At 30.5% G+C, this 70291-nt stretch overlaps 8 protein-coding genes across 10 annotated transcripts; 4 read left to right on the forward strand and 4 right to left on the reverse strand.

Moving 5' to 3' along the window:
- The first annotated feature begins 2446 nt into the window (after nucleotides 1-2446).
- On the forward strand, nucleotides 2447-8048 carry LOC108476190 (phosphatidylinositol/phosphatidylcholine transfer protein SFH6). The gene is made up of 15 exons (XM_017778315.2): nucleotides 2447-2671; nucleotides 2814-2941; nucleotides 3331-3634; nucleotides 4068-4167; nucleotides 4248-4514; nucleotides 4614-4691; nucleotides 4806-4907; nucleotides 5005-5054; nucleotides 5241-5340; nucleotides 5457-5555; nucleotides 5654-5767; nucleotides 6046-6178; nucleotides 6289-6692; nucleotides 7509-7592; nucleotides 7706-8048. Exons 2-15 carry the CDS (start codon nucleotides 2908-2910, stop codon nucleotides 7724-7726), a joined length of 1890 nt encoding a protein of 629 aa, XP_017633804.1. The 5' UTR covers nucleotides 2447-2671; nucleotides 2814-2907; the 3' UTR covers nucleotides 7727-8048.
- A 334-nt stretch (nucleotides 8049-8382) lies between these two features.
- LOC108475591 (phosphatidylinositol/phosphatidylcholine transfer protein SFH3) lies at nucleotides 8383-12358 on the reverse strand. Its single transcript, XM_017777574.2, has 14 exons — nucleotides 12235-12358; nucleotides 11960-12075; nucleotides 11101-11465; nucleotides 10754-11020; nucleotides 10597-10674; nucleotides 10411-10512; nucleotides 10283-10332; nucleotides 10088-10187; nucleotides 9933-10004; nucleotides 9760-9843; nucleotides 9555-9678; nucleotides 9081-9469; nucleotides 8920-8997; nucleotides 8383-8834 (listed from the first exon to the last, which is right to left on the reverse strand). Exons 2-14 carry the CDS (start codon nucleotides 11985-11987, stop codon nucleotides 8817-8819), a joined length of 1755 nt encoding a protein of 584 aa, XP_017633063.1. The 5' UTR covers nucleotides 11988-12075; nucleotides 12235-12358; the 3' UTR covers nucleotides 8383-8816.
- Nucleotides 12359-19613: 7255 nt separating this feature from the next.
- On the forward strand, nucleotides 19614-24694 carry LOC108474386 (bifunctional dihydrofolate reductase-thymidylate synthase-like). Of its 3 annotated transcripts, none has more exons than XM_017776291.2 (12): nucleotides 19614-19835; nucleotides 20518-20964; nucleotides 21056-21455; nucleotides 21573-21617; nucleotides 21753-21818; nucleotides 22034-22095; nucleotides 22171-22245; nucleotides 22337-22502; nucleotides 22586-22709; nucleotides 22793-22899; nucleotides 22976-23156; nucleotides 23411-24694. In XM_017776291.2, exons 2-11 carry the CDS (start codon nucleotides 20525-20527, stop codon nucleotides 23084-23086), a joined length of 1596 nt encoding a protein of 531 aa, XP_017631780.1. In that variant the 5' UTR covers nucleotides 19614-19835; nucleotides 20518-20524; the 3' UTR covers nucleotides 23087-23156; nucleotides 23411-24694. The 3 variants fall into 3 exon arrangements, with proteins under 3 accessions (XP_017631780.1, XP_017631782.1, XP_052881340.1); XM_017776293.2 differs by having other exon boundaries at nucleotides 19615-19839; XM_053025380.1 differs by having other exon boundaries at nucleotides 19617-19839; nucleotides 20444-20964.
- On the reverse strand, nucleotides 24125-25758 carry LOC108474937 (protein HYPER-SENSITIVITY-RELATED 4-like). Its single transcript, XM_053026135.1, has 4 exons — nucleotides 25744-25758; nucleotides 25443-25653; nucleotides 25004-25410; nucleotides 24125-24514 (listed from the first exon to the last, which is right to left on the reverse strand). Exons 1-4 carry the CDS (start codon nucleotides 25756-25758, stop codon nucleotides 24125-24127), a joined length of 1023 nt encoding a protein of 340 aa, XP_052882095.1.
- A 4020-nt stretch (nucleotides 25759-29778) lies between these two features.
- LOC108474936 (probable jasmonic acid carboxyl methyltransferase 2) lies at nucleotides 29779-33029 on the reverse strand. Its single transcript, XM_017776966.1, has 3 exons — nucleotides 32625-33029; nucleotides 31867-32127; nucleotides 29779-30147 (listed from the first exon to the last, which is right to left on the reverse strand). The coding sequence occupies exons 1-3, from the start codon at nucleotides 33027-33029 to the stop codon at nucleotides 29779-29781; spliced, it is 1035 nt and encodes a 344-aa protein (XP_017632455.1).
- A 14593-nt stretch (nucleotides 33030-47622) lies between these two features.
- Nucleotides 47623-48285, reverse strand: LOC108475679 (uncharacterized). The gene has a single exon (XM_017777665.2). The coding sequence runs from the start codon at nucleotides 48283-48285 to the stop codon at nucleotides 47623-47625; it is 663 nt and encodes a 220-aa protein (XP_017633154.1).
- Nucleotides 48286-55295: 7010 nt separating this feature from the next.
- Nucleotides 55296-56878, forward strand: LOC108474637 (40S ribosomal protein S25-4-like). Its single transcript, XM_017776630.2, has 4 exons — nucleotides 55296-55412; nucleotides 55495-55569; nucleotides 55660-55794; nucleotides 56607-56878. The coding sequence occupies exons 1-4, from the start codon at nucleotides 55410-55412 to the stop codon at nucleotides 56718-56720; spliced, it is 327 nt and encodes a 108-aa protein (XP_017632119.1). The 5' UTR covers nucleotides 55296-55409; the 3' UTR covers nucleotides 56721-56878.
- Nucleotides 56879-65350: 8472 nt separating this feature from the next.
- LOC108476426 (glucose-1-phosphate adenylyltransferase large subunit 1-like) lies at nucleotides 65351-69631 on the forward strand. The gene is made up of 15 exons (XM_017778646.2): nucleotides 65351-65521; nucleotides 65833-66076; nucleotides 66181-66303; nucleotides 66586-66756; nucleotides 66832-66924; nucleotides 67007-67090; nucleotides 67165-67220; nucleotides 67313-67406; nucleotides 67495-67680; nucleotides 67783-67863; nucleotides 67943-68029; nucleotides 68109-68213; nucleotides 68308-68414; nucleotides 68506-68566; nucleotides 69215-69631. Exons 2-15 carry the CDS (start codon nucleotides 65846-65848, stop codon nucleotides 69314-69316), a joined length of 1581 nt encoding a protein of 526 aa, XP_017634135.1. The 5' UTR covers nucleotides 65351-65521; nucleotides 65833-65845; the 3' UTR covers nucleotides 69317-69631.
- The last annotated feature ends 660 nt before the right edge of the window (nucleotides 69632-70291 follow it).

Genomic DNA, 70291 nt, shown 5'->3' on the forward strand with positions numbered 1-70291 from the left:
CATTAGAAGCATGGTGACTCGTTTTGGTATGTTTACATCAAAATGTAAGAAAAATAATAGACTGATCACTGAGTCACTGATCCGACTCATTGACCCTTTTGGGTGCTGAGTACAGCTATTAAATTATGCTTTCTGCTCCATTTGGCCTTTTCTGCAGCGATTCTGTTTGTCGTCAGTAAAACTTTTTCTTCTTTGTCGTTTCCCAATCCTCTCTATGTAACTTTTTTTTTCACTTTAGCGACGATTTGTCAATGGTCAACCACTGCCACCATTGTAAAATAATACAAAGAGAAAAAGTTAAAATTCTGAACATTTTTTTGAAATATATTTTTTAATTTATGAAATTTTTTTATAATGTATTAATTATATAAAACAATACATTATAAAAATATAAAATATATCACAAAGTTAAAATATATATTTTCAAAAAATATTTTACACATCTAAAATAAAATTTTAAAATTATATAAAAATCAATTTTTATTTTTAATTTTGTAATATATAATTTATATAAAATATAAATAATTCAAGATATATAAATTTAAAAAATATTGATTGATTAATGTAGTTTAACACTCGATTAATCGAAATTACTTGCATTACGTGGTGTCATGTGATTGAGCCATGTCATTGTTGATTGATGATGATATAAGGATGAAGCAAGAAATTTATCTTTAGGGCACAATTAAATTTTAAAATTTTATATTAGAGTTGTATGAGTCAAAATTTTGTATTCATTCGAATTCGATATAGTGAAATTTCTTTTTTTCTACCGTAATTTTTTCCTTGAAAGGGTTTCTACGTAAAATTCTATATGTTCTATTTTTTCTCTTTTTTGCGATTCATTGCAATCATTAACGTTCAATTTTCATGTTTTTAAAGGGTCAATATAAAATTTTATCTATTTATATACTTGTTTTTATTTTAGAATTTTAAAGCTATTAAACTGATTTTTTTCATTTTTTGAATTTCCAAATATATTTTTACTGTTAAACTAACTTATAATTTTAAAAACTTAAGGGAACTAAAATGATAATTTGACATTTTAAGGGGAGTAGGGCCAAAGCCCTTTTGATAAAATGTCTAGAAACTATCTATAACTCTTCCACAACTCATAAATAAGAAGATAATACGTTTCAATATACTCAAACCAACATCTTCTTGTATTAATAATAATACCTATAACAATCGAGTTAAAACTCAACATCATTTAAAACACCACATGTTCAATTATTTTAATATTTAATATTTTATTTTTATTATTCAGAAATTGAGAGATGCGTCACTCTTTAATTCATGTAATTTCTAGGGTCAAATAAAATTTTTTCTTCTTATAATGTGATTATATATATATATTTGTCAAAGCATAGTTAAGTTGAATAATTAATAGCGTTGAATTTGTTGACAACTTGCACATATTCGTGACGAAATAGTATGAGTGGTGATGGAAAAAGTTTTATTTTATTTTAGAATATAAAAAAGCTTTTACCAACCACTAAAATGAAATATTAATTAATTGCTTTTTAATAATTAATTGATTGTTTTTTATATTGATTAATGGATTGATTTTGATAGTATTTTATTTCGTACGTAAATGGATAAATTATGTACTTAATTTGTGATTGAGATTTCCAATTTTATAATTTTATTAGAAGTTTTAAATATTTTATTATTGGTAACCACATGTTACATGGTGTTTTAAATACAATTATGTAAATTAATCAAACTTAAAAAAATGTTTTAAAATAATATACACCTATAATTATTAAATTCGAAAAATTTAATTAGTAAAATAAATTATTCAAACTCGAAAACCCAGAACAACCCAAAGTTAAAATGACTTTGTTGATACAAAAATGTGGTTGATTTGGAAGGTCGAGCATTCTTTATAGATGTTCAATAATGAAGGTGTATGAAGGGATTGTAAAGTGAAAGAGAAAGTGAAAAAGAGACATTTTATGGTCTCGATTGATTAGTAATAGTGATTAATTTTTTTCTCCTAAGTGTTGTCTGATACGTGTTTTACGTATTTTTAAGGAATTGAAAATAATAATAGAGTAAAAAGTGTAGAACGGTAAAAAAATGGCTTGATTAAAAAAGAAAAAGTCAAAAGAGAGAAAGTTACCATTTGGAACCATATTATTAAAAACAGACCACGTGCCAAAATAAATAAAAACCCGCATTTACTGCAAATTCACCGCCAATAAAATAATTACCCAATTATAATTACAATTTACATTTTTCACAAAATTACGTTACACTGCCACTGCCAGCTCAGCAATTGACAATTCCCTTTTATCGTTGTAATATTCACCTACCGCCGATAGATTCCTCGTTTCCTTACACTCCTCCCTAACTTATCGCCACGCGTCCATCATAACTTCTCTGGGACCCACACTACCCAATCAACCGCTATATAAGCTTGCTTCATTTCATCTGTATAATTTCTCTTTCTAGAAAAAAAAAAATAAACCCTTCTCTCTGTCTCTGGAATTTCTAATTTATATTTTATTTTACAACAAAAATTCTTTTTTTAAAACAAAATTAATATATTTTCCGTTACAGTCTCGAAATTCGGTCAAAATTCTCGTCAGAAGCATTTATGACCGTCGGATCAAGCTCGTGATCTGTGACGACGACATATTATTTTTTCTGCTGGTTTTTTTTTGAGGTATTATTGCTCCAGTTTTTTTATTATTATTATTTTTTTATTTCGTTCGTTCAGTAATAGAGGCGAAATTCAAAGCACCTGAAATTTTGGAATTGATTTTACGTTTTTCTCGCTTGCTGATTGTAATGCGGGTTTTGATTAGGTGCGCGCGGCTAAAATTTTCCCTGTTGTTGAACGGTGGATCTGAAAATCAGATCATTGGCGGCGGATCCTTGATTATTCGTGTGGAAGCGTAGATGTCGGGGCCACTCGATCGATTCGCTAGACCTTGTGAGTATCTTCTGTTTATTGAGCTGATTTTTATTAATTCTAGGGTTTCACTTTGGCTTCTGCTTGGTTAGTCGGAAAATTTCTGTATTGTAGATGAATTATACTCGATTTAGCAAAAGAGGAAAGGATTCGTTCTTGTTCGGTGTAGTTTTCTTTAATTATTGGTACATATTGTGTATGTTTATTTATGTGAGTTCTTATTTTGGTAATTGTTTTTGGCATGCTTTGTTTGATTTTATTTTTTTAGGGATTCTGTAATTTTCAGAAATAAAAAATATATATGAAATCGAGAAGAAAACAAATTAGGATTTGATTTTCTGTTTTTTTTCCTCTTTATTCTTTTCTTTCTCTGAAAGAGCTAATAACAATACTCGTCTATAATGATGCAGGCTTTGAGGGGTTTTCAGGTAGTGATGAGAGAAGAGAGAGGAAATCTGATTTTGAGAACTCCGAGGATGAAAGACGCACTAAAATTGGATCATTGAAGAAGAAAGCAATAAATGCATCTACTAGATTTAAGCATTCTCTCAAAAAGAAGAGTAGTAGAAGGAAAAGTGATGGCCGTGTCAGCTCTGTATCCATTGAAGATGTTCGTGATGTTGAGGAGCTACAGGCTGTTGATCAATTTCGACAAGCACTGATTATGGAAGAACTGCTTCCTGAAAAACATGATGACTATCACATGATGTTGAGGTGCTTTCCTCTCCCCAAATATAGGAGTATTAACTGTTGGATGTTTCTTTTTGAAAACTACAAAGCAAGTTTTATTACTTCTGTTCTCTTGTCTTGGCAGCAGTCTACAGCTTAGTTTTGAACATTCTATGTACAGTATATAGTAGTTTCCACAATGAATTGTGAATGGTATGTTTCATGGCTCACTTGTTCAAATCTTTTATGTGAATTTGGTTTGGGTCAATAGGGAAACCAGGAAGAAAAATTGTGATTCTATTCGTCATGCTCTATGTTTTGTTTACCCAGCTCATAGATTTGTTTTCTGCTTGCTGACGTGATATCTCCTTTTCTTATTGCTTGAAGCCTTCTGCATCATTCTGCCCCCTTCCTCTTGTTTACTAGCCTTGCCAACTTTAAGTACCAGGACAAGTAATATAGCCTTATTTTGATGTAGGTTCCTGAAAGCAAGGAAGTTTGATATAGAGAAGGCTAAGCATATGTGGGCAGATATGCTCCAATGGAGGAAAGAGTTTGGTGCTGACACTATCACGGAGGTAATTATGGTTAACAAAGTGCCCCGAATATTATATTTAGTAATCCATGTTCTTTACTGAATTTATCATTTATCTTTCAGGATTTTGAGTTCAATGAGTTGGATGAGGTTCTAAGGTATTACCCTCATGGTCATCATGGTGTTGATAAGGAGGGAAGACCTGTGTATATTGAAAGATTGGGAAAAGTTGATCCCAACAAACTCATGCAAGTTACTACTATGGACCGATATGTAAAATACCATGTCCGTGAGTTTGAGAAGGCCTTCACTGTGAAGTTTCCTGCATGTACAATTGCTGCAAAAAGACACATAGATTCAAGCACAACAATTTTAGATGTGCTTGGTGTGGTATGTTTCATTCAAACACTTGATCCCATGTTAATGCCCGAACATTTTGCTGCTTAATAGTAGCTAGCTGCTGATCGTTTTCTTTTATCTATGTATTAGGGCTTTAAGAATTTTACCAAGTCTGCAAGGGACCTGATTATGCGACTACAAAAGATTGATGGTGACAATTACCCTGAGGTTTGTAGTCGCATTGTACTTGCATATGAATTATGAACTCATGCTTGCTTGTAGCAAAAACTTTATATCTTATATTGAGCTGGAAGTTGCTTCGTGGTCTTATCATTTTTGCAGACTCTTCATCAAATGTTTATCATCAATGCTGGACCTGGGTTTAGGCTGCTGTGGAACACTGTGAAGACATTTCTAGACCCCAAGACAACTTCCAAGATACATGTATGTTAATACTTTTCTGCATTTTTTTTGACTTCTTATTCCATTTATTTGATGGTGATTTATAATTATATGCCTGTATGTTTTTGAATGACCTTAGGTTATTGGAAACAAGTACCAGAACAAATTGCTTGAGATTATTGATGCCAGGTAAATAGGTTTAGAATTTTCATGACATGATATTTTGTTATCTTGATCTTTATTTTCTTGTTTTTGCAATCTACTTTTCATAATCATTTGTCTCCTTCTGAAAAGTGTATATATTCTTCTAAAATGTTCCACTTCATGGTTGCCTCTATGTTTAAAAGCTTATGGCAATATTTAAAATCCTTTCAGCGAGTTGCCAGAATTTCTGGGTGGTAGCTGTACATGTGCAGATCAGGGAGGTTGCCTTCGCTCCGATAAGGGGCCTTGGAAAAATCCAGAAATCTTGAAGGTTATAAACTGTCCTTGGCATTTAATTAATATTGCTATTGCTTTTAGTTTCAAGTGCTTCAACAGTGTACTTGTTTCTAATGAACTAACACTTTGCCATGCGTATTTTTATCTCAGATGGTTCTTAACGGCGAGGCACGATGTGCTAGACAAGTTGTAAAAGTTTTAAGTAGTGAAGGGAAAGTTATTGCTTATGCTAAGCCACAGTTTCCAATGGTATATGATCTCCCTAACTTTCAGTGGTAGTTGTCTAGTCCTCTTTTGTGGTAATATTTTTTGCATTATCTGATTGCTTTATGTGTGGTATGACGCAGTTAAGAGGTAGTGATACTTCTACTGCAGAATCTGGATCTGAAGCTGAAGATATTGCATCACCAAAAGCAATGAAGAGTTATTCTTCACTCCGGCTGACTCCTGTTCGTGAAGAAGTGGGTTTTTTTCCCAACCTTTTAATCTCTAACCGTGACTAATTGTATTTACTCTAAATATTCTTTAAATCATCTTTTTACTCTTTTTAGAGTTCCTTTTTTCCTTTTGTTTGATTGTTAATTAACAATATGACCTATGAGTATATTACTTCTTATAGGGTTGTACGACCTATGAGTTTCATGATTCCAGATGAGTCCTTATAAGGTCATACACCCAACACTAATATCAAAAACATTCTTGGCAATGTTGCTAATCCTTGTGTTTGCAAATTATGCAGGCTAAGGTCATTGGTAAAACAAGCTATGCCGGTAGCTTCAAAGGCTATGATGAATATGTTCCCATGGTTGACAAAGCTGTTGACTCGAGTTGGATGAAACAAACTTCCCTTCAGAGGTTGTCTGCTTCCAAAGGTTAACAAATATAATCTAGTATACTTCGTCATCTTTTAGATGCTTCATTTCTTCTTAAAAGCTTCCTTAAACCTTTTATTAAGAAAATAAAATGCTGTTTTGCACTACAGATACGTTAAAATTGCCTGAAACTCCCAAGACCCCAGAAGGAATTGTATCTCGGATTTTGTTGACTATTTGGTCTTTCTTCATGACGCTTTACACTATCCTCCACACGGCAGCATGCCGTATAACTAAAAAGCTTCCTGACAGAGTTTCTGATCATTGTCAAAATGTTACCAAACTTACCCCTGATGCGACTCAACAAGCTGAGTCTCGTCCACCGTCTCCGACCCCTCCTTTTACCCAGGCTGATCTTTTATCCTCTGTTCTCAAAAGATTGGGTGAACTTGAGGAGAAAGTTAATATACTACAAGCAAAGCCATCTGAGATGCCTTATGAGAAAGAGGAATTGTTGAATGCTGCCGTATGTCGTGTTGATGCCCTAGAAGCGGAGCTGATTGCTACCAAGCAGGTACCATTGACGCTCGTAATTTTATCATTTATTTTGCAAAATGTTGTCCGCATTTCTGTTACCTTTCAGGTGGTTAGACTTGTAGTGGCAGAGTTAGAAATGTCTGAACCTTGATACTTTATTTATTGAATTTGTTTACATTGCTCCATAATGCATTAAAAGCTATCTTCATCAAAGTATCTCCACTGCTAACAGTCTTACATTGGTAAAAGTTCCATGGAAGCTCCTGTACTAGGAGTCAGATTGTATTTTGCTTTCTCTACTAAAAAAATAGGCAAATTAGTCCGTGTACGTTGATCAAAGAGCATATTGGTAATTTTTGTTAAAAATTTCATTCACTTGTATTGTTAAAAGTTGACGTGGCTGATGGAATAATCAAACAGTAACATGTGGTATGCCAATTATACCTCATGTTGATGTATGGAGACCAATTTTTAACAGTAAAAATAGATAAAATTTTTAACAAAATGATCATTTTGCTCTTTGATCTTCTAATGTATTGTGACTAATTTACCCATTGTACAGGAACCTCCATTGTACTTATATTGCGTTACATTCTACGTTACTGCAACCTTGGTAATAAATCTTCTCCAGAAGTTGGATTTATTATCCGTAATTGATGTAGGCATTTAACGAATAAAAAAAGACCTCAAGGCATTTAGGCTTACAGACCCTCCTGTCTGCACTCAATTTCCAGAATCCTCTACGGGATAACTTTGTTGTCAACTGACTAATCCCTTATTTTGGCATGTTTTGAAGCCTTCTAGGCTTTCTATATGTTCTTGCATTCATTTTCTTACGTGCTGCATTTAACAGGCACTTTACAATGCTTTGATGAGACATGAAGAATTGCTTGCTGAAATAGACCGTCAAGAGGAAGTCAATTTTCGGAAACTGCAGGTACACCACTGTTTCGTCTATATATTCCTATCACGTTGACATACTTTTTGATGGTTACCTTCAATGTTTTACCGTATTACGGTTGTAACTTACACTACATTCCTTTTATTCAGAAAAAGAAGTTTTGCTGGTGATGCTTTTGCTGCTGATGGAGAGCTTACAAAAACCACTAATCTATCGTCAATCTGTTTCCACTTCACCGGTTAACATACAACTCCCTATATCGATCTTTTGGAGGTTATACGTCTTTAACCAACGTATTTGCCATTCCAAGTACAAATCATTCTGCACAGAAATGCACAAAAACTGTAATCGAACTCTCTGTTAACTTATTTAAATTTCCTTATTTTTTTTCAGTGTAATGTTTGATTTGCTGCACTTCTTAACTATTAAGGTTGTTTCATATGATGCCTTGGTACTTTGTTATCGAAAAGTTTGGTTTGCTGAGTTATATAAGACTTTGATATCACAATTTTCGAACTAAGCTTCGTATTGCCTGCTGGCTCTAGGCATGGTAACTTGGTTTTAACCCGGAACTTTGTCCCATATCCTCAATTTGATTTGATCATAAAAAGTTAAAAATATTAATTCGAATAACCTGAAATAGAATTGATCAAAACCTAAGTTGATTTGAATCCAAAATGATTGGAGTTTGAAATGACTAGAATCGAAAATGATTTGAATTGTGTAATAGCAGTTTAAAAATATTTGGTTCAAATTCGAATGATCTAAACTCAATATAATTTTGATTTCAATCCAAAATGATATGAACCTAAAATGATTTGAAATCTAAATTGAAAATTTTTAAAACCCGAATTGATGAATTTGTACTTACCTAAAGTGAAGAAACTTATATTTACAGATTTCATGGTAAACATTGCTGGTGTTACGTTATAAATACTTCCTGTTCTTTTTTTCACTCTTATTACCACAAATATAGAATATACATATATGCATATACATATATGTATATAAAACTTTTGCACATTACAACTAGGACTCTGACCAAGACAACAATTTTCTCTAAATTTTGAGGCAAAATAACTGTTGAAAAAACATATACATATACATATACATGTACTCAACAATTTAATCAAAATGCCAAACTCCCAAGGTTTTGTAGTCTTGGAAACTGAATAATTTACTAATATTAAGGAATATATATTCATCTGTGGGGCTGAATATATAACCACGCCACCGACATCTTCGGATCGGTTACCCTTTTTACCAGCGGAATGGGTTCTGCAATCACATTCCAAGGAAATGAAATGTGAGAAGTAAATAAAAATATATGACTTGAAGTTTGCATGGTTTCTTATTAACTTACAAATCTCTTTTTCTTTTTGTTTTTCTTGTCAATGTAGGTCTGAAGTTCCTGTTGTTTATCACGAGCTTCCTCAAGTGCCTGCATAAGCAAAAGAAAGTGGAAATAAGTAATGAAATTTCCGATTCGTATGTATGTATGCATGCATGTCTGTATGTATGTACCTTCTTAGCTGCAGATATCTCTTCTTCAAGGGTACAAACCCTGCTTAAAGCAGCATTCAACAACTCCTCTTTCTCGGGCGGCATAGTTGCCGGCTGCCCCATAAGAACACTCACCTTGGATTCCAAGTCAGCCATACGTTCCATCATGGAATAGTAATCGGCGTAAGTGATTGGTGGTGCTAACGGAGGGGCATTACCTGAGATCATCGGGTTAGCATAGTAAACTTGACCACCACTGTACATAGTTGGTTCGTCTAATTTCCTTGGCATGTTGCGGGACAAGCGAAGCATAGTCATGATTCCCATAACAAATGCCATGATTCCTCCGAAAACATTGTTGCTCATTCCTGTAGTAACAACCTTCCCATCATCCTTCATATGGTAACTATCTGCAAGTTATAAACAAGTAAGCTGGTAATTTGACATCATAGGACCGTTTCGGATTAGCAAATATATATATATATATATATATACCTTTCAATATGGCAAAACTTTCATCTGCCATCAATTTAGGCCAGGAAGCATCAATACCCTTGTCAACCATCGGAATAACTTTGTCATAGGTAAAGGTATCCCGGGACTCGTTCTTAATCGGAGACTACAAATACATAAAGAAATGCATCATGAAACATGAATGCAATGCATTTTCAGACATGGCATGATAAGGAGTGCCACTTACTTCGGCAACAGGTGATAAAGGTGTGTTTTTGGCAATCCTTTCACCGGTGCCTGTAGCTGTTTCCACGTTGAATGAGCGACTCATCTTCGGTTTTGCAACATCGAATGTAAAGAAAAAAGGTTAGGCATTGATGATTGAAAATCGAAAATTCCTTTTCCTAGAAGTGAAAATACCTCTAGGCATGCTTTGTCGTCGACCCCAGACGTGTTCCTCCTCATGCACTTGGCCTCACCATTTTGAACCCTCTGCTTATACAGTGAAGTTATACATATGTTAGACACGTACTCATATACCATACTCATCCTATTCGAGATAATATAGCCAATACCTTTAATATTTCGGGATCGTTCCATGGACCCTTATCAGACAGCATGCAACCACCTTTATCGGAACAAGTACAGTTACCGCCCAAAAACTCTGGTAGTTCGCTGTTTAAAAACCGCAACCAAACAAATATTTATATATATATATAAAGAGAGAGAGAGAGACTGAAACACATATATACATATTAAGAGATACTCACTTAGCATCAATTACTTCAAGCAATTTGCTCTGGTATTTGTTACCCAAAACCTGATGAAAAGTATATACCATAAAGTTGTGTTAGCAACATTATTTATCGAGAACCGAATTCGGTTGATTCATACTTACATGGATTTTTGCAGTGGTCTTCGGGTCGAGGAAAGATTTAACCGTGCCCCATAAGAGCCTAAATCCCGAGCCGGCATTGATGATAAACATCCGGTTCAGTGTCTGCAAAAACATTGGTAAACCATTTAATTAAGCTTCATCATGACTTAAAAAAAATGTTTCATGACCATATGAAGTTATGACTACCTCGGGATAATTGTCACCGTCTATCTTTTGAAGTCGTTGAAGGAGATCCCGTGCAGCCTTGTTGAAGCTTTTAAGCCCCTGCAAAGTTCGTTTACGACGTATTAGAACACTGCAAACGAAGCAAGATTCAAAAACCGAGCAACAAAATCTTACGTACCACTCCTTCAACATCCAATATGGTTGTGCTTTGATCAATGTGTTTTTTGGCTACAATTGATGCAGCAGGGAATTTAATAGCAAAGGTCTTCTCGAACTCTTTTACGTGGTACTTTAAATAACGGTCGATTGTTGTTACTTGAGTCAGCTTATTAGCATCGACTTGACCAAGTCTTTCAATATAAACAGGTCGTCCGTCTTTATCGACTCCATGATATCCTTGTGGATAGCACTTAACCACCTCATCATATTCCTTGAACTCAAATTCCTTTACAAAGAAGAAACATAAGATTAGACATTTGCATCAATAGCTTGTGCAACAAGAAAGCAGCCTTACATCTGGTTTACCTCCATGATCATGTCTGCTCCGCATTCTTTCCTCCATTGAAGCATATCAGCCCACATTTGCTTTGCTTTCTCGATTTCGAATTTCCTTGCCCTTAGAAACCTTAGCATCATATGATGATCATCATGTTTGGCGGGTAATAGTTCGTCTAAGACGAGTGCTTGGCGGAATGCATCGACGGCTTGTAACTCTTCGGCATCGAGGTTATCTTCTATGCTAACGATGGACATAACTCTGCTATGTCTCCTGGATTTCTTTTTAATGGAATGTCTGAACTTGCTTGAGGCATTGATTGCCTTTTTCTTAAGTGACCCAAGCCTTGTTTTCCTCTCATCCTCAGAGTTGTCAATATCAGACTTTTCATGACCTGCAAACATGACATTCAAAATATGTATCACTCGAACTCGGGACTTAACTTAATTGATTCATCAACCACCCTTGATATAATTAGATAGTAAGTTCGGGATTCGAATTTTGACAATTACAACAACCCCTTTCTCCTATTTCAACCATAACCAATGTTTCATATATAGCTTTTCGTAAATTCAATATTCGAATCTCAACATTTACAACCCTTTCTCCTATTTCAATCATAACCAATGTGTCATATTCATATTTTAGTAAGTCCAACATTTGAATCTCGACATTTACAAGAACCCCTTTCTCTTATTTCAACCAAAACCAATGTTTGATACACAATTGTCGTAAATCTAAGATTCGAATCTCGACATTTTCAACAACCCTTTTCTCCTATTTCAACCATAAACCAATGCTTTCATATACATCTAAATCTAACATTAACGTTGATGAATCTCATAAATGATCTCAAAAAAGCTGCATTTTGGTTACACAAAAACTCACCCATTTTAGAAGTCAAGGTATCAGCCATGGTTACAAATTTTGGGAATGTCTTTCAGCTCCTACTTCAAACACAACTTGTGCAAATGTGTTCAAATATATAACCTGGCCAATTATACCTATAAATCACATCAAAAACAACTAAAAATTAAGCCATTGAAAACCAAAAGAAAAATGCCAAAAGGGTTGCCATGTTTCAACACAAACATTAATATGATCATAAAACACAAAAAGTATATAAACAAATGCCTTATGCAGGGTCAAAACAAATTGCATACCATATGAAAGGAAGCTGAAGAGCAATAGAGAAAGGGAGAGGTGTATATAATCACCGATAAGTGCCCCCTTGGAATTTGTCTATAAAACACAAACAAGGCTGGATTGATATTGACATATTTAGATTTTTTTTTCTTTTTTGGAAGATTAGATTCTTATTAACGTTTACTAATCTTGACTAAGTCTAAAAATAAACATAAAATTTGTTGTTGTGTTTAGTTGTGGCCTTTATGTATGCTACACCATTCATAAACATTTTTATACTTTAAAGTTCGAGTTGTTCTAAAAAAATCGATATATACATTATTTTATATGTATATTTAAACGAAACTAAAAATACCCAAATTAAAGAGATAGTCAGAAAATCATGAACATAACTCTCATTAAGATATCAAGTTGACTTTTGCCTGAGTGCTTCTCCACTAATAATTGCTCATTTTTGTTTTCTTTTTAGTTGCCGAAGGAGCATGATTTTTCATTAATTTTTAATTATATACTTAAAAAGCTCTAATTTAATCAATCTGACTCACTAAGGTACTACATGTCAGCCATGTCTCCAATACTTTGATCTCAAAATTTTTTCATATAAATATATTTATATATTATGTCTAACAATATTTAATAATGTCATTGTGGATTTATTATATTATTTTTACAGCTCAATAAATATTGAAAATAGTGTTTATATTTAGACAATAAATATATTATTTCTAACCATATTTAACAATATTATTTTGGGTTTATTATATTTTTTTAAAGGTGTATAAATATTGGAAATTGAAAAGCCATAGAAATGCTAAAACATAGACAATTGACTACTTGATAGCATGTAATCTCTAAAGTTAAAATTACTGTATTATTGTAAATATAAGAGGAAGTGAGTTTGAGTGCGCTGAAGTGCATTATCTTACTATTTATGGGTTGAGGAGGGACTATAGATAGTTTTAGACATTATGCTAAAAAAGAACGTGTGATCAGAACATATAATGGGATTGTTTATTAATCAAATTTGGTTTATCATTTTTATACTATTGGGACTTATAATCTTATTAAGGAAAATGAATTTTATTAAGGGATAATGATTTATTTGACCCTCTAACTTTACAAAAAAAAAAGGTCAGGATAGTTCTTTATTTAATTATTCGTCTTTTTTAGCCCTTAAACATGTATTTTTTGTCAAATTATCCTAAAATGGATGAAAAAATTAGTGTTTGTTAATTTTGTTGATATGGCATACACGTGGATCACACATCAACATCTATTTAATTTTTTTAATTTTAAAACTTCAAAAAACTATAAAAATTATTTTTAAAAAATAAAAATCGTAAAAATTATTTAAAATTATAAAATTATTTTTAAAAATAAAAATTAATTAAATGTTGACATATCATCAATGTGGCAATCCGTGTGTATGTCACATTAGCAAAATTAACAAATATTTTTTAACTTTTTCATCCATTTTGGGGTGATTTGACAAAGTACAAGTTCAATGACTAAAAGAAATAAAAAAAAATTAAATGGAGGGCTAAAATAACTTTTTTTTGAAATGTTAGAGGGCCAAAAAGTAATTATGTATTTTATTAAAACATAAGATACTTAAAATTGGAACTAGTATTACTTTTCTTTTCATGGATATGTTATGTATAACTTAAGTTTTAATTTAAGAGAAATTATTTGGTGTACTGTCAGTGAAAACTTTACATTTTATAAGTAGGGTTAATGGTTAACAAATGTTTTATAAGGGTCATAGAAACGATGGAACCCACTATTTATTTATCCATTTCTATTTACTCTTTTAGTTTAGTTAATATGTTTTTTTTGATACCTAGTATCAATACAATTTCTTATTTCAAGGCGAAATGAAATGCCTAGAAAAAAGGAAAAATCGTGGTTGGGACAGTTAGAGTAGCAATAGGTAGTGACTATTTTGTTGGTAAATTGATTATTTTATACCTGACATTTTAAAGGGTCAATATATTTGTCCAAACTCGAAAATTTATTCGACATTTTGAGAGTATTATTTAAGCTAAAAAATGGTTTTAGGGAATAAAACGAGCTTCTTTTATAATATAAGCCGAGTTTGAACACTCATATTCAAGCTTCGAATTTGAATAAACTTATTTGTCAACTTTATATTTTTTATTTTTATTTCTATACATTTTACAAATTATATCGTTTTAAAAATAAATATATACATGCACGTAATTGAATCTTTATCGATCTAATCTATGAACACCTCTCGATTGAATTTTCGTACTCTTTTTTCTTCAAGATTTATCACGTTTACTTGATGATATTTGACAATTTCGTCCTTTTGTGTGAGGGTGGCCCCAATGAGGTTCCTTCACATTAACCAAAAGAATGTGTTGATGGGCTTGGACACGCATGGCCCACGATGTGCCTTAATGTTGAAAAAAATTCCAAAAATCGAAAATCGAATTAATTTTTAAAAAATATGAATCCAATAGAAATCCATATTTTATTTATTTCAAAATTAATTTTAATTTTTATATTTAAAATAGTGTAAATAACTTAAAAATATTATATAAAATTTTTAAAAGAGTTATATAAATATTTTTTTATTATTATTTGAAAACAAAATATAATTTATGGAAGTGTGTTTGAAATTTTAATGGATTTAAAGATCGGCCTATTTTGAAATTTCATCTCTCTATTTTATAAAAATGGGAAAACTAGTTATTCTGTCTATTTTAATTTGGTAAGATTTGGTCATCGTACAGTAAGTAAATATTAAAAATTTGTCCAACTGGATAATAGTGTTAAACTTTGACGGTAAATCGTTAACCTGAAAATAAAGGCGAAGCCAAGAATTTCGTGTTAGTATATTGAGATAAAAAAAAAAAGAAATTAGAGAGAAAAACTAAAAATTCTATGTTATTGTATGTTAAGTCGAAATAATAATTTTCAAATGAGCTAAATATAAAATTGTGCCATTTAATCGGATGCCTACCCTTAACTTAAAATCAGCAATTCAACCATTTATATGTAAGTATACAATAAAATATTTTTTTTGAATATTAATTTCATTACAGATTCTTATCATATATGCTCTTTTTAATACAATGCCTAGAACTACCCATAACTCCTTTCCAACCTTTAAATATGAGGGTAATGCGCTTCAGCACATTCGAACTCACGTCTTCCTATACTGACAATAACACTGAAACCAATAAAGTTAAGACTCAATCCGCACATATTTATCAAAAAATAACTAACTTCCAAAAATCATATTCTAATGGATGCTAAGATACCAACTTTTCAATTTTTATAAAATTAAAGGATATAAATATTTTTGAGTTTTTATTTTTATTTTATTGGTAGTGTTGATTGTGTTATATGCCTAACACTGTCAAAGTAAATGAAAGCTAAGTTTATTGGTAATGATGGACCAAATCAAAAGGACATCAATGACCATATCAACCTCAAACCATGCCATCCACATTATTGTTGCATTTTATATGGCAAAATTTTGTAAACCATTTTAAGCATTTTAAATATATATTTTCTTAATATGAATTTTAGTTCACAATTTTCGTATTTTTCCGAATTTAGTTTATTTTTTTTTAAATTAAAAGTTAAATTTTCAACACCATTGAAATTTTAAAAATTATACTGTCATGTTTAGATTTATTACGGTATCTTTTTTTAACTGACTATCAAGTAAAATTTCTTTTTCATTTCGAAATGTAACCCTACTAGTTTCACAAAATGATTTAAACAATATTATAAGTGAACCTAGACAAAGTTAATTATTACAACACAAATAGACAAAAGGCCAGTTAAGATGGGATGTGGGGTGCGGTGCGGTGCATTTAGTTTACTGTTTGTCTCACGTTAAAGTATCGTTATAACATGTAATCTCATTGCCACCTAAGGGTGTGCAAATTTCGGGTATAACCGATTTAACTGACTGAATCGAATTAATTCGGTTAATCGACTGGTTAATCGAATTAATTCGGTCGAGGTTGGTAAATAATTTTTTGAAAGTTCGATTAACGGTTAATTCGGTTAATTTTTTATATGTTTTATACTTATTTTAACAAAAAAAACATATAAATTTCGGTTAACCGACCAAATTAATTGAAAAAGTTCGGTTCGGTTAATTTTTTTTGAAAGATTTTCGATTCGGTTAATGTTTAATGGTTTAAAAAGTTTGATTAATTCGGTTAATGCTAGTTTGGACCAGTTAACTGATTGAACACCCCTACTGCTACTGTTGTTTTTACATCTGAGTAAAATTCTTAAAAAAAAAATTTTTCTTTTTTTGAAAGAAAAATTCTTAGGTGAATTTTCTTATAAATGGAATTATTTAATTTATGTATGTCAAGCAAAATACAAAATCATTTAAATGATGGTGACTTGGACGGCTGAGGTTGCATTTCCCTGATTGATCGTTGATTGCTGGACTTGGGAGTAATTAAGACGTTCAAGCAATTCTCTATCCGAAACCAATGGTCTAATTCTCATTTTAGTCCCTTTTACTGTTCAAAAATTAGGGATTTAGTCCTATTCATGTAGTTGGACATAATTTAATCGCTTTGTTTTTATAACATTATTAATTAGTTTAAATAGTTAGCATTATTAATTATCCTAGTTAAAGCACTCACGTGGATTTATCAATATCACGAATTCCAACTTATTATGTCTTGTTGGAAAATATACTACTGCAAAATAAATTCGTTAGTATTGATTGAAAAATAAATAAAGATTAAATAAATAAAGTATTATTGTGCCGTGGAAGAATCACTGAATTAGAAACGAATTCGCCTTGATTGGTGTAATCGTATAGTGGACGTCGTCCCCCAAGGTTAACACGGTTATTTGATATTTGTACACTCGAATAAGGAAGGTAGAACTCAATTGAACTCAATTGATATTGCTCTTTTGAAATAATCTGAAAATAGAATTAATCGAAAAAATCACACTAGGATCAATTCCCAGTAAAATTCAGAAAGGTCATAAACGGTCCCGCTTAAAACCCAAACTCATAAACAAAATTTCTTCTAATGCAATTTAAGAAAAATTCTAAAGTTTTAGAAAGAATCAGAGAGAGTCTAGAGAGAATAGAAGAAGCTTCGCTTTTCAGTTGGGTGTAAAATGAATGAAAAATGACTACTATTTATAAAATTTTGGAAGGGGCAAAATATAATTTAACAATGGCAAAAATAGTAATATTTTCATGTAATGGCCAAAAAAATATTTAATATTTTTGTAACTGTAAACAACAACTTGTAACGGTTAGAAATAATGGTTTGTAACTGCTGAAATAAAATTGCATTACTAATATGCCTTAGGTATCCAAGTCCTAGCGTCATCATCGCTCTACCTCCAACATCATTTTTCATTAATCGATCGTACACCACAAAAAGAAAAAAAAAACTATTTCCTTACTACTCTTGTTTCCCAACTCAGGTTATTAGAGACAACTTCGAAAATCCTTAAATCTAGCCTTTTAACCCAAAATTAATCTTCAAATTTCATTATTGACTATCAGATCGATTATCAAATGAATTCGAGGCTTATTTTTCACCATGCAACTCGATATTTTTATAAACTTATTTCCAATTAATGTTAATTAAAAAAATATCATGCCATTATTTTAATCAGAGTAGTTACATATGCTAACCGTTTGAACTAACTACTGATGTAAAGGATCAAATTATGCTAAATTAAAGTAAAAAGAGTAAATGTAATACTCTAGTATAGTAGAGGGACCAAAATCAAATTTTAACCCTAAAAGATAAAAGAACTCTTTTGAACATTGACGGTATCTAAAGCAATCGCTACCAAGTGGATGATCAAGATTAATGCTACAAAGTAACCAATGTATGCACGACACGTGCCATGTAATAATTGGCGAGTTATGGATTTTCCCGCCTTTGGGTCGTAAATAACTAAATATTCCCTTTTTCTTTTCTTTTCCTTTGCTTTTACTCTTTTTGGATTAGCCATTTCGTACGTTCATGGGTCGCATCTAAAAGGGACGAAATTACCTTTTTGCCCTCACCGTGTGTGAGTTTTTTTAAAAATAAAATTTGAAATGATTAAATACATTTAAAAAACTTAAAATGTTATTTTTTTTAATTGAATTAGTATATTGTTAGTTGATAAATTGAAAAATTAAGTGTTTAAATTTAGTGATAAAATTTAAAATTATACATAAATTTTAATTTTGTGCAATTATATACATGAAATTTTGATTATGATTCAAATGTATAAATGAAATTTTAATTTTGTTTTCGACCATACACATATTAAAAATAAATGCATCAATTTATTTTCGTATTAAATAAATATAATTATTTGTGTATGTAATATATAAGTATAAAATGATATTATATCAATAATTGTGTTAATAATTTGTGCGAAAAAATTAAATCAAATTTTCATTTATAGATTTGCACAAATTCAAAATTTATGTATAAAATTATATATTATAGCAAAGTTCATGTATAATTTTAAAATTTATCCTCAAAATTTAAATACTGAATTTTTAGACTAAATACTCAAATTAGGATTGTTTGGTTGAACCTTTCAAACTATCATATAATGGTCAAATCTTTGCATATCAATATTCACCTAAGTCAAATAAGTTTGCAGTAAAAATTAAGTCAGATACGTTTAGAATAAAACACATGATAACCGAATAAGATATCACTTGAAAAGAAAAGAAAAACATAATTTAAAACTTGATATACGATATTTGAAAAGTTATTATTTTTGAGCAAATTCAAAAAAAAAATAGCCTTTATTTAACATCTTTAGGGTTCAATATTTATTAAAATATGTCGATTAAGTTTTAGCTCGATTAACATGTATATTGTTATCAATGTAAGATGACGTGAATTGAGTATGCTAAAGTGTATTATTATTCTATTTATCTATAATCAAAACCTATAATTATTTAATTATTTAATTTTAATTTTATAAATATAATATTTAATATTATTTAAATATTTTATTTTCAATAAAATTCATTTATTCCAAATGTAATTTAAAAAGCTTAAGATTTTCAACTTTGTTGAAAATTCAGTACTAATTAAACATTCAACATCATTATCAAACATATATAAAAAATTAAACATTAAATTTTAAATATATATTACAATTTTTTCAATTAAATAAAAATTCAAGACATATTCTTAAAATTTTTAAAATTATTATATAAATAAAAATATATTTTTATAAAAAAGAGCCTAACTTTTAGATTCATTAATAATAAATAATAAATTAAAAAGGAAATAACTTAAATATTTGTATTAGTCATAAATATAAAGAAAAAAAAGCCTTGGCGCTTGGCGGCACTCCGCGTCTCGTCAACAAGGCAATTTTTGTATTTTTCTTGGTATCTTTTTCATTTATTTTCATTTTAAATTAAATTTTTCAAAAAAAAAAAATACTCTCTTTCTTCTACCTACTAAATACTGATTCTCCACTCAACTACCATTTTTATTTTCAAAAACTCCCCTAAAAAAGAAACCCTATTTTCTCTGTTTCTTTTTGTTTTATTTTTATAAGTAGAAGAAGAAGTGGAACCTTTCCCGGTTGCTGATAGTAGATTTCGTGCTTCCGTCTCCGATCGGTCGGTAATTTATTCGCATTTCTCATTTTTTAAAATAATTTTTTGGATTTCTTTAGTTTATTTTTTTATTGAAATGTTTCCTGACTGGATTAGACTTGAGAGAGCTGGTTTGATTTGCCTGGTTCCATGAATGTTTTGTAAAAAAAAAAAGAGTGGAATGTTTGGTAGAGGTGAGATTATCGATGAGTTTGATTTTTTTTAAAAATTTTTTAACCTGTGAATTTGCTATGGAAAATCTCATCTATTGTTGTCATTATTTGTTAAAAATATATAGGAATTTTCTGCTTTTGTTTTTCTTGAAAAATATTTGTTCTATGCGTTTATTTTTAAATTATTATTTTAGTTTTCTGTGTCTCACATGCAGTGATAGTTCGAATCTTTTTTGCTCTGATATATATATCTTGAATATGAATTTTGTGCATTATTTTATTATACGTGTTAGATTAATTTTTTTTTAAAAGAGAAGTAAACAGAAAAATGAGCGGTTAAAGCTGATGTTCTTTGGTGATTTTAGTGACCCTTGTGACTATTGTTTAAATAGGGTTTGACTATGATCAAAGAGTTGTTTACATTTTTTTTTTTCACTTTTAGTCTTGTTTCTGATACAGGTTTTACCGCACGAAGTTGGCTGTGCGGTTTAATTTGGAAGCCTATTTTGTTGATTTTCTGTTTTTGTTTTTAGTTCGATTATGTCTGCTGATACCATGATGAGCATTCCTAATGGAAACAGCAATGGAAATGGCAATGTCCAACCTGAGCCACGGCGAACTTACCAGATCGTTGTGGCTGCGACTAAAGATTGGGGTATTGGTAAGGATGGGAAGTTGCCTTGGAAATTGCCTTCTGATCTCAAATTCTTCAAAGATGTCACTCTGACTACATCAGACTCTGGGAAAAAGAATGCAGTCATAATGGGTAGAAAAACATGGGAAAGTATTCCCCTACAATATCGGCCTCTTCCAGGTCGTCTTAATGTTGTTCTGACTCGTTCTGGAAGTTTTGATATTGCAACTGCTGAGAATGTTGTTATATGTGGAAGCATGACATCTGCTTTGGAATTATTAGCTGCTTCTCCTTATTGTCTTTCAATCGAGAAAGTGTTTGTAATAGGTGGTGGCCAGATATTTAGGTGCAGAGCATACATTTTAATTGTTTGCTAGATCTCTTAATTCATTCTTTTTCTCCCCTCTTTTCTTATATGCACTACCTTTTTGATGCAGGGAATCCCTTAACGCAGCTGGATGTGATGCTATTCACATTACAGAAATTGAGACGAGCATTGAATGTGACACTTTTATGCCTGCCATTGATTCATCTGTATTCCAGCCTTGGTACTCGTCATTTCCTGTGGTGGAAAACAACATTCGGTATTGCTTCGCAACGTATGTTCGTGTGAGAACCTTTGCAGTTGAGCATTTCAGCCAGGACTGCGATCAGGTCCTTGATAATAAACTAGATTCCTCTAAGTTTGAGATTCAGAATTTCTCTTTCCTGCCCAAGATGATTTTTGAGAAACATGAGGAGTACTTGTACCTAAATATGATTCAAGATATCATATCTGAGGGTAATCTGAAGGGTGACAGGACCGGGACTGGTACTTTATCAAAGTTTGGTTGCCAGGTAATCTGTAACTCTAAGTTAAAGTCCTGTCTGTCTTGCTTGTGGAAATTGGCTTCCAGTGATCCTTTTTTGGGTCTGTGATTGCTGATTAACATACTTTTTCTGTACTATCGACAGATGCGATTCAACCTGCGAAAGACTTTTCCGCTTCTGACAACTAAGGCATGTATATTGCTATTATTAGGTTTATGTAATGATTACATACTTGAATTGTAATGGAGCTAGGCCTTCTGTATATTATTTTCAGTATTGATCAAACAGATAAATTGATTTGCATTAGTATCGATTTGTCTCCAGAAAGTATTCTGGAGAGGTGTTGTTGAAGAGCTGCTCTGGTTCATCAGTGGCTCAACCAATGCCAAGGTAATAATTTCTTGAACAACATGCTCCATTTACTTTGCTAGACTTATTTTATGCTTCCATAAATAAAGGTAGAGCTACTATTCTCCAATTTTTCCCCCTGATATTTTATGAGTTTCTCGTAGAGGTCATTTTAGGCTTTTAGTATTTTCTATGGGCCTTAAATATTTTTATTTCCTATTCCAAAAATGCATTGATCATATTTTCATCAATAACAGGTCCTTCAAGAAAAGGGCATTCATATATGGGACGGTAACGCGTCCAGGGAGTTTCTTGACAGGTATCATTAGACTCTTTTGCTATCAATTTCTACTGTTTTTCCTATTGTTACTAACCTCTGAATCGCCAATCTCAGTATCGGGTTGACTGATAGGGAGGAGGGTGACTTGGGACCTGTGTATGGGTTCCAATGGAGACATTTTGGTGCCAGGTTGGTGGATTTCATCTTTCCTATTCTTGGCTGGCGATTCATATTTCTGCTACGGTGTTACTTCATTTGTTTTGTATTTGATCTTTTCCAGGTATACTGACATGCATGCTGACTACACCGGACAAGGATTTGATCAGTTGTTGGATGTTATTGACAAGATTAAGAATAATCCAAATGATAGAAGGATTATACTCTCAGCCTGGAATCCTTCTGATCTTAAACTGATGGCACTTCCACCTTGCCACATGTTTGCTCAGGTTAGTATTGAGTTGTGATTTTTTTTTTTGTCTCTGCTTTCTTTGTACTTAAATTAAGCCTTGTCCAATATGAATGTTTTCAGTTCTATGTAGCAAATGGGGAGTTATCATGTCAAATGTATCAGCGCTCTTGTGACATGGGCTTGGGTGTGCCATTTAATATTGCCTCTTATGCTCTTCTGACTTGCATGATTGCTCACGTTTGTGGTATGATTTTGCCACTGAAACCGATACTACATGCCACAATTGTATGATTGTAAAAACCTATCTTAATTTTTTTCTTCTATCAGATCTTGTTCCAGGTGATTTCATCCACGTGCTTGGTGATACTCATGTTTATAGCACTCATGTCAGGCCCCTGCAAGAGCAGCTTCAGAAACTGCCAAAGCCTTTTCCGGTGAGTATAGTGTGAGGCATTTCTAGTTCACCACCTCATTCCTTGTAGAGTATTTTCTTACCATATTGAAATGCAGATTTTGAAGATCAATCCCGAGAAAAACAATATAGATGCCTTTGTGGCTTCTGATTTCAAACTCATAGGCTATGATCCTCACAAGAAAATAGAGATGAAAATGGCTGTATAGAGCTCTATTTTAGGTTCTGTAAACCCAGAGTCTCCAGTCGAATTTTGGACAGCATCTTCTCAGTTTTAAGGTAAACTTATGATTTTGATTACACTATATTAAGTTGGTGTGCATCCTTTTCAGTTTCCATATAGATGCTCTGTTTTTAGCTACTTGTTTCGACCGAACACATTGTTTTGATAATGCTTACGTATGGTTTTTAGCAGTGTGGGTCATACATGCTGCTAAATAGTTTCATTCGATTCCATCGCAGCATTTGACTTGCACGAAAATGAACAATTTTTTTCTGCGAGACTGACTGTTTATGTTGTGCGATATTTTCAGGGTCAGTTACTGGAGGCTTATGGTGATGTAATGACTTATACCGATAGCAAAATAAAAAAAAAGAAGAAGATTTGCTAGTTGGATACAATTTGAAGATGATATGTAGTGAGAATCCTTTAGTTCCACATGGTTGTTGGGTGGTTCTAAGGTGATTTAGGATACTGTATTTTCTTGTCCTGAAAGTTTATGTTTTATCATTTTTTTTGAGGTTTCATGTCACATGAACCAATCACTTTCTCTGAATTTGCCTTAACACATTCTTGAAATAGACTCTGGGATTTGAAAGACCAAAATGAAAGTGTTTTATTTTCTTTTTTGGTGCATTATTTGAATCAATTTCTATAAATGGGTTTGAATTAGTCTTTTTAGCTAAAGTATAATGGAAGTCCTTGTACTATGAGTCGGATTGCATTATCCCTCATTATTCAAAGTTTTTGTAAGTTAGATTAAGCGTAAATTAGTCCTTTTGTTAGAAAATCAATTCATTTTTATTGTTAAAAGTAGGTTCGTGCATGTTAGCATGAGGAGGTATGTAATTATCTGGTTATTTCATCAACCGTGTTATTTTTTGACAATAGAATTGGATGAAAGTTTTAACCGAAAAGATAAATTTTCTCTTTGATATAATCTATGTGGATTAATTTGTTCATTTTTTAAATAGAGTAAAATGTAATTTGACTCTTAATACAAGAATTTCTATGATACTTTCATCGTCTATTTACGATTTATCACTGATTCGAACTTTAACTTCTTCTTTACCTTTTGCTGGAGGAAGTCAATTAGGCCTTTCAATGCAGCTTCAGGATCCTCATTCATAAGTAACTGCTCACCAATTTCTGCAGGTGTCACTGATGTTTTAGCCAACAGCTCTTTGGTTATGGACATAAGAGGGTGATGATCATTTACCCCAAGGTAATTAACTGCCAATGTGTCGAAACCACTAGGGCTGCAGTACGACATATGGATATGAACATCCATCCGACGTGGTCGTAACAGAGCCGGGTCTAATCGGTCTTTATGGTTCGTTGTGAACACTATGATCCTCTGTTCTCCACAGCTTGACCAAAGTCCGTCGATAAAATTCAGCAATGCAGATAGTGTCACCTATGGAAAACAGAAACATAAAAGGTTGATCTAAGAACTTAGGAAATTCTTTTTGGTCATTAGCTTGTTAATGGTAATAGTTTTAAAATTTTCGTGGTAACAACTTTTAAGTTTTAACTTTTTAACATTTATATATTCTGTCAATTTAGTCTTTATTCTAAAAATATTTAACTTTCAATATTTATGTATTGTGTAATTTGGTCTTTTTCTATTTTTTTCTATTTTTTCATTGAAGGTTAATTTTAAATGAATGAGAAATGATAAAAATTATAATTTTGGATTTTGAGTGTTTACATTTTTTGGGTATATTTTTAATCAAATTTAGTTGATAAATTTATTTTTTAGTTTTTATGTGAAAGGTTCATAAAAAAAGTAAAATTGCAAAAAAAAAATTATGTCAATGTTGAGAGTTAAATTTTTTCAAAAATAATATTAAACTCACACAATGTATAAATGTTAAGATTAAAAACTGTAATTTAAAAAGCTTACTTGGCTTGTTCTGTTCGGCTTGACAGCAACACCGAGTTGTGGTTCGGTTTGCCGATCATGCAACTCAAGGCCGCAATCGATATCCTCGACTACGAGTATCGATCGGTTTCCAGTTGCGATCAGTACTCTTCGGAGATCAGAGTTTCTATGAATATGAGTGAGTTCCAAGTCGTCAATGTCGAAGTTGAGATAATTTGCCATCGCGGCGATCAAACTCGATTTACCGGTACCAGGAGGGCCATACAACAAATACCCTCGTTTCCATGCCTTCCCTACTCTCCTGTAATAATCTTTCCTCTTCACAAACCTCTCAAGGTCTTCCATTATCGTTGCTTTGAGTTCCGTATTCATTACCAGTATTCCGAAATTCGCAGGGTGATCGAGTTTGATCGGTTGCCATGTTTCAGCTCACCAACGTATCTTCTCATATGATCATTACCCAAAGTATGTAGCTTCAATGTCTTTTTCTCTTCCATTAAACGCTTTGATTCTTTCAACACGAAAGGCAAATACGGATCCAAAACCTTCTCCTTATGTTTCTTATGAAAACTAAGCACGAAAGATCGTTTTTCGGACCGAACATTCGAAGACTGACCTTGAAACACAACGTTTTTCGACTCAACTTGTCTTGTAACTTGTCTCCATTTGAACTTCACCCCTCAAAAACATCAACAGTTTCTTGGTTTTTGCTTTTTGGCCATGGAAACAACAATCTTAGTCTCCTTTTCACCCATGCTTACCTTATAAAGCTTCATGGAAGAACAGGTTTTGGTACCTAAATAGATTTCAGCAGCTTTATATATCTGATTTCTCGTTAAACGTACCGTCGAATTCTTCGATGATTAAAGTTGTCTGAAAGGAAAAAGTTTTGAAAAACATACTTATGTTGTTAAAGATATAAGCTTTAAGTTCATATGGTAATAGGTTACGAGCTACTGTTTGAATAACCATGGCTGAAGCAGCAAATGAAGCTGCTGTTGACATAACTGTTTGGGCTGAGGGCTTGTTGTTTTTGGCAAACATGTTTGGTGGGTGTTTTCTTCTTCTTCTTGGTTTTGCCTCTGTCAATGGCTTTCTTGTAGCTGCCATGGATTTAAGATTTAAATGCAGATTGTGTGATGACAAAAACAAGAGTTTCGATTTTGGTAATAATTTTGTAGGAAGGCTGTCTTTCGATTCTCCCCAAGTTCATGCTTTTGTATGTATTTGGGGTTGAATAGATTTGAATACATTTGGCACTTGTCCTTCTCTTGCCAAATGCAAACAAATGAAATTCATGTTTGAATCCATTTTAGTTTCATGGAGTCACAGAATTTAGGTTAGATTCTGGTTTTTATTATTTATTATATTCATTTAATCCTTACAATTTAATTTCTCATAAATTTATCAATTTCATTAGTTAATCTAAATAAAAATAAAAACAAAATATTTAAATTTTTTTATTTTTGTAGCATATCAAAATGTGAGGTTTAGATGTGTTATCATGCTATTGATTATTAGTGCCATATCATCATATTTTAAGAATTTTAGTTAGTTTCCTAAGAAAAAATCAAGCTAACTTACGGTTTTCAAATTTAATTATTAGATTGGTCCCTTAGTTACCAAATAAATATAAATATTCCCTAGAGTTAATATACAAAGTTTAATCTCTCCGACTAGAGTTGTCCATGAGCTGAGCTCTAACAAAATTGTAGACTCGATTAATATTCGAAAAATGGGTCTAAATTTTTGTCCAAGCCCAACACGGATAAAAATGTTAAAACCTGGACCCGATCCATATTAAATTTTTTAAATAAAAAATTTAAAAATATAATACACCAAATGTACTAAAAATATTAAAATAAATGTTTCCCATCAAATTGAAAATAAAAAAATATTATTTATATTTAAATAAAACTAAGATAAGTACAACTTAATAAGTAAATACATCTAAAATAGTAGCAAAATAAATAATAAAATAATTATTATATAATATCCAAACATTAATAATAAAATAATAGCAAAACAGTGAAAAAAAACAAAAAAAAAAAACAGCAACATGAAAAAATAAACAACAAAACAACAGCTTATTTTAGTCACCCAGATTTTGACTTGATTTTATGTTTTCTATCCTGATACTACTCCAAACCCAATTCTAGAATTAGATGGAAACTCGACAATTTGTGTTATTTTGCCATCCCTATTCTAGTGCATTTTCAGATTGATAATTAACTTCAACCATATTTCATGCCCATGAAAGAGTGTATGTATGTATGTATGTATGTATGTACCTGCCTTGGAGATCCACATGATGGCATAAGAAGAATGAACAAAGTGCAAGCTATTAGGAGGAAAAAGTCTGCCATAGAAAGACCCAGCAACACCTGTAACGAAGCATTTGTTTTTGCCTTTCTCTATCTCCACTCTCTCGTAAAAGCAACGCAACAAGTGCTTAAAAATGGCGTTGAAATCATTACCAGGAAGATCATTCAAGAAAGCTTGTAAACATGGCGGTGGATGCTTCAACCTTCGGCATGTTTCGTCGATGAAGTCTATGATTTCAGAAACCACTAAAATGAGCATTGGGTCCAGCTGAGCAACCGAAATCTGCAAAGTTCAACCACTCTTTAGCACCAGGCAGCATTGCATTGTAAAGCTCTGTTATGTTTTACTCGTTCAACTCTAAATTTAATAGAAACCAATGTGGAAAAAAGATTGAAATGAAATACGAGATAGTGAAAGATAGTGAGAGAGAGAGCGTATGTATATATATAACTTGATGAGAAGAACTGTTGCCGTAGCTATATTTTCCCACTCCACCATTCATGTGTAGAACTTTATCTCTAGTTTCTTTTCACTTTTTGATTGTTTTAGATTTGATTTATTTTCATTGTATTTATAGACATTATTATCTACCTATATTTATTTGAACAATCTGCTGAGGGACATCAAACAATCCCGAGGATTTGAAAAAAGTCAGGAGGAAAAGAAAAATCCGCATTTAGGGTTCTTTTGGATGGCAAAAAGAGTTTGTTTTTCAAGGCAAAAAATCCCCCGTTGAAGGTAGAGGTTGTCTTTGGATCGTACTAGTGAGGTGAGATTCAATCAATTGACCATAGTTTTTTAACTGAGACTAAAGGGTCCGATAGAGTTCGCTTAGATGTGATATTAACACATTTTATAATCATAGACAGCTCAAGATAGAAGCAAAAGAATGACTTGGTTTTTAATAACAAGGACGGAAAGGGTTTGGAGGCTTTGTTCCTTTGTAAAATGAGATCCATGTTCTGGATCAATGCCTTGGAAGGCCATGAATCGATTAAAGAAGCATGCTGGTGGATCTGTCCTCTCTTTTGTGACTTGGGTGCCTCGATTTCTCGGTACAGAGGTAGTATTTCTTGGACGACTCCTGCTTCGAATTCGTTTAAATTCCTCGTCTCGTGGCAAACCGGGACCGTCTGGCCGTGGAGATGTTTTAAGGTCTCTGGCCCTTTAGGTGTTCTATGCTCTAATAGTGCCGAACTCCATGCAATTTTCTATCTTTGCTTCTTCCCAATGGTCTCGATGCATGTCTTTAGTGATTGAGTCTGATTCAATATAAGAATGGTCGACCTTGGAAACTATGGAGGATCTTTTTCCATCGGTGACATTAACAGTATATCTGTTAATCATGTATAGCTGATTCCCTTGCTAAACTTGGTGTTAACAGGCCAGTCCTCTTTGTGGCTTGGTTGTAGCTTCTTGCACGTTTGTACTTTTTCCTTTTATTAATAAAATCAATTTTGCTTAGCCAATATATATATATATATATATATATATATAAAATTTTGTGAATAAATTTTAAATTGTTCAACGTTAAAATAAAATTTCAATTATTTTTATTATTAAACTAAAATTCATTAATTGAGTAATTTTATTAAATTAAATATTGATTAGTTTTGTCTATTAATTTTTATATTTACATTGAATTGAATTTTTTTAAGAATGAAATATTGGTCAACCCATATTTTTCCTTTAAAAGTTCTAAAATTAATTATTCAATATTTTTATTGAAATAAAATATTGGTTAATTTTACTATCAATAAAATTCAAGTACTTATTAAAGTAAAATTTTAATTGATTTTTATTAAATTAAAAGTGGACTAAATTTTTGAAATTTTTAAATTTTTTAAATTTGGATATTCGACGAGATTTGAATTGTAATAATCGGATAATCAATTTGACACGAACTAGTTTGCACTAAATCGATTTTTTGTGTTGTTGAGTAATTTTGTCTCATATCTTTTTAATGGAAACATTCGAATATTTATATATACTATCACTGTTCATAACTTGATCTCACTATTCCTAAGACTAACCCTTTGAGTGGACCTCGAGAATGCTGGGCACATGCTCCATTCTGGGTTGCCTACCAAAGCACGTGGTCTCCATCCTGCGAGCTCCTTGGATACATGCGAATAGAGACCGCAAGCTCCCTTTGCTATCCTTTTACTGTTCGCCTCAAATACATCCATCTAGCAGCAGGTCGTTAGTAGGCGACTCAAATCCTATATGAAATTTAGTTCGATTACTACTAATGTATAACAATTTTCGTTAAATCACATACAACAATCGATTAAGACTAAATTAAAAATAAAACAAAATAAAATTAATTTCTTTAATTTTCAATGATGAAATCACATTCAACAATCAAACATTTTTTGATTGAATTAAAAAAAAACATTAAATTAATTAAAAATCGATTCCCATTAATCATATCCATCAATCAGTCCATCTTTGAAAAATCTTCAAATACATTATATATCCTTCTTTGTCAAAGACATAACTACATTAACAAATTGACATTTATGCGTTTCCATGTAGTCAAAGACATCTTCTTTAAACCTACGAAACAAGTCATCCATGATGTCTTCACCAAAATGACTGCCCAAAATAGGTTCACCAACTGCTCTAATGTCTTTTGCAATCATTGTTGCTCGTGTTGTCTTGTCCACCACCTGCTTGGTGTCGGCTTTTTTAATGTAATCGTCCCAATCCATGTTGAAAACCTCCATGTTCCGCAGCTTGAAAGATCCTTCAGCTTCTATCACGCTTTTGATTTCTTCTGTACTTGCTGCATAATATGGCAGATCGAATGATCCCAATTTTTCTTCCTCGATCAACCCCTGCATGCACCATAAAACATATTTCGAGAGGTTTAATTTTTGTGGATCCGACATGAAAGATGTTTCATTGGTATAACACATATTTAGTAGGAGTAAATCACTCTTGCCAACACACACTAGGGGTAAAGTCAGAAAATCACCAGGGGTAAAGTTAAATAATTTTGAGGGGCAGATTTTAGTTATATTTTTTATATTTTTATAATTTTTTAAAGAATTAAATGAAAATTTTAATATTTAAGGGGTGAAGTCTAATTTTAATATGTATTTAAAAGATCAAAATTGAAAATTTTCATGGGCTCCTACTACCACCTCCACAGTAGGCACCACTCCTATGCTTTGAACCTAGATGATTTTCGAAAAAATTGAATACTCGATCAATAGATTACAACTTTGAGTTCGAAAAAAAAAAAACATTTAAGTCCTTATTGCATAATATGGCAAATAATCGGAAGATGACAATTTGTCTTCCTTAATTAAGCCTTGTATGCACCATTGTTAATGGATCATGATAAAGGGTGAGTAGATAGTATACTGGTAGTATACTTTCTTTATTTAATAAGCAGTTTAAAAAAAATTAAAATGTGTTTTTTTAAAAAATATTTATTTATTTAATATTTTATTATACTCAATAAGAAGAAATTATTTTATGTATCTTTCCCACCACAGTATTCATGGTCACTTTCCAATTATTTAATGACATTTTAGCAATTTTTTTCATTTTACTAACACATAATTTTGGTAATTTTTTTTTACTCTGAACCTCGAACCTTAAACCTTGAACCTTAAACTCGAACTCCAAACTTGATCCTTGAACTTTGAACATTGAACTTAGGGTTCGGGGTTCGCAGTTCGGGTTTAATGTTTAGGATTCGAGGTTATAGTTCAAGGTTCATGGTTTAGGTTCGGTTCCAAAGTTCATGGTTCGGGGTTCTGGATTTGGAGTGTTCAAGGTTCAATGTCCAGGATTTGGGGTTCAGAGAGTAAAGAAATTACTAAAATTATGTGTTAATGACATAAAAAAATTGTTGAAACATTATTAAATAATTGGACAGGGATCATGTTTGCTATGATGGGAAAGATCTATGAAATAATTTTTCAGTAGAAAAAGTCCATAAAATAATTTCACCCCAATAAGACACTTGTCAACCCCTACTCTTATTTATGAAATTTAAAAAACTCCACTTACGCATTAGGTGATTATCTTTTTTATGATAAGATAGACACATATTGATATGAAGTTGCTGTCAATATCAATTATGCAATTGGCTGTGTTAAGTTATTAATCGAGGCAAATGCATTAATAAAATCGTTGTTTAATCGATGCATTAGGTCATTGTCTATGGATAATTCATATACTTTCATTAAAAAGATATGACGTTGGTGTCAATATAAATATGCACCTGGTGTTATTATTTATCTAGACACAATTTGAAGACAAAAATAAAATAATATCAATAAAATTTAATTCATAACATATTATATTTAAATTTTCATGCAGCAAGTAGGTACGTGTTTTAGATATAATTTATGTCATATTAAAATTAACATTTAAAGTCTAAATTAACGATTAAATTAATAGAAAATTTTAATTGATACAATACTTGCGTTTTGAAGATTTATTTAAAATATTTTAAAATTTAGGATTAATTTAAAATTTAAGTCATAATTGATGATGCATAGTGAAATTAACCGAATAAATGAATAAATAAATTATAGTACCTCAGCTACCATGTCATGTAGTTTCAATCCAACAAATTCCCAAATGGTAAGGGGATCATTGCTCTTGATGCTGCCCATGGTGGTTAAAAGCATGCGACCATTGGGGACAATCTCATCGGCTCGACACCTTAGAAACAATGTGAAATCTCTTTTGAATTGATCCAAGTATGCTTCAAACACTGCACGAGGGCTTGTTTTGGCTACACAAATGTTGCCCTTGTTCAATGCTGTTCCTGCTTTGGTAACCAACTCCATTGGTGCCTACAAAATCAATGAGTTGATTCCTAACTATATATTATACCATATGGTTTTATATGATTTATACTGTAACAATATATTGAACTCAAGCTCATTTATATTTGTAGGATTGACTCAGACCCATTTTTATGTTTTGAATTTATCTTAAATCTAATTCTATTTATAATTTTTATACTTAAATCTGATTGTTTAATAATTTTCACATCTATTTTACGGTTCATATTTAAGATTTGTAATTATACTACTTAACAATACTCAAATCTGATCATGAATTAAGAAAAACCCTTTTTGACTCCAACTCGTTTGCCCTAAAAGTTTACATTTTTTTTTCTTTTATACTAATATTTTATTTAAACCCGACACCGACACCGACACAAAACTCGACAAAACTCGACAAGTTGAGGTTACTTTGTCATCCTTATTCTGGTGCATTTTCAGATTGATAATTAACTTCAACGATATTCCATGCCCAAGTATTTATGTATGTATGTATAATGTACCTTGGAGATCCACATAATGGCATAAGAAGAATGAACAAAGTGCAAGCTATTAGGAGGAAAAAGCCTGCCATAGAAAGACCCAGCAACTCCCGCAACGAAGCATTTGTTTATAGCAAACTTGTTGCCTTTCTCTATCTCCAATCTATCGTAAAAGCTCGGCAACAAGTACTTAAAAATGGCGTTGAAGTCATTACCAGGAAGATCATTCAAGAATGCTTGTAAACATGGCGGTGGATGCTTCAACCTTCGGCAAGTTTCGTCAATGGTTTCTATGATTTCAGACACCACTAAAAGAGCATTGGGTCCAGCCGAACAACCCAAATCCGCAACCTTCAAGCAATCTGCACCAGGCAGCATCGCACTACAAAGCTCTGTTATGGTTTCTTCAAGCATTGGCTTCACCATTGATATCACTGTCCCCTGAAACCCAAGAACAAAAAGGATAAAGTGTATATATGTATCAAAGAAACTCACTAAGACCTCAGGTTCAGGTCATGTGGACGTAGGAAAAACAGTGTTGGAAGAGCTTGTCTTCTGAGATCCAATAAGACTAGAAGACCGTGGAGAAGGAAGGGGCAGGCAAGGGACCCCCTCAATTAAAAATTGCTGCTTTAGACATCCTAAATTTCATAAATTCCTAAGTTAATATATAGGTACATTATAGTTTGGCCCCAAAAAATAGTAGAATTTTAATTTAGTCCTTTTGAAAACCATAAAGATATAAGCCAATACAATTATGAAATCAAATTTTTTCTCTTAATTTTTAGTATTTTTAGTTAGATTTAAATTTTTTGAGGAGGAAAAAGCTGAAAATCAAGAAGAAAAATCTAATTTATCATTCTCCTATTGGAAATTGATAGAAATGATGTGGAACCACAGTTTCATATAATTTCTTCTCTATAACTTAATCTTGATCCCCCTTAAAAAAAATTTAGCTTTGCCCCTGGTGTACTGGATAATAAGAGAGATATAAAAAATGATGAAAATAAAATATGGTCATGTCAATTCTCAATACAACTAGTTCAATACTATTCTCCGGACCGGTACCTCAACCAATTCCCAATCCTGTCCAGTTCAAATAACATTGAGTAAAAATATTAATTTTCATTTTAGAGAGCCCTAACCTTTACCAGCTCCCTTAACGCTACCCTTAATTTGTTTGATTTGAACTTTAAATTTAATCAAAATTTAATATAACTACCAAATATCAAAGGATACAAGAAAACAATGAAAATAAAATATGAGATTAGAGAGAAGTAACTTGAAGAGATGAATTTTTGACATAGCTATATTTGCCCATTCCTCCATTCATGTGAAGAACTTGCTCTACCTTCATTGCTGTACTTTGAAAAAAAAATGGAAAGCTAATTAAGGCTCTTAGTTAACTCCAATTTCTTTTTTTACTTTGGTTGTCTTAAGCTTACTATATTTTCATTGTATTTATAGGCACTAAGCAACATATATTTTATTGTTTCAACATCTAGTTTTGTTAAATCAAATGTTGGACCATCATTTAATGCTCACCCTTTTTTTAATATACATTTAAATTTTACATTCTACTAATATTTTAACAAATTAAATATTATTGCATTTAATCTTGATATAATATTTACAACATATTAATCAAGAATCGAAAATATTGTATTTATATATATTTTATTGGTACAACCACAATTGAAAGTACAAAAGATATAATTCAATGATTATCATTGGAATTAACTTTGCATGATCGAATTGATAATCAAAATAATATCCAAATCTCGATGAAAATGAATTTGGAAAGGACTGACGGAATTTATATCGAAATAAAATCTAAACCTAGAACTCACATGTGGTATTTAAGTATGGTGCGTGGGACTTTTCTCTATTTTTGGGTTGATTGAGCCTTAGCTTTTTTATCATTAATTAATTGTTGCTATTGCAACAATGATGAATTCATACATTTGAGTACATCTAAATGTGTTTCCCTCAATTTTAAAGGGTAGATAAAATATAATGGTAGAAATAAATGTTATATAAAAAAAAACATGATGGGAATTGAATATCAAAACTCCTATTACCTCAACCTAGAATGGAACATATAGTCAATTTAAACAAATATATTATATAAAAATACATGTATAAAACTAAATTAATTTTATGTTAATATAAATATATTATAAGATAAATTATATCCTATAGTAGTAAGTTGTAATATTTTAAATTTTAATCTAATTAGTGTTAATATAAATGATGAAGATGATTTTTATGAAAATTATAGAAAAAATAAGAGAATCTCATACCTTTGAATTCAAAATTTTTATGCCATTTCTCTAAAAAAAAAATGAGGTGATGACGTAGTATCATGTCATCATATATTGATGGAACCTAATTTCAAAAGTAAATTGAGATAATCTCATGTTCCAAGATTAATGTGGACAAAAAAAGTTCAAGGATCAAATTGAAAAGAGTGGTCAAGTTCAGGAACTAAATGTTACTTTTATCTTAGGACAAATTTCACCCTAAGTGTGTACATTTCATGTCAATTTCGCTTTGGTTCTTCTTCTTCTTCTTCTTTTTTTCCTTTTAGCAATTTCGCTCTCAACCTTTCATTTTGAGTCAATTTGTTATGATTTTTAACAGAAATGATGGCTTGGCCGTTAAAAGTTTGATTATACTAATATGACAACATGCATGATTGTCCATGTATAATTCAGCAAATTTTTGTCACATGTAATAATTTAATTCGTTGATGGAAATTTCTTTAATAGAGACAAATTGGTAGGACTAAAAAATATTAACGAAATTATGAAAGTTTAGATACCACTTTAATAAAAAAAAAAGTTTAGTTTCTTAAATGAAAAAACATTTTAGTTTGAGGGTCAATTTTTAATTTAAGCCAAAAATATATAAAAAGATATTTTTTTTTATTAAAAAAAAAGTGTCGCTTGGTTGATGAAATACAAATGTATTACCACACCAACTCCATCACACTTTTAACAATCTAACAACCATTTCCATTTAAATCACGACAAGTTGTTTCAAAATAAAAGATGAGACGTGGCGAAATTACTTTAAAATAGAAAGAGTTAAGATCAAGTTAACACAACGTATAAAATTTGAGAGCTAAATTTTTCATGAAAACACGTGGGAGTGAATTTTTTATTTTTTTGAATTTTTTTTATAATTTTTAAATTATTTATTGACATGTTATATAAAATAAAATAATATCCCGTTAATAAAGAAATGCAAATGGACAGCCACACATTTCGATTAAAATCACAACAATTTGACTCTCAATGAAAGACGATAACTAAATTGCTTTAAAAAAATTATGATCAAATTGACAAAACGTATATTTATTGAGGAGTAATTTTGTCATTATGTTAAAGGAAATTTTTTAACCTTTCTTAAAAATTAAAATAATTAATTTAAATCTTTTAATATTTCGTTAAATAAAATTCACATATTTAACCCTTAAAAGAATTAATAATTTAATTAAGAAAATTAACAAAATTTTGATGTAACTGTGTGCAATGATAGATAAAATGATAGGGCAGACATGCACACCAATTTTTTAGTATCTAATTTTTTTATTTTTTGAACAATTTCATTATAGGTTTTGATCATATATGTTCTTTTAACACAATACTTAGAACTACTCATAACTCATAAATAGAAGGATAATACACTTCATTGCATTCGAACCCACATCTTCCTGCATTGACAACAATTAAAATATTTGAATCTTACTTATGGAATTATTATTTTAATAAACATTGTTTTAATCATTATATATTCATTAAATAAAAGCAATCTGGTACTTTTTGAAAGGTTAATAATCAAATTTAGCTAAAAAGTAATAGTAAATTAACAAAAAATGTAAATATTGAGCGTAAAATTTATCATTATACCTAGAAATTAAATCATTTTCACTAAAATCAATTACATTTTATTATAGATGGAATCAAATATCCTTTAAAAAAACTTACTTCAGGGAGAGAATTTCGTATTTAAACTTTGTATATGACATTTTTAAGAAAACAATCACGAACCCTAAAATAATCACGAAACCTAAAATAATTCATCTTAATGAATCATAAAACAAATATAAAGAAAATTCCATCGACCCTCTTTCAATTCTCCAAATAAATTAAATTTGTTTGTGCATGTTCTAGGGGACCTTTCCCATTTATTTTATGAACACAAGTTGCATGTGATTACATTTTTATAAGTCCTATATGTATGTCAAAGTGTTCACATACATTCTTCAAAATAATAACACCAACATCAAATATTATTAAAAATACCATCACATGGACCGTCATTAGTGAAACCCTAAATACACCTTGGTTTTAATTTAATTTAAATATACATGGATTTCATCACTACCCTTATGTCACATATAGTTGGACATAGTGTATAAAGATAGCTACAAAATCTTATTTAAATGTACTTCCATTAGTTTTTCAAACTTAATAAAGTTTGCATGAATAAATAATTTAATTAATTTTAACTCTAGAATGCTAATTATTTGATGGATAAACTATTAAAATAGTCACTTTTGTTTGCTTTAAGTTACATTCTAGTCATTTATGCTTAAAATGTTGCATTTTAGTTACTTAAGTTATTGTGTTATAACATTTTAGTCACTGAGCTATTAATTACCGTTAAAAATGTAACGGTAAGCTGATATGGCAAATTGAATCATCAAAATGAAAATTTTAGGTTAAATTCTACAATTGGTCCCTATATTTTTTCATTTTAAACAATTTAATTTTTTTCTTTTATGTTCTTTTAACTTCTTTTTTTTTTTTTTTACTTTCCATTCTCTTCTGCTACTTCCTCTGTTTTCCTCCCTTCTTTATTTCTTTTAACATATTTTTTCTATGTTTTCCATTTGTTAAACTAGCCCACAAGCTTGCCTCACTCGAAAAAAATAAATTGTTCAAAAAAATAAAAGTATATGAATCAGTTTTAACAAATGGAAAACATAGAAAAACTACGTTAAAAGAAATGGAAAAGAGAAGAAAACAAAAGAAGAAGCAGAAGAGAAGGAATTTTAAAAAAAATAATAGCAAAAAAAATTGCTCGAAAGGAAAAAAATATGGGAATTAACGTGCCACGTCAACTTATACCGTTACACTATTAGCAACAATAAACAGTTTAGTAACTAAAATGTTATAACGTGATAACGTAAGTAACTAAAATATAACATATCAAACAGAAATGACTAAAATGTAATTGAAGTAAACAAAAGTGACTATTTTAATAATTTACCCTTATTTGATTTAAGGTTTAATATACCACATTATTATATGATTTCAACAACCTACATTTTGTCTATGACTAACTGACCTTAATTAATTATGTACTTAGTTTTTCAATCTGTCGTACTCAAATGATTCGATACATATATATACAATCATATTCCATTGCTTGTGATTGATTATATTTAATACCATCATCCTTGTTTATCAAGGAAATATATTGAGGGTTATAATCTCATGTATCTCGTGAATTTATGGAAATAATATATAAAATTTTTCATAATAAATACGTTAAAATATATTATAGGATGTTGTACTTTTTATAAATTTAGAATTTAGTTCTTATATTTTTATTTTTAAAATTTTAGTTATTCAACTTTTGATTTCAAAGTTTAGGTCCAATTGTTAACATTTTTTTGTTAAATTTGTTGGTGTGACATTTTGAATAATAATAATAATAATAACTCATTTGGTGGCAAAATATTAAAAATATCATTGTTATGAACCTGAATTTAATAAAATAATTTAAATAGTGTTAACAATTGAACCTAAATTCCTAAAAATAAAAGTAAATGAACTAAATTCTAAATTACCAAAGAGTATAGGGAGTTATAGCATATTTTAATTACCTAATAAATAAATAGGTATTTGTTGAAGTGAGGTCGACTCCATTAAGAGGGTTTTATCTCCAAACTCTGAGTTTCTGAAGAGACAATGGATTCATAGAGTGAAAACATCTTGTCGGGTGCATAGGAACACGAACCATGCACAACGTTGGATTCAAATCCATACCCTATAACTTATAAAGCATTTTTTAACGAGAATGCTACGACTTGTGTTAGCTTTTGTTGAGGGAAGGCTGGCTCTTGAGGAACACACTTTGTAGACTTATTTGGACAAAGTCGGCCTCTCCTCAACTAGCTAAAGTGGTAACATTCTCACTAGTCCGTTGAATTCTAGTTGATGATACTTCATGGACTTCTCTCAAAGAAGTCTACCTCTCTTAAAAATATATTGTTTAATATGTTAATTAAATAAATTTTACAATTTATTATTTAATTTCAATTAAATTTATATTTTACTTTTTTGCTATAACTAATGTATTCTCGATGGTAAAGGCTTAACCAGACCATCATTATTTCAACCAAGCCTATTTTTTAGTGAAGTAGCAGCAAATGATGCGAAGGTGGCTGAGATTGGTGCGGTGAAGGTTGCTCTAGCTAGAAGTTTTTTTAGCTATGAATTGGAAGATTAATGATTCTTTATTTATTGAAATAGGTTCATTGGTGGTGTTTTCATGGTGTGTTAACAAGGTTATGAGACCTTGGGCGCTTCAAGCAATTTTTGCAGATATTGAAAATGATATGTTAAAAGCTGGAACTGTCGTTTTCTCATTGGTGGATAAGAATGGTAACGAAATGGTTTTCTCCTTGGTGATGGCAAGTGTTAATCGGGCACAAATGTTTAAAGCTTGGTGGTGAATATTTGTTTTGTTGTATTGCAGGTTTTTTTTAGATGGACTGTGTTCTAAGATTGTTTGCTATAATTTTGAATTTTGGCTGCTGCTCTATTTGTCTTTGACGACAGTGCAGTTTGAATAAAGCAAAAAAAAAAAAAACTTACAATATGGATAAATTGGATTTGATGTTAAAAAAAAAGAGAAATAATCCTCTAAGTATGAGCAAAATTTGATTCGAATTGAAAAAATAAAAATAAAATTTGAATTTTGAGTTAATCGAATTGAGTTATTCAAATTATTCTAGTCAACTAGAATAACTTGAGTGAAGTTTCAAGTCGAGTTGAATTTCACAATTTGAATAACTCGAATAATTTGAATAACATATTGATGTAAATATCCTTTTGGTTGCTATCAACTTTGAAAATAAGTAAAGTGGTTTCTCTCAACAAAATTACAAAAAAATTCAAAATAGTTTTCAAAAATTCAAAATAATTATAAAATTCCAAAATTTATATTTTTAAAAATTATAAAATTCTAAAAATATATTTAAAATTTAATATTTAAAAAATTCCCAAAAAATTTGAAATAATAATTTTGGGACCTAACTAATGATTCAAAATTATCATACTTAAGTATCTTTTTTTTTTTGCTTTGAAAATTTTTTCAAATATATATGGTTTCAAATTTATGGGCTCTAACATAAAATTAGTCATATTGTAACAATATTTTTATTTCATGTTTTTAATTTTTTTAATTTAACTCAAATAATTTCACTTGATTCGACTCAAATTTCATTTCACTCTACTTGATTCGAAAAACTTTCAAATTGAGTTAGGTTTATAAAATAGGACTCGTTAACTCGATTAACTCGAAATTTTTTCACTCAATTCGATTGAACACTCACTCCTATAGTCCTCCTAAATTTTATTGACATAATTTTTTTGACTCATTATATCCAAGTTGTCCATGCGGTTAAGGGTGACTTGGAGGCCATGGAGGTTCAGTATGATAAGGAAGATCTAGGGTTGATTCTACTTTGTTCGTTGCCCCCGTCTTATTCAACCTTTAGAGACACGATTTTATATAGCCGTGAGTCCCTCACAGTTGATGAGGTTTATGATTCTTTAACCTCGTATGATAGGGTGAAACATCTTGTGGTTAAACCCGACTCTCAGGGAGAGGGTCTCATTCGTGGGAGACAAGATCGGAATGCTGATGATGATCGTGGTAGGACACAGGAACGAAATCCTCGTGGTAAATCTAAGGGTAGATCGAAGTCTTCAAACAGAGGTAAAACTTATAACTTCTGCAAAAAGAAAGGGCACATTAAATCTGAATGCTATAAGCTACAAAATAAGATTAAAAGGGAGGCTGCAAACCAAAAGGGAAAACAACCAGAAAATTTTGGTGAAGCTGATGTTGTAGAAGACTACAGCGATGGTGAACTTCTAGTCGTTTCTATCAATGATTCTAAAGTAAACGAGGAGTGGATACTTGATTCAGGCTGCACCTTCCACATGAGTCCCAATCGGGATTGGTTTACAACTTACGAAACAGTGTCTAAAGGTGTTGTTTTGATGGGAAATAATGCTTCGTGTAAAATCACAGGTGTTGGAACAATTAAAGTTAAGATGTTTGATGGAATTGTCAGAACACTTAGAGACGTACGGTATGTTCCAGAATTGAAAAGAAATTAAATTTCGTTGAGTACTCTTGATTCAAAAGGGTATAGATACACAGCTGAAAGTGGGGTTTTAAAAATTTTCAAAGGGTCCCTTGTTGTGATGAAAGGGCAGAGAAAGATTGTCAAGTTATATGTTTTGCAGGGTTCTACTGTTACTGGTGATGCAGTTGTCGATTCCTCTTCCTTGTCAGATGATGATATTTCTAAACTTTGGCATATGCACCTAGGGCATATGAATGAGAATGGTATAGTAGAATTGAGCAAAAGAGGACTTCTTGATGGGCAAGGAATTTGCAAACTAAATTTCTGTGAGCACTGTGTTTTTGGGAAGCAAAAGAGAGTTCGATTCACTAGAGGAATCCATAACACGAAGGGAACGTTGGAGTATATTCATTCTGATCTGTGGGGGCCATCCAGAGTACCTTTAAGAGGTGGAACTAATTATACGCTAACCTTTATTGATGATTTTTCCAGAAAAGTTTGGACGTTCTTCCTGAAGCAGAAAAGCGATGTGTTTTTCGCATTTAAGTCTTGGAAAATTATGATTGAAAAACAGACGGGTAAACAGATAAAACACCTCCGCACAGACAATGGCTTAGAGTTCTGTTCTGATGAGTTTAATAGATTGTGCAAGTCAGAAGGGATCATGAGACACTTGACAGTTCGTCATACTCCACAAAAAAATGGCGTTACAAAATGAATGAACAGAACGATTATGGAGAAGGTTTGATGTATGTTGTCAAATGCCAACTTACCGAAGTCATTTTGGGCAGAAGCAGCCTCCACTGTATGTTTTTTTATTAACTGATCTCCATCCTTTGCCATTGAGAAAAAGACTCCACAAAAGGTATGGTCTGGTAATCCTGCTAATTATTCTAATTTAAAGATTTTTGGGTATCCTGCGTATGCTCATGTTGATAATGGAAAATTGGAACCGAGATCCATTAAATGAGTTTTTCTTGGTTATAAAGCTGGTGTAAAAGGGTATAAATTATGGTGTCCTGAAAATAGAAAAGCTGTGATTAGCAGAGATGTTATTTTTGATGAAACTGCTATGCTATCTAACTTATCTCTCAAAGACTCTTCTAATAAAGAAAAATAAAAGCAGGTGGAGCATCAGATTAATATAGAGTCAACTCCTCAAGCCAGAACAAAAATTGAGAATAAAGTTGCTTCTTCACCACAATACTCTATCGCCAAAAACAGAACTAGAAGAGAAATTAAACCTCCAAAGAAGTATGCCGAGGCTGATCTAGTTGCTTATGCTTTAAATGTGGCTGAAGATATAGATGCGAATCAAGAGCCATCTAATTATTCTGAGGTGGTTAGCTGTGAAGACTCAGAAAAGTGGATATTTACTATGCAAGAAGAGATGGAATCACTCCACAAAAACAGAAGATGGGACCTTGTGAAGCTTCCTAAAGGTAAAAAGGTTGTTCGTTGTAAATGAGTGTTTAAAAAAAAAGAAGGGACTCCAGGAGTTGAAGAACCCAGATATAAAGCAAGGCTTGTTGCAAAGGGTTACAGTCAAATTCCAGGAGTGGACTTCACAGATGTGTTCTCTCCAGTTGTTAAGCATAGTTCGATTTGAGCTTTGCTTGGTATTGTAGCCATGCATGATTTGGAGCTTGAGCAGTTAGATGTAAAAATTGCATTTCTGCATAGAGAACTTGAGGAGGATATTTACATGCAACAACTAGAGGGTTTTATAGTCTCAGAAAAAGAGGACTATGTTTGCTTGCTGAGAAAGTCCCTTTACGGTTTGAAATAGTCACCAAGACAGTAGTACAAGAGCAAAAGATAAAGAAGAGATAAGAAAGGTCAAAGCCCAACTAAGTGAAGAATTTGAGATGAAAGATTTAGGACCAGCAAAGAAGATACTTGGTATGGAGATTCTCAGAGATAGAAAAGCAAGTAAATTATACTTAAGTCAGAAGGGGTACAATGAGAAAGTTATTTGCAGGTTCAATATGCAGAGTACATGTCACATGTTCCATACTCTAGTGCAGTGGGATCTCTCATGTATGCTATGGTTTGTTCACGTCCAGATTTATCATATGCAGTCAGTGCAGTTAACAGATACATGGTGAATCCCGGTAAAGAACATTGGAAAGTAGTTCAGTGGATTTTAAGATACTTACGAGGCACTATTGATGTTTGCTTACAGTTTGGAAGAACTAAAGATGGAGTCATATGGTATGTTGATACTGATTTTGCTGGAGACCTTGATAGAAGAAGATTTCTCACAGGTTACGTCTTTACAATCGGAGGTTGTGCAATTAGTTGGAAAGCCACTTTGCAAACTACAGTCGCTTTGTCTACCACTGAAAGTGAGTACATGGCGATTCATCGAGGCTTGTAAAGAAGCTATTTGGTTGAAGGGACTATTTAGTGAACTCAATGAAGACCTTCAAATCAGTACAGTATTTTGTGACAGACAGAGTGCCATCTTCCTTACAAAAGATCAAATGTTTCATGAGAGAACAAAACACATTGATGTTTAGTATCATTTTGTTCGTGATATTATTGCTCGTGGTGATATTATTGTGAGCAAAATTAGTACTCATGAAAATCCTGCAGATATGATGACTAAGTCACTTCCTATAACCAAGTTTGGCATTGCTTAACTTGGTTGGTGTTCATTGTTGAAGTTAAACCCTTAAGGGGTTTTATGGAAGAGGTGGAGAACTTGTTCATTGAGAGTTCGCGATGAAGAACTTGTTCATTGAGAATTTGTGTCAAGGTAGAGATTGTTAAAATTAAGTGACTCGAATTCTTATTTAAATAAAATACGATGGAAAATAAAATAAAAATAAAATCCATATAGAACTAGACTTCTTTTATTTTATTTTAAAATAAGGTTTTTTAAACCTTATTAAATTCCATCTATTTTATATTAATTAGGATAAGGTGTTTCAATCCTACTAGAATATGGCTTTACAAACTTATAAATAGACATAGTCTATTCCTTTTGTATTGATTAAAATTTTCGACATAGTGAATTTTCTTCTCTTCTGCCCATGGTTTTTTCCCGAAAGGGTTTCCATGTAAAATTTGTGTGTTCTTTATTTTATTTTATTTTCCACAGCTAAAATTGAATTATAGATTCTTAAGGTCAAATTACAATTTTACCATTATATTAACTTAAAATTTTATAATTTTTAGATGGACCAAACTATAAGTTCATCATTTTTTGAGAGCCAAAACCCTTACTTGCCCCCCGCCACCCCCTCTCTTACGACGCAACCTTTCCGTGTGATAAGGACATATGTATTTACAACTTCATCCATATATTTTAAATATGATCTGTCATATCCAAAGTTATATTTAACACCTAAATTAATAGCTAGGTTGTAGAATTAACAAAAGATTTTAACAACCAAAGTTTTTTGTCATGTTGTGGTATTAGATACTTTTTCTTTATTTTCTTCGACCCTAAAAATAAAAAATAAACAAATAAAAAGGCTTAATCAATCTTATAAAAATTAGTTTGGTGGTTGAATTGAATTGGTTAGGCCATTAATTCTCAATTCAATCAATTCAAATTAAATATAAAAAACAATAATAAAAAAATAGAAAAATATTAAAAAATTATAAATCAATTCAATCGATTTAACCATCAATTTTTTTGTCTCAATTTCTAACTTTTTATTATCAGTTCACAACAATTTACTCTGCATCTAATTTTATGCTACGAAATGATTTACCTATTCTCGATCCAACCAATTTACTACCTCTTTCTTTCCCAAGTGCTATCATTTCATATTTAAACTAACCAACCAAAACACTTTTTTTTTCTTTCTCAACAACTAAGTTTAACAACCCAATTTGTGTTTAAGATATAATGTTAATAATGATAAAATAATACAACAATCGAGTTCTTCACAGACACCTGTTTGACATAAGTTCAAACTATGCTACTCTTATTCTTCAGCCCGATATTGTATAAAAAATGTAAAAACTCAAGATTAAATATAATATGAAAAACAAAATAATAAACTTACCTTTGAAATTTGAAGAAAATTATAACAAAAAAAACTTTCTTTTTTAAGTAATCCCCTTGCCTGATCGACCTCGCCACCTCTCACCACCACTTTTTTCGGCCCCACCTTACCAACACCCTCCATTCTTTTGTCCCTTCTTTTTCTTTTGAATGGGTGTTGCCAGTTGTTTCCTCTCCTTCTAATGTTGCGGCCTTCATCGGCCAGCCAGCCCCTCAAATGAGCCTTTTAAAGTTCAAAATTTAAGGTTGAAGTTTCGATTAGTGGTGTAGGTTTGGACCAAGAATCTCTACGTGACAGTGGGTTATTTAGATCATGAGGTCAAGTTCTTTATCTCTAGGCTTGATTCTTCTCTCACTCGTTTACATCACTGATCTTTGCTTCTAATTAAGGTGAATATGTACTTTTATATCATAACTGTGCTCGTGACGCTCCTCGTGTTTCCTCTCTGTGTGTGATCAACATGTATGCAGATGGTATGGATGGCTTCGACTCTAGGATTCGAGTCCTGGTCTATTCAACCTCCGAACTTTTTCTCTAGTAGTGGGCCTATGAACTGATACCAGTAGTGTTGATTCTTTTGTGAACTCCACTTTTTATGAAGCTTGTTATATATAAAAAAAAATCCCATAGATGTAAGCCAACAGAAAGCTGAAACTTGTCTGCATGTTGCTCAGATTCTAATTCTCCAAGTTGGGGGAGACAACAATATGGTTGTTATCCAAATCCCATAAACTAAAAAATGAAAAGGAAAAAAAAATCATTGTTGGGACTTCGAATTTATGCCTAAACCCAACACTCGAGTGAGTTAAACCCAGCTGTCTACCTTTGTTTCTTTCTTCTTTTACATCCTCAAATTGTTACTTTTATTTTAAATTAGCCCCTAAACTTCAAAATATTCTAATTATATATCTAAATTATCCAGATTATATCAATTAAGTCATTTCATTACTAAAATCATTAAAATTAATATAGTAAAAGTAAAATGATACGTCATATTTTATGCGGTGTAATTTAAAATGAAAATTTTAAAGAAAAATTAATATAATAAAAGTAGATGTAGTAAAATTATTGGTTTTGAGGTTTTCGAAGCTATTACGCTTTATCGCTCACAATCTTTTTTTTTCAGTTTTACTATAATTTTAGTTTTTACTGTTAAAACTTATGTGGCAATGTTTTACTTTTCTTTAATTTTTTTTACTTTTAAATTATATCACCTAAAATTTGACATGTCATTTATAGTTAAATTAACAATTTTAATAATGAAAGGACCTAATTGATATAACTTTAATAATTTAGGGATGTAATTAAAATATTATTAAAATTTGAAAACCAATTTAAAATATGGATTATAGTTTGGGGTGTTTAATATAATTAACTCTTTTTCAAGTTTTTCCTAAAAAGGGGTTGCAATTTCGAGTTGTAAATTTGGGTTTCAATTAATTTTAATTCAATTCGATTTTATCATAAGGAATCAATAATCGAAATCTAAAATCATTTGAATAAATAATTCGAAATTATCTAAGTCTGAAGTAACCCAAACTCTAAATCATCTCATTCTATCCCATAATTATTTGATTTTAAAAAATTTAAACAGTAAATAAGAACAGCTTATATATGAAATCGAATTAAATCAAATTCTTGTGACAAATTTTAAAAAAAAACTTATTTTGTTATGATCTAAATTAACTCCCCAATTTACATAGAAAGGTCATGAGGCATCACTACTACTTACTTAAGATTCCATTTTCTGTATTGGGAAAAGGATACAATTTTCAAAGAACAAAAATTTGGAATACATTCCCAAACCATGATGACATTATCAGCATATACTTAGACTTTTTAGTGGGTAACACAGTTGTAAAATTATTCTTATCTTCAAAAAATCTCGTTTTCACCCCAAATATCTTCCATCTAAAAATATAATACTATATTAATAGTAGAATTTAATAAAATACAATGACTAAATTCACAATTTACATAAAGTACAGAGATTAATAGAAAATTTTGACTTTTTTAACTTGCAACTATAATTACAATTATAAAGAATACATATTTGAATCAACTATAACCAACATCAAGCGTTACAAACCACAATTATACTAATAGTATGAATATATTTGGAGAAAAATTAGAATAGTTTTGGATATGGTAAACTACATTTAAGGTCATTAAACTATTAGTAAATTTACGTTTTAATCACTTAACTTCAAAAAATTACAAAATAACTATTGAAGTATTCAAAAATTTGCATTTAGGTCATTGAACTTTTAAAAAGTTTTTATTTAAGTCATTTGGGTTATTATTTAGAAAAAAATTCAGCTAGCGAGTTTTAATCATACCTTAGATCCAAGTCAATCTGACGATCAATGTTGGAGATCGAAAAAAAATTGTTTGAATTTTTGTTTGTAAATTCATGATGTTCAAAGTTATTTAATGAAAAAAATTAATTATAAAAGACAAATAAAATGAGAGTTTGAGTAGACAGTGCGAATAGAGGGCAATTTTAGTCAAAGTAGAAAATCATATGTTGATTAAACCATGTACATATGAACATACAAAATCATACAAATTTATGAGAAAAAAGAACTTTTACTTTATTTATTCACTCTAAATCTTTCCAAGTCACCGAGTACTCTTCTTCCCTTAGTAGCTTCTTTTGCCTAGCAATGAAAGCCTCAACCGTGTTCCGAAACTGCTCGTTACTCATTCCGTCTTCGGCACATGATCTCATCGTCGATTTCTCTTCCGAACCGCAGCATTTAACGTACTTTTCGGACCCCAGCCTCCGAAGCTGGCTGCAATGTTTATCGCTTTTCGTCTTCTTCATGTTCTCCGATTGCGTCCTACGTAAATTCTTTGGACCATGCACGTCGAGACGAACTATCCTTTTCTCTTCGGCCACCACTACCCTTTTCTTCTCGGTTACGTACGGATGGGTCGCGTGGCTTTTCTCGACAAACTTTTCGTAAAGGTCGGTTTTCGTCGAATCGTGAGACGAAAACTTTCCGGCTTTTACGAAGAGAGTGATGATGATGATGTTACCGACAACGAAAACGAAACGAGGACTCACGAGAGTGACCGATAACCCACGGAAATACTCGCCTGAGTTTTTGACGGCGACCGGGAGATGAGTTGTAGTAAACCGGGAGATCACCACGAGAAGAACAAAAACCTCGACGAATCTCAGCAAATTTGCTGTGTTGTATAACTGACGATGCTTCAACATCGCATTTTTCTTCTCCGATTTAATATCAAATGCATCCATAATTTACAGTAAAAAAGCAAATAAATCGATGGAAAAACTGGGTTTTCTTTGAATTTTCTGGGTTTACAACAAAAGAGAAGTGAGGATATATGGATTATAAGATTTTAATCTGCTGTTTTGTTCGATGGCTTAGGAATATTAAGGGTACTTGCTTGAAATGTGAAGGAGTGTTATAAATAGAATTGAGGATAAAAGGAATATCAACTTTTTATTTTAATGTTTTTATATTCCTTTTTTAAAAAGAAAAACTTTATATTCCTTCAATTTAATATTTCTTTGAAAATTATGTTAGTTTTATCTTTTTTTTTATTTTTACTTAATTTAGATAATTTTATATAGATCTAACTTTAGAATAAATCTGAAAATATCTCTTGAACATCTCAATTTTACCGTCAAACACAATTCTCACGTAAGATTATTTTTTATATATATAATTACACCAAATATATACATACAATTTTAAAATTTATTTATTAAGTTAAATATTTATCTTTTAATTTGATATGACTTAATTCACAATTTTCTCTATGTTAAAGGATGTTACAAAAATTGCAAGTCAATTTTAGCCAATGAAAGAGCATCACATGACAATTACATCACATGATAATTAATCTTATTTAAAATAAAAATATTAAATTTAAATTAAACAATTAGAAAATTATAAATCAAATGTTTAAATATTAAAAATACTTTTGACTTTGACCAATTGTTGACTAGCATTAATCGATTGTTGACCTCCATTAACTGGCCATATGGCTCTATTAGAACATGTCATGTATCTTTTTTATTTTTCAGTATTATATATTATATTGATTAAAATGTAAAAAATTATAAATTTATAAAATATATTTTAAAAATTCATTGAAAAATGTTATAAAAATAAAAAATAATTTTAAACCTTTTCTTAAATTACAGTTTTTTTACATTTTTTAATAATATTATTTATTTCAACTAATTTCTTTTCACATATATTTTAATAGTTTTTATGTTTTTTCTAGATTATATATGTTTCTGAATTTTCATATATATTTTTATATTTTTAATATGTATATACATTTAATAAAAGAAAATATTTATATTTTTACGAAAAGATGACACATAACACTTTGTGATTGGTTATAAGAATTTTTTAACATTTATTAAAATTGGACTAAAAATATAATAGAAGAATATTTGAAGTACCGAATTGAAAGTTTGAGTATACTTTAATTATCAAATCGTGACAAAAACTTAAATACCAAAATAAAAAATAAATATATTTTAAGAATCAAATCATTCGATATTAATATAAATTAATATTATTTAAGAAAAATAATTAGTGAAAGGACAGTAACCAAATAACCGCCAAGTAGTACTTTATTTCTGTTATAATATATATTAAATAAAATTGTATAATATTTAATAAAATTTATTTTCTTCATTATTTCTCATTGAAAAAAAAAAGTTAGCCACGTGGTATTCAAATACATGGATATCGCACCATAAAATAAGATTCCAACACCAATTCCTTCCTCACTAAGCCTTTGCCACGTAAGCTCTACTTTTTTTATTTTCCTTTTTTAACCTTTGTTTACTGTGGTTGCGTTAGGGTTTGGGGTGATTTTATAGTAGTCGGTATTGTTTCGATATCGGTTGTATCAATAAGCCTGAAATAATGCATTAGAGTATACGGGGAAGTTTGAAAGTTGTTTTAGAATGGGTTAAAAATAAACAAATATTAGGGATAAAGTGTAATTTTATTATTATATTAAATTATATATAATTTAAAAAAATTAATTATGAGGGGCCAACTCCCTCAACTCCTGTTGCTCTATGAAACCTTCGGCTCGTCAAAGATAATATCGAATTATACGAAGACTTATTTTATTTGGTATTTCTATTAAAAAAACTTATGTGATAAATTGACAAAAAATTATAAACATCGAGACCTAAATTTATAATAATACCTTATTCTCATGACATTTGAGTAAAGCATAAAGGACAGTTAATCAAACAGGAAATTATTCTTAGATTGTAAATTCAATTTTTTAACAATAAAATATTATTAGTTGCCCATTATTATTAAAATAAATAAATAAATAAATAAATCCCCACTTGGAGGACGAATTTAAAAAATGATTGGGGTTTTAGGGGAAAGAGAGAATAGCATTGATCTCTGGGCTCCATTTGCTCCTTTATTTTAGGGTTTATCCATTTCAACACCTTTCCACCATAAATCCATGTTCTTTTCTAGCCTAAAAGGAAAAAAATTTATGCTATTTATTCATAAATTTAAAATAATAAATTATTTGTAAATTATGTATTAAGGATATAACTAAAATATAAATCTTTCAGTACTTTTCTTACTTGTAAAGGCTTAATAAAGAAGAAGCATAAGTAAGATAGATAAGGGCAACAACAAACAAAAAAAAAAAAACCTTTTAGGGTTAATTGCATGATATGTCTCCAAATTATTATATATTTGAAATTTTATAATATTTTAATAAAATTTTTAAAAATATTATTAATTGGATTTTTTTAAGTAGTTTAGTATTTGAGTTGGATAATAGTAACATGAATTTTATGTAGAATATATTTAGAACATATGGATTAAACCGTAAATATGTGTATCTAATGTTTACAATTTGAATTTTTGTGTTAAAAAATAAAAAATAGAAAATGATATGGCTTCCTAAATATTAATAACATTGTCTATTTTTTAAAAAAAATATGTTATATTCAAGTTGCCCCTGAAAAATGAGCAAAGTAATTGCTTCAAAGGGATCAGGAATAAATAATAGATTTGGGGAGCAAAATGTAACAGGTACACACATTTTTGCTTAAAAATGGGCTTAAAATTTTTGCCCAAGTTCAGCCTAGATTAAAATGTTAAAACTCGAGCTTGACTTGGTCTGCCCATATTAAAAAAAATTATATTATTATTTTTATATAGAAATAAATTTTAAAAAAATATAATATATCAAATACACTAAAAACGTTAAAATAAATATTTCCTAACAAATTGAAAATAAGCTAAAATTTTATTTATACTTAAATAACATTAAAATAAAAGCAACTTAGCAGGCAAATATCTCTAAAATAATAACAAAATTAACAATAAAACAAGAGTTATATAATATCCTAACAATAACCACAAAATAATAGCAATATAATAACGAAACGACAACAAAACAGAACAAAAAAAAACAACAGTTTTTCTTTTACAAATTTGGGTCAAGCTTGGGCCAAAAAAAACTTACCCGATGCCAATTCCGTTTAGAAAACGAGCTCATTTTTTACCCAAACCCTCTTACTTTTTGAGCTGACCTTTAGGCCGATATCTAATTTTAAATCCAAACTGACATGTAACACCTCAATTAATAGCTAGTTTGGTAAAAAAACCTAATTGATTTCATACTAGTATTTTAAAAATTCAATTACGACGTTTAAAAATTAAAAATCTAAACAATATTTTGAAAATATTTCACATAATTAACTTTTCTTTTCACTATGTGTAAACATCATGTATGAATTATCATCTAAATTATTCTGGATTTAAGTTTTATAATTCATGAACCCTGTTCAGCTTAAATCTGGATATATTCGGATTGATTTAAACTCATTTTCTTGATAATTTTTAAAGGGAATAGTGATGGAATAAATGAAGTTGGAGCTGATTCAAGAACACGAGAGCAAGAATCAAGTTAAAATAAAATAATAATGAGAATTATGCCATTGGTATGGTTACATGCCAACACTCTCAAATCAAACATACGTTGGATTCCTAGATTATTGAGTTGGAATCCCACTATTTTTCTTCTTTCTTTTTGGTGCTTTTAATTTGATTTCTTTATTTTTACCAACATCCTAAAAGCTATTACAAATAAAATACTTCTTGGGGGGGAATAATTTAAGTGTTCTTCCTTTGTTCTTGTCAACAATTCAAACCTACGAGCAATTAGATTGATGAACGTATTCAATTTGGTATCTAGATCAAACACTATTATGTGTCTCGATGAATGTTTGACTCATGTGATTTAGTAAAAAAAACATAAATATTTAATTAAGACAAAAAATAACTCAGGTATCAAATTGAAAATCGAAGAAAAAAAAAGTACTTAACTAGGACAAAAGAGAATTAAAGTGTGACTCGATTTCCGTCATTTGTTGGAGAAATAAATACAGTGGTAAAATAAATCCGTATAGAACTACAGTTCTTTTATTTGACATTGATTAGAATAAGGTTTTTCAACATTTAAATAGATGTAATCAAAATTCCTCTTATATCATTCAGTTTTCAACATTACTAAATTTCTCCTACTTTACCTGTGACTTTTTCTCGAAAGGGTTTTCACGTAAAATCTATATATTTTATTTTTTTCCTTTTCGTATTGTTTTACGATCGTTCTATTGTCATTATCGATATCTATTATAACAAGCATCGATTAAAAAAAATTGAAATAACATTATTTCATTGGGTTGACTTTATCATAATACATCAAAGATCTTATCATGTTGAAATGGGATTACAATTAACACCCTTTTATCAAGTTAAAAAAAATCCAAATATTTTAATTAGATCTTAAGAGATTGTTGATTAGATATCATTATCATAATCAAACTTAATTAAGTATTGATTTAAGTAATATTATCTTGTTACTTTTGGGTCATTGACCAAAGCTTTTGCACCTGTCATGAACTATTACCAAATCTAATTTGACCAATTAATACACAATAAATCACCATTAATGGGCTCATTTTCATTTATACTTGATAAACTTAACAACATATATTATTAGTATACCATTTCAATCTTTTACCTAAATAGATAATAATTTGCAAATTAAGTATTAGTTAGATTAAAATGGGTATTGCTGTTAGGATTTGGGTTCGAGTGTACTGAAACGCATTATTCTCCTATTTATGATTTGGAGAGGTACTATGAGTAGTTATAGGCATTGCGTCAAAATTACATTTTGTTCATTCTACTGAATAAAAGGGTAAATTATTTTTTGTATGTTTGATAAAAAGTAAGTTGGTCCTTATCGATGGCACACCACATGTAAATTTCTAATTTTTAATAGTAAAAATAGATTATATTTTTAATAGAAAGAACTAATTTGATCTTTGATCTAATACGTACAATGACTAATTTGCTAATTTTTTGAATAAATGGGGCAATATGCAGGGACAGATCAATGGGGGGCTGACAGGGGCCTCGGCCCTTCCTAAAATGGAAAATTTCACCTTTAGTCCTTTTATAATTTGAAAAAATTTAAATTAGTATATGGTAAAATTACACTTTGGCCCCCAAGAATGAGAAAAAAATGATTTAATCATTTAAAAACTATAAAGATATAGGCTATTAAAATGGTGAAATTTCACTTTTGCTATCATAAAAATATATAACTTTATTTCGGCCCCCCCTCAAAAAAATTTCTAACTCTACCCTTTGCAATATGCAATCTAGCTAACTCTTAATACAAAAGCTTCCATGATACTTTTATAAAATTTGGCCTCAATTGCAAGGTTGAGGTAGTGGGAATTGTGAGATCTTATGTTACGAGTCTTGCCCTGTATTAAAATGTGGATTCTCCTTCATATTTACTATAGGGTTTATATATATATATAATTTAGGGACGGGAATGGAATTGCTTGGGATCACCAGTTTTTATGCCTACAATATGCTACTTTTGCCACTGGATTAAAAGATTATTGGCTTCATATTTACTATAATTAGTTAATTAATTAATTTGAATTGAATTAATTGTTGAACTAATTATTTGAATCAAATCAAATTTGGACCGCAAAATTAAATCAAATTATAGAATAAGATTTGATGAGTAATAGTCAACAAATTGGAATTCATTTAGTAACTTATTTTTTTCTTCCATTTGAATTCAATTCAATAATTCTTCTAGTTGCTTTGATAGGTGCAATTGTTGTGGCTCGTCGGTAATAAATCTTTCTAACTAGGAATAGAAAGCAATCAAAATTAAACATTTTTCTGCTTTTTGTCTTATCGCATCTATTTTCTTTGAATTCTATTTGAAGATTGCTCGTGTATAAAATAGAAATTTGTTTATTCAATATATCTACAATAGATTTTTTTTGTTATATTCTAGTCAATCAAATCTGTAATAATGAATTGAAATTGATAAGGAGCTCAAATGTATACTTGTTTTGAGTGCTTATTTATTTTCTATTGGTATTTATGAATTGATCACGAGTCAAAATATAATTAAAACCTTTATGTGTCTTGACCTTATACTGAATACAGTTAATATTTATATATATATATATAAAGAGAGGGTAAGATAATATTTTACTAAAATCCACAATTTGGGGTAAAATGTATCATCAATAAAGTACTTAATGGTGAAAGCTAAGTTAGTGACCCAAAAAAGAAAATCATAGATATCAAGTTTTTATTCGATATTTAAACTCGAATTTAAAGTTTGGATAACTTTTTCTTTTACCCATGAAAAGTAGGGGTGATATTAGTTGGATTTAGATTTTTTTTGAATTTTACATTATAATTCAATTCATTTTGATTTTTGATTTTTAATATTAATTTTAATTTTGACAAAACGAAATTTATTTTAAAAATTATGAATATTATTTGACAAGATTTTAATTTTTTCATAAATAATTCTAAAAACAATAAATTTTCAATAAATTCTAAATTATTTTCATCAATTTAAATATAAAATGTTTCTTTTTACATCATAAGAATTTAAAATTAATTATATATTCAATAAAAATAAAATTTGATTCAATTATGAGTACTTACAAATTTTAACATTTTATTTTATAAACCATCTAAATATTTCGATTAAGGTCAATTTTCAATTTTTCTTACTCAATCCTAATCAAAATTACTGTAATTACATATAAATATAAATAGGGCTTTTAGTGAAATATCTTACACAAATCATTTTTGGGCCTGCTGAAAAGCCCTTTGTTTCTCCAAAAGCGGATCAGAACCGACACCGTTTCAAGAAAAAGAAAAACGGCGCCGTACCAAATCTAGGGCAAACAACCCCCCTTATAGTTAAAATGCTCTCATTTTTCAACCAAATCCAAACCCTAAACTGCGCCTCTCCCGATTTCTTCTTCTTCACTTTGAGGTTTGAGCAGATCCTATGGTACGTTCATCCAACTATCTTCGTCTCTTCATTATTCAATCTAAACCCATTCTTTTTTCTAAATTTTTTGTTTTTTTTGTAGGCACCAAAGAAAGACAAGGCCCCTCCACCTTCTTCCAAGCCAGCAAAGTCTGGTGGTGGCAAGCAAAAGAAGAAGGTCATTTATCCTTTAAAATTCATTTAATGGGGTTTGATTTTTATGCTTTTTAGAGTTATATATGAACCGGGTTTCCTTTATTTTTAACAGAAGTGGAGCAAGGGAAAGCAAAAGGAGAAGGTGAACAACATGGTGTTGTTTGACCAGGCTACTTATGATAAGCTTTTATCTGAGGCTCCTAAATATAAGCTCATCACTCCCTCAATTTTGTCTGATCGTATGAGGGTAACTTTTTCAAATTTACCTCTTCTTTTATGTTTATTATTTGTTTTTTTTTTTGGGTTATGTGCTTTACCTGTTTGCGTGTAGATTGTTTTTGCTGTATTTGTTTTTTTGTTTGACCATTGTTCGTGATTTTGCGTTTTGTATGGAGATAGGGATATTTGGCAGTATTTTTTAGCTTTGAATTTGAATTTGTGGCATATAGTTACCATATGTAATTTACTTGCTGCATGGATGAAATTTGGGTCCCTTGTTTGAGGCTGAATGGTAGGGTCAGTGTTGTCAAGGCATGTACCTAGGTGCGTCAGTGCCTTTGCAGCATTCAACAAAAATGCCTCAGATTCCAGGCGAGGCCCATTTAATGAGGCGTACACGTCTTGTGTGCCTAGGTGCTCTTTTTTGTAAGGCAGTAGACTTAGAAAAACCTGGATGATTGAACTTTTTACTAATAAGAAAGGGATAATGTCAAACTCAATAAGAGTTACCCAACAATCATTGACCATAAGGAAATAGTGTATGGTGGCCAATAAGAAATTGCATATTTTGTAGATAAACTTGACTGGCCAATATATTATATATACACAGCCTTGCAAAAGCTCACTTGTATCCTTAGGCTGATACTGGATTGCACCATTAAGACAATCCAGCGAGGGGATTTGGTCCAGAGGATATAACAGACTGTATTGTCCAAAAATAAGGCTTATAGTCAGGATGTTGGTCCTCAGCTAAATTGCTGTTTTTATATGTCCGCTTGTGGAAGCCGGCATTCAGTTGTTACGTCTAAATCTAATATGTTTTTTCATACGCATTTGCAGATTAATGGGTCCCTTGCTAGGAAGGCTATAAGGGAATTGATGGCAAGAGGATCGATTCGTTTGGTGTCTGCCCATTCGAGCCAGCAGATTTACACTAGGGCAACCAACACCTAGATCCTTTGTTATATTTTTGCTTAAATTAGTTCTATGTAGTATTTGCCTTTCTTGACTTTCTATAAATGATTTTTCCTTTTTATAGACCTCCATCTATAATGTGTGAGCTACAGTTTCTTGTTGTACTGGTTTAATGGATAAGTTTTTGTTCCTCAAAATGAGATTGATATGTGGTTTATTTTGTTCAATTGCATTTTGGATTGTCATATATATGTGTGTATGTGTGTCAGAGTTTTATGGATATTTGGTGATGAAATTACCAAATGTATAGCAATTTGACTCTGGCTTGAGATGCCAGGAATGGGTTTTGGGTTGTTTTGAAGCAGGTGAAGCCCATATTTATGGGCTTTGGTTTGTTAAAAATCTCCTATCTTATAAGTACCTAAACTATTCAACGTCTAGATACTTAATTTCTCCTATTGAAATAAAATTCTCATTTTCAGTATTAAAATAAACCCTCATTCTTTGTCCTTAAAATGTATTCCCATTTTCAATATTAAGATTGCCAAATAGGAAAGAAAAAATGACAAAAGAAAGCCCCATTTGCTCCATTTTGAGGCAATGACAAGTTTTTATGGGGTTTTTGAGTTCACTCATGATGAAGGAAGAAGAAGATGAAGGAGACTGATAAGGAAAGGGAGAATTGTTTTTTCTTTTTTTTTTTAAATATTTTATTGAAACTCAATTTTAAATATTTTATTTAATTAAAATGACATGTGTCATAATTTGATTGATTGAAAAAAAGTTATGGGGAGTTAACAGCTGGTACCTAAATGGGAGATTTGCATAGTTTGAGTACTATTTTGCATATAAGCCTTTTTCTTAACCCGTGATATGCTTGCTCTGCTATTTTGCCCAAGCCTGGCTAAAGAAGAGTTACAGGGTATAAAACAAAAAAATATGCTTATTTTATTTTGTTAAGACCGATAATACTATATATAAAAACAAAAGTAAATATATGATCAATAATAATAAAAAGGCCATTCCATTTCGGCAAAAGACTCACGCTTAGTTCCATAGTTTTGGGTCCGCTATCCCGATCATGATTTTCCTACCCCTAGAGAGAAAGGTCCTTCCCTTTTGGGTCGATTGTGGGCGAGGTAGGATTCAAACCCCCGACACTGTAATTTGTAGCTACATGCTCTAATCCTCTAAGCTACAAGCCCTACCTTGTCTCTACTGGATTTGTTCCTAGTAGTATCCTTGAAAAAAAGGAACCTTTCCTCTAAGAAGATGTGGTAGTTAGACTTGGTAATTATGCATTTTAAGTCGGATCAATTTGAATTGAATCTATGTAGGTATGAAGTTTTTTGGGTTAGTTTTGTTTGAATTAGTTCAAGTTTGGGTCGATTTACGTTTGTGGGTCCTTTCAGTTCTGTGTTATTTTATGTTCGAGTTTGAAGATCTGATTTTTAGGGAGGTTCATTATAGGTTTGAATTATTTCTAGTTGTGTTCACTTTAAGTCCGTGCCAATTTCGATTTAGGTTGTTTGGTTTTGGGTTGTTGATATTTTAAAAATGTTAATACATTATTTGATATCTAAGTTTGATTTTAATATTTAATTTGATAATTGAGTTTAACTTTAGTGTTCACTTTGGTATTGAATTTTATTCAAATTGATACTTGAGTTTTCTTCTGCTCTAGTTAAGTACTCAAATCTGGCTTCAATAGTCAATTTGATACATATCTCAACTAAGTACCTATGTTTTTTATTAGAGCACATATTCATTAAGCCGCATGTTATTATTTGATCTGATACCAAATTGATATTAAAACTAAATTCAAGTACTAAATTGAGACAAAAAAAAAAAACTAAGCCAGCCAAATTCATATACCAATTGCTACATTAATTATTATTTTTAAAAATTTGAATAATATTTAGAACAACTTAGAAATTGGATTCCTCTTCTACAAATTGTCATGATTTTAAGCTTACCGGTTGACTTTGCTAACTTGCCATTAGCATTTGTGGTTCTTATTTTTAAGAGAGAAAAAGTCATTATAATGATATATCTACATCTATCTAACTACATCTACGCTATAAATTTCTGTACTCTTTAAAAAATTAAAATTTAGTTCTTATTTTTTAATTTTCAAAAATTTAGTTTTTTTTTTTTTACTTTTTAGATTCTAAAATTTAGGGTTTAATTGTTAATAATGTTTTTTTGGGGGTTAAATTCAAGTTCATTACAACGTCACTTTTCAATTACATAGCTACCAAGTAAGTATCTCTTTTTATTTTAAAATGGCACACCAATAAATTTAACAATGTTAATAGTTGGACCTAAATTATAAATTCTAAAAATAGAAAAACTAAATTTCAAATTTTCAAAAAGTACAAGGACTTATGGCGTATTTTAACCGTATAAATATACATTCATGGAATATCTTTTGAATAAATTTAAATAGAGAGACACATGTCAACATTATAATTTTGTTTGTACATATATTTATATATAATCCTATGTACCAACATATATAGATATACATGTATATATATATATCATGACGATGGAGCTTTGCACCCTTGGCTCACAAGCATCCCACGTGAAATTTTGTCACATAATATACATTGTTCCTTCCATTTTCAGTTGTTTTTACATTTCTGGGCCTCAATCATTTGTTCTTATCAAATAGGTCCTCCTTGAGAGGTCTAATGCCACTCATTTTGGATGACAACATAAAATGAATCTATCAACTTTTGGCTCAATCCTATCATATAGGAATCATTTAAAAGAAAAATCAGATTCAAAGGTGGAATAAGACATGTTTTTTATTAAAATTTTCAAGTTCGAGTTTGGGGTTAGATGAAACCAATTTTTAAAAGTTTTATAATATCTATTATATTCTTTCGGATATCAACATTTACATTTTTTGTCAATTTGAATCTTATTTTTTAAAAATTTAAACTTGGCCGTTAACCTTTTAAAATGTACCAAATTGTTTTTTTAATGAAAATCCTGATTAATACATTAACTTTTTTAATGATATGTGCGTGAATACCGCGTGATAGTCTATATGTACTTTATATTGACATGACACTATTTAACTTATACGACATGCCAACAAATAATAAAAAAATTATAAAAAAGTTTATAAATATTCAAAAAAATAGCATAAACTATATGTGGATTGTCATACAGACTATTATATTTAAAAATTTAACGTTTTAATCAGTATTTTCGTTTAAAAAACAATAACTTGACTCTTTTTGAAATGTCGATAATCAAATTTAGCTCTTTTTAACTACTTGAGAGCCAAATTTAATTTAAAAAAGAATAAGGACCAAATTGACAAAAAAATTTATAAACGCTAAAAACTAAATTTGACATTATATTTTTTTAACTAAAATATGTTACCAATTGAACCCGTTTATGAAATCTAAAAAATCTACATTGTATTATTTAATATTTTGAAATATTTTTTTAAAAATTCGAATTTAAATATTAAAATTTAGAATAAAGTTGAGACCCCACTTTGTAGCATATTTCCCATCATGTTTGGGGTCCCCAATCTCCAATTAGGACACAACTGAAACCATCAAGATTCAAGTGGAGAGGTTATTGTTATGATTAATTATTGATCAATAATCAACGGCTCTAATTTTTCATTTAATTGCCAGCGTCCAATTTCGGACTATTGGTATCAATAATTAGGAATGATAAAATTCGAACTGTTTAATGAATTTTGAATTGATTTATTTCGATTTGAGAGATTTTTTTTTTTTTTGTAAAGTAAACGTTAGGCAAATAAGGTGGAGTGCGGTGAAAATTTTTTTGACAATGAATATGGAGCGATCATAGTAAGTACTTGTTTCACGCTATCCCGTTCATTATATGAAATTATTATTTTACCATTTTATTTATAATTACTATAAGGATAAAATTATAATAATGCGTTATAAAAGAACTAATACGTGGGATGAGATGAGGATCAATGCATCCAACATCTATGGAGGTGATCAGGGACGAAGTTAGAAAATTTCTTTTGAGGGGCTGAAGGTGAATCATAAATTTTTGTAGGGGGCCAAAGTGCAAATTTAACATACACTAACTTGTATTTTTTTTTATCATTAAGGGTGGCTTAGCCCCCCTTTATTTACACTTTTAGAGGTGATAGTCATTTTCAAAATTATACATCCATAGTAAAGCAAGGTAGGTGGTAGAGCAAAACATGTGTTTAACAAATAGAGTGGTGGTGAATTTGACAACATTCGACCATATCTCACTCCATTGTTAGAAATGACAGCCACAAATCTAAAAAAAAAATTACTTTGTGCAACGTAAACCTAACATGAAAAATATATTTTTTATATAACCGATGTATCCTCTATTTCCGTTTTATGATCCATTAAAATTAATATTTTGAGGGTTTCATCCAAAAAAAAATTGACAACTAGGAGCCGTTAATTAATAGCCACGTGTACGGTCAAGAGAACATTTTCTCCTCCCACTTTGAACGATCAAAGAGTCAAAGGACCTATCAGCTTTGGCTTTCATTAGGGTTTGGATTTTTCCTTGGAAATTGTTTTTAACTTATTTTGACAAATAAGATTGCATGATTGGTCCTTTCGTTATCTTTAGCTAACAATCACATCTCTCTCTATATTTCATGTTAGGGTAATTATTATTTTTTCTCCGAATTTGAAAACTTAATTTGATTCATTCAATTTAAATTTAATTCGATTTGATTTAGATATAAAAAATAATAAATTAAATTTATTTAACTCGAACCTAAAATTAACTTGAATTTGAATGAAATTAAGTAAAAAATTTAAAAAGAAATAAAATTGATTTGAATGGTAGTTATTGGTTCGATTTTGTGAAATTCATTAATGTTATTACTTAAATATATTCGATTTGATTTGATTTACGGTTGATATGCTTAAAATTTGCAACTATTCGAATTGAAACTATGTTTTTTTTCAATTTATAAATGCTTTTAATTTTATATAACATAAATAGTTTTAATGTTTTGGAACACATAATGTCCCAACACGAAAAATTTGAAATGATTAAAATCTAAATTGATCTTGAATTGAAATGACTTAAAATTTTAAAAATTGAATTGACCTTGTTTAGATTGAACGAACCTAAAATTAATATGACCCACCCGATTGAAAGATCTTAAATGTATCGAAAGAATAGTCAGAGGTGACACAAGCGACTGGAAATGACCTTGACCCTCTAAATTTTCTAAAGTTTAAACTGATATAAGGTAAATTTATCTTTTAGCTTCCCAAGAATAATAACATTATGATTATTTATTCTTTGTAAAAAAATTGTAAAATTATAATCTAATACAGTGGTAAATTTACATTTTAACTCTCATAAAATTTATAATTTAACTTTGACTCCTCAGAATTTGTTTTTTTGGCTTCGCTAGATATTAATTATCAATGAGAACTCAATCAATCAACCGTGGAGTAAAAGAAATTATCATTCTTTTGCAATCGAAAATAGGAAATGTGTCGGGTGCAGTAATAAGACACATTGAACTCTCAATTGGAGAACGTTGTCCGAACATTGAAGATGATATTGTTAAGAGAAACAGCCACAAACCTCGAATATGAACCGTAAAACGAATATAGAAAATACTTCCCAAAAAAGAAAATAGGAAACAAAGCCAATGGAACATTAGCTTAATCACATGAACTTTAAAGAATTCAGATTCGAGTCTCGCTCGATGTAAATGTATAAGTTCTCTCAAATTTTACTCTGAATTAGCTATTGAAATAATTATTCTGTTAAATACTTGTAGTGATTGATTATATTAAGAGGATAGATATAAAAAGAAAGATGAATGAAAGGATTTTTTTGCAATTGGGAACCCAACAAGAAGATAGGGATGACATGAAAGGGGCACATGGGACAAGTGAAAGGTACAACATGGGGATGTTTGGTCTCTATGGAATGAGAGCCGTCAATGGGGTTAGGTAATGAATGTATGGGGTCCAAGATCTAGTATTTGGTTGCCACTGTTCTGATTGAGTAAATATCTACTTGTTTGGACTTGGAAGTACCACATCTCATCACATGATGTTTCAAAATACTAGCAATCTAATTGGATTTTCATTTTCCCAATGTTTTAATCATGTCCATCGGAATCACATTCATCATAAATAACACATTTCTCATTCATATATCATGTATATTTATAATAATTTAGACGTTAAGATATATGTTCAAGATAATATATGGTGAAAAAATCAATAAATTGACTAATTTGTAAAAAATATTTATGAGGGAAGGAAAGAGAGTTGCTTAGGATCGAACCCAAACTCTAATACTTACAACATAAAACTCTTACCACTAGCTCCTTATATCGATAAATTAAAATAATTACTAAATTAAAATACCGAATTTTTTTTTTTGCAATGTTTTATTTTTATGTCAATTAATAAATAAATGAATCAATAAATGAGTGAATAAATTATGAACAGAATATATGTTCTTTTTCTAGGTATTCTTTGCAGCAATAATGGAACCCTTTTTCTTTATTTTTTTTAAAATTTTATAATTTTTATTTAAGTATCATGAGTATAAGAACCCATTTTATTTTATTATATATATTTTAAAATAAGATACTATTATATTTATAATTCAAATAATAATAATAATAATAATCTAAATTATATAATATATATCCAAGAATAAGTACCATATTATTAAAAATTATGAGCTGATCTCGCGTCTTCATTACTAAAACACAAATTTAACTCGTATTTTAAATTAGTTTAATTTTTTTACTTAAATCTATTTTTAAATTTAATATTCTTATAAAAATTAAAACACTCAATTCTTAAACGTAGTGTATAGTCGATTAAGTTTTAGCTCGATTATTATAAGTATTATTATCAATACAAGAGGACATTAGTTTAAATGCGTCGAAACGTATTATTCTTTTATTTATAAATTTGGAAAAAACTATAAATAATTTTAGATATTTTTTTATAAAAAAATATATATATAATTCGAGCATATAATAAAATTAGTTACTAATTACGATTAACGAGGAAGGTCTTAGATCATATTATTACACTTATGAAAATTGATTATATTAATTAAATTAAATTAAGACAAGGAAGGCAACATGTCCAAGTGGGTGGGAGATATGTTGCTGTCATCAACATGTCCAATATTGCAGTAGAACCGTCAATATATTTATTTAATTATTCATAATCACCAAAAAAAAATAAATCTATAAATCAACAGCTGGATTCTAGAGAATTGGAAATTGGGCAAAAAAATATCTGAAAATTCCGAAAACGACAAATCTATGTATTTTATTTTATTATTTTTTTTGGAAAGATTTTATTTTATTTTTTTAATTATAAATTTTATGGGTTGAAAAAAGACATGTGCTTGGCTAACAGGGGCTTGCCCTGTTAGAGAAAACTTGGATCGGCATTTATTGTCCTTTTTTTGAAAGATTTTTTATAATGGGTTAATTTCATTTTTATATCCTCAAATTAATAACAAAATTCTAAATTACAAATCATTTTAATTGAATTGTCAAAGTAATCAGTATTATATCATTAGTTTGGAATAGAGGTGGTCATGGAACGAGTCGGGCCGGATTCGGGTCTAAGTATGACATTAATATATTTTATGTTTATTTAATCTTGGCCCAGTCTAAAATCTGGGCCTAAAATTTTGCTCAAACTCTTTCATATTTGCAAAATATTAACCAAAACTCATTTTAAGCTCTACCATATTTAAAAAAAATATTTTATTTTAATATTTAATAATTTAATAATTTTTATTTATTGAAAATTTGTATAGTCATTTTAACATTATTTTAATATTTACATTAGAGTATTATTATATATTTAATATAATTTTATTTTTCTAATTTTTCTAAATTACATAATATATAAAATAACATAATATACTGATATTATAAACTTAAAAGGGTCAAGATGAGCTTGGGTCTTAAATATTCAAGCATAAGTTCATCCCATATTTTAAATGAGCCTTTTTTTTTTGTTCGTGCCCATTTTTTGGATGTAATATTTTTACTTAAATTTTTTTAAATTTTAGATGAGCCTTTGAACTTGGGCAAGAAACCTGACTCGTGAACAAATCTAGTTCGAGTATATTATACTCCCTTCCCTACCCTTAATAATAATAATAAAGAATATGTATGTGTATATATAGAGAGAGATAGGGCTAATCTAAAAGGGCAGACAATGATTTTGGTTCTCCAAAAATAAAATATTTATTGTTTAGTCCTTTAATAAATGACTAAATTGTAAACTAATATAAATTAAATTTGTACTTTGACTCTGAAAATGAAAAAAATGATTAAGCCTCTTCAAAAATTATAAAATCGTAAATTAATTCATGATAAAATTATATTTTAACCACTAAAATTTATAATTCAAATCCATCCCTAAAAAATTATTGATATTGCATTTTCTAAACATCTTAGATTTATATTGTCCATTCCTTTATAATTTGATTTTTAACTAGCATTGAAAGCATAAATGGACAACTACACAATGGGAAATTCAAGGACCAATTTGAAATTTAAGCGATAAACAGAGGGGGTTCAATGAAATTAATCCTTTTTTGACCATTTATTATTATTATTATTATTATTTTATACCAGATATATAAATACCCCATTGCAGGGTATCTCGTGAAAAAAAAAAAAAAGGCTCACAAGCCAAGAAAGCTTATAGCTTTGCAACCATTTCACCACCTTCAGTTACATTCAATCACACATTTGCTAAATCTTCCATTGAATCTAGACACCTTTACTTCCCCTTCTTCATCTGCAAAAAAAGAAGAGAAAGGTCATTTTTTATCACTTTTTCTTACTCAAATTCCCCAACTTCCACTTAGTGTACACATTAGTTCCTCTTTTAATGGTTCTTTGAACTCAGGGTCTTTAAGAATTTAGCTTCTTTTGAGAGTTTTGTGGTCTGGGTTGTTTATGTAATCTTAAAATACTTTGATTTGATCCGATCATTGAATCTCTTTTTAGTAACTCACTTTTTGGGGTTTTAGTCCCTTTTAAGTATCTAACACAACTTTACCTTTATGTGGTTTACACTTAAAATTCAGGGTTTTTCAATCTGATCCATCTTTTTTCTTGCTATACCAGCTAAGGAGCTTCAATGGATTCATGTTGTGTAGCTTTTAAACCCAATTCTCCTTTATTGAATACAAGAAATGGCTATGGCTATGGCAATGGAGATATTAAAAATACATTTTTAGGGGAAAGAACAAGAGGGAGTGTTTGGTTCAATCAGCTCTCAAACACATTGAGAGGTGATGATAAGAAGGAAAATAAGATCAAATCTGGTGTTTTTGCTGTTCTTACATCAAATACACCAAGGGAAGCTGTGGTATGTTTCAAAATTTTTTCCCGTTTTTGTCCCTACATGATCTTGTATTATGCATTTGTTTTTATGTATGATTCATGACTATTTGAGTAAATTTATCTGTTTAGACATTGAAACCACGTCGGTTTGAAAGACCAAGAGTTGACCCCAAAAATGTAGCTTCTATCATATTAGGAGGTGGTGCAGGGACTCATCTTTTTCCACTTACTAAAAGGGCTGCTACACCTGCTGTAAGAACATATAACATATATATACACGAATTTGATGATATATACTTGATTTTGATGCTAAAAGTACCATAGAGGTCATTGTACTCCTTGTACTCAGATTACTCCCAGAGTAAATTGGTCATTTAATCTACTTAAGGGGACTAATTTGCTCTTTTTTTAGTAGAGGGGCCAAAATGCAATCTGGCTTCTAATACACGGGCTTCTATGGTACTTTTACCAATTTTGATTCATATAAAACATGTTGTTGAATGTTGTTTTTTATGTGAATTATGATGTTGTTAGGTTCCGGTCGGAGGATGTTATAAGCTGATTGATATTCCAATGAGTAATTGTATCAATAGTGGGATCAACAAGATTTTTGTTTTGACTCAGTTCAATTCAGCATCCCTTAATCGTCACCTTGCTCGTACATATTACGGCAATGGCATCAGTTTTGGAGATGGTTTTGTCGAGGTACGATGTTTGAGTATCAACAGTATTAAGGATTCATTCGTTCATAGATTATTGAACAATTCATTCGGTTAACAGGTTCTGGCGGCGACTCAAACATCGGGAGAAGCAGGGAAGAAATGGTTCCAAGGAACCGCAGATGCTGTGAGACAATTCATTTGGTTATTTGAGGTAAAACCTGAGTTTCGTTTTCCCTTTCTAATTTCGTGTAGTTTGTTTTTGTTTTTGTGATGAATCAAGTTTATTCTTGTAGGATGCAAAGAATAGGGATATCGAGAATATACTGATCTTGTGCGGTGATCATCTTTATCGAATGGATTATATGGAGTTTCTACAGGTATTGATTGCTTTTTACGAGACTGGGACTTGTTTTTTTTGGTATTTAACTAACTAATTTGCGATGCATAACAGAGTCACGTTGACAATAATGCTGATATTACAATCTCGTGTGTGCCAGTGGACAACAGGTTTTTATATCTTCTCTTGTTTTAATAACGTACTTCTTGTTGGATATATTTTTACTCTAGTTAAAAAGCTGACCATAATGGTTACTTTCTAGCCGTGCATCGGATTATGGACTGGTGAAGATGGATGGAAGGGGTCGTATTGTCCAGTTTGCTGAAAAACCAAAGGGTGCTGATTTGAAAGCAATGGTAAGCATGTTCAGGCATCGATGTTATCATGGTTATTATGATAAGAAACTTTATTATTTATCTGCTTTATTATTATGATTCTCTGTAGCAAACTGATACCACGCTTCTCGGGTTGTCTCCCCAAGAAGCTATGAGATCACCTTACATTGCATCGATGGGAGTTTACGTATTTAGGACAGATGTGTTATTAAAGCTTCTAAGATGGAGATATCCGGCTTCAAACGACTTCGGGTCCGAAATCATTCCTGCTGCTGTCATGGAGCATGATGTCCAGGTAAGAACTTTTAAAAATGGAACTTTCGTTTTGAGCTCCAAATGCGCAACTGGCCCCTATCAAAGCCACGCACTAAATTCTGAGTGTCTCTCATATGTACAGGCATATATTTTCAAAGACTACTGGGAAGATATCGGAACGATTAGATCATTTTATGAAGCCAATTTGGCCCTCACTGAAGAGGTTGGTGAAACTTATATATGAACTTACCGCTCAGTTCTTGAAATAAATTTAACCTCTAATACTTGTCTCCTTTTTGCAGTTTCCGAAATTCGAGTTTTATGACCCAAAGACACCTTTCTATACATCTCCGCGTTACTTACCACCAACCAAAATTGACAAATGCAGGGTACAGGATTGGTCTACTTTCGGTTTTATTTCCGGCACTTCTGTTTTCTTACTTCTCACGTTTTGGTTCGTTTTTACAGATTAAAGATGCAATAATCTCCCATGGATGCTTCTTACGAGAATGCAGTGTCCAACACTCGATAGTCGGTGAACGCTCGCGTTTGGACTATGGTGTTGAGCTTCAGGTTTAACTTTCATCCTTTTCCATTTAAGGAAAAACCAATTTCCGTTAACGTTTATACTTTGATTCCTCGTATTCACTCCTTTGCTATCTAACAGGACACGGTAATGTTGGGAGCAGACTATTACCAAACTGAACCCGAAATTGCTTCTCTATTGGCAGAGGGTAAGGTCCCGATCGGAATTGGACGCAATAGTAAAATCAGGTAACTTAACACGAAGAACAAATTCGAGAGTCGAATGAAATACAAGAACTTCATTTTTGTTCTAAAAAATGTATGGTTTTTGCTTTTATAGGAACTGCATTATTGACAAGAATGCTAAGATTGGAAAAGATGTGGTCATTGTGAACAAAGATGTAAGTATACTATCCCTTCCATTTTTAGAGTTTTGGTCCTTCTCAGTTAATTGAGCAAATTGATCCCTTTTAAAAAAATTTAGATCAATTTAGTCCCTCTTAATTTCGAACAATTAATCATGATGTTCACTTTTCACATCCATTTATCCTAATTTTGATTGGTATAATAGCCATCGTTGAAATCCTTATTTCTTCCATTTTTGGTAAAAAGACCTCATTAGTTCCTTTCAATTTCAAAAGTGAGCAACTAAGGACTATTGATTTTCCATTAATTTATTTTTGATTGGTATAATAACCTTTAATGTTTACACGTTCTATCCATTTGGTTCTAATTTTAAAAAATTCAACAAAAGCCCTCAATATTTATACATTCTGTCAATTTAGTCCTGGTTCTAAATTTGTTGATATCCAATAGGGGCTTAATTTGTTAAATTTTTTAAAATCATAACCAAAATGACAATTTGTATAAACGTTAAACACTAAATTTGTTATTATACCAATCAAAACTAGGATAAATTAACTAAAAAAAATTATAATTTATTCAATATCGAAATTGAGAGGACTTGAGTGGTCTATTTACCTCTATTTTTCAACCATGGCTACATCAAATTAAACTATCAATGAACTGCTGTTATTTCTTTTGATTAGGGTGTTGAAGAAGCAGATAGACCAGAAGAAGGATTTTACATAAGGTCAGGTTTAACCATCATAATGGAGAAGGCAACCATAGCAGACGGCACAGTTATATAAAAATGGGGGACCTTAAAAATGACATCCATGGGGGCAGCTTTGAAGATCGGAATTCGAGTTGCGAAAAAAGCAACCGATGAAGATTGAATTCGAGTCTGAATGTTGGATATGGCGGCATGCTTTACATGCAGCATTTGCCTTTGAAGAAAAGGAAATGAAAGCTGCAACTTATTATGTAAATTACAAGTTCTTTTATGTAGTGTAAAATATGGTTCTCATAGAAATAAGTTCAAGACAATAAGATGGCTAGCGCTTTAGCAGCCCTTGTTCCCTTTTTATTAGTAGAGTAATAATATATCTTTTGAGAGACTAAAATGGCTGATGCTCGTTTCTTTTATCTACTTTTATCCATTCTGATGTTAATCGTCATCAGTATTCAAAGTGTTGATCATTTAGAATCGATAAACCTTCTTACAGTGAGTTGGAGTGTCAAAAAGAGGCTACTTAGGGCATGGGTTTGCACGAAAGCATTTTGTCGGGCTGGGTTCCATTATATCGGGTGATCGGTCATTTATCAAAAGTAATCTGTATATTTACATATTTAGATGCATGCTTAAATGTGATGCTTAAATGTGAGCATTGTATTAAGAGTCGGATTATTTTATTTTTTATTAAAAATTAGTAAATTAGTTATTATATGTTATGTTAAAGAGAAAATTGATTTTTCTATTAAAATTTAATTCATTTTACTGCTGAAAACTAATGTGACTAATAATTACATGTATTGTGTTACGTATACTTCATTCTAATATAAATATAATTTTTAATCGGGTTATTTTATTCTTTAATTTAATATATAAAATTAATTTATTTATTTCTATTTAAAAATAGAATACAATACATATAAAAACCTCCACGATATTTTTACCAAACATTAGCCTATGGTAAGATTTAAATCATGCCCTTATATGGCATTATTATACATCTAAGTTCACTTATCGTATCAAGTGACACCATGCATCTTCTCTAATGACA

Source organism: Gossypium arboreum, chromosome 3, assembly GCF_025698485.1.
Source record: "Gossypium arboreum isolate Shixiya-1 chromosome 3, ASM2569848v2, whole genome shotgun sequence".
NCBI lineage: Eukaryota > Viridiplantae > Streptophyta > Magnoliopsida > Malvales > Malvaceae > Gossypium > Gossypium arboreum.

Excerpts from the sequence above, each read along its gene's own strand:
- LOC108474937 (XM_053026135.1), bottom strand. Across the intron at positions 25,411-25,442 it reads ATTGAAGCTACATACTTTGG|CTGAAACATGGCAACCGATC; the intron begins GTAATGATCATA and ends TACGTTGGTGAG. Across the intron at positions 24,515-25,003 it reads AGCCGAACAGAACAAGCCAA|GTGACACTATCTGCATTGCT; the intron begins GTAAGCTTTTTA and ends TGTTTTCCATAG.
- LOC108476426 (XM_017778646.2), top strand. The coding sequence starts at position 65,846 with ATGGATTCATGTTGTGTAGCTTTTAAACCCAATTCTCCTTTATTGAAT. Across the intron at positions 66,925-67,006 it reads AATTCATTTGGTTATTTGAG|GATGCAAAGAATAGGGATAT; the intron begins GTAAAACCTGAG and ends TTATTCTTGTAG. Across the intron at positions 67,221-67,312 it reads TGTGTGCCAGTGGACAACAG|CCGTGCATCGGATTATGGAC; the intron begins GTTTTTATATCT and ends GTTACTTTCTAG.
- LOC108474936 (XM_017776966.1), bottom strand. The coding sequence starts at position 33,029 with ATGGTGAAGCCAATGCTTGAAGAAACCATAACAGAGCTTTGTAGTGCG. Across the intron at positions 32,128-32,624 it reads CCATTATGTGGATCTCCAAG|GCACCAATGGAGTTGGTTAC; the intron begins GTACATTATACA and ends TTGATTTTGTAG. Across the intron at positions 30,148-31,866 it reads TACATGACATGGTAGCTGAG|GGGTTGATCGAGGAAGAAAA; the intron begins GTACTATAATTT and ends TGGTGCATGCAG.
- LOC108475591 (XM_017777574.2), bottom strand. The coding sequence starts at position 11,987 with ATGGCTGATACCTTGACTTCTAAAATGG. Across the intron at positions 10,675-10,753 it reads TATTGGATGTTGAAGGAGTG|GGGCTTAAAAGCTTCAACAA; the intron begins GTACGTAAGATT and ends CGAACTTTGCAG. Across the intron at positions 9,470-9,554 it reads AAGTTTTGCCATATTGAAAG|ATAGTTACCATATGAAGGAT; the intron begins GTATATATATAT and ends TATAACTTGCAG.
- LOC108474637 (XM_017776630.2), top strand. Across the intron at positions 55,570-55,659 it reads GTGGCAAGCAAAAGAAGAAG|AAGTGGAGCAAGGGAAAGCA; the intron begins GTCATTTATCCT and ends TATTTTTAACAG. Across the intron at positions 55,795-56,606 it reads TTTTGTCTGATCGTATGAGG|ATTAATGGGTCCCTTGCTAG; the intron begins GTAACTTTTTCA and ends ACGCATTTGCAG.
- LOC108476190 (XM_017778315.2), top strand. The coding sequence starts at position 2,908 with ATGTCGGGGCCACTCGATCGATTCGCTAGACCTT. Across the intron at positions 4,515-4,613 it reads TTTTAGATGTGCTTGGTGTG|GGCTTTAAGAATTTTACCAA; the intron begins GTATGTTTCATT and ends TCTATGTATTAG. Across the intron at positions 6,693-7,508 it reads AGCTGATTGCTACCAAGCAG|GCACTTTACAATGCTTTGAT; the intron begins GTACCATTGACG and ends TGCATTTAACAG.
- LOC108475679 (XM_017777665.2), bottom strand. The coding sequence starts at position 48,285 with ATGGATGCATTTGATATTAAATCGGAGAAGAAAAATGCGATGTTGAAG.
- LOC108474386 (XM_017776291.2), top strand. The coding sequence starts at position 20,525 with ATGTCTGCTGATACCATGATGAGCATTCCTAATGGAAACAGCAATGGA. Across the intron at positions 21,618-21,752 it reads TTCCGCTTCTGACAACTAAG|AAAGTATTCTGGAGAGGTGT; the intron begins GCATGTATATTG and ends ATTTGTCTCCAG. Across the intron at positions 22,246-22,336 it reads TGGAGACATTTTGGTGCCAG|GTATACTGACATGCATGCTG; the intron begins GTTGGTGGATTT and ends GATCTTTTCCAG.